This window comes from Vigna radiata, chromosome 6 (genome assembly GCF_000741045.1).
Source record: "Vigna radiata var. radiata cultivar VC1973A chromosome 6, Vradiata_ver6, whole genome shotgun sequence".
In the NCBI taxonomy this organism is placed as follows: Eukaryota; Viridiplantae; Streptophyta; class Magnoliopsida; order Fabales; family Fabaceae; genus Vigna; species Vigna radiata.
In genome coordinates this window covers 29,539,515-29,604,373 of record NC_028356.1, presented here as the reverse complement: position 1 = coordinate 29,604,373, position 64,859 = coordinate 29,539,515, and the positions used below count along the sequence as shown (strand labels likewise).

General features: G+C 31.1%; 4 protein-coding genes across 4 annotated transcripts; 2 read left to right on the top strand and 2 right to left on the bottom strand.

Moving 5' to 3' along the window:
* The first annotated feature begins 9,180 nt into the window (after window positions 1–9,180).
* On the top strand, window positions 9,181–10,559 carry LOC106763682 (myb-like protein X). The gene has a single exon (XM_022782224.1). The coding sequence runs from the start codon at window positions 9,181–9,183 to the stop codon at window positions 10,384–10,386; it is 1,206 nt and encodes a 401-aa protein (XP_022637945.1). The 3' UTR covers window positions 10,387–10,559.
* Window positions 10,560–13,066: 2,507 nt separating this feature from the next.
* LOC106764985 (pentatricopeptide repeat-containing protein At5g10690) lies at window positions 13,067–28,627 on the bottom strand. Its single transcript, XM_014649454.2, has 12 exons — window positions 28,300–28,627; window positions 28,022–28,204; window positions 26,685–26,817; window positions 26,317–26,414; window positions 26,028–26,189; window positions 25,868–25,936; window positions 25,419–25,554; window positions 21,198–21,430; window positions 17,926–18,003; window positions 17,494–17,562; window positions 17,144–17,320; window positions 13,067–13,379 (listed from the first exon to the last, which is right to left on the bottom strand). Exons 1-12 carry the CDS (start codon window positions 28,495–28,497, stop codon window positions 13,131–13,133), a joined length of 1,785 nt encoding a protein of 594 aa, XP_014504940.1. The 5' UTR covers window positions 28,498–28,627; the 3' UTR covers window positions 13,067–13,130.
* A 4,653-nt stretch (window positions 28,628–33,280) lies between these two features.
* On the bottom strand, window positions 33,281–33,626 carry LOC106764987. The gene has a single exon (XM_014649455.2). It carries the CDS (start codon window positions 33,559–33,561, stop codon window positions 33,361–33,363), a length of 201 nt encoding a protein of 66 aa, XP_014504941.1. The 5' UTR covers window positions 33,562–33,626; the 3' UTR covers window positions 33,281–33,360.
* A 19,283-nt stretch (window positions 33,627–52,909) lies between these two features.
* LOC106764263 lies at window positions 52,910–54,013 on the top strand. The gene is made up of 2 exons (XM_014648526.2): window positions 52,910–53,358; window positions 53,469–54,013. The coding sequence occupies exons 1-2, from the start codon at window positions 53,063–53,065 to the stop codon at window positions 53,878–53,880; spliced, it is 708 nt and encodes a 235-aa protein (XP_014504012.1). The 5' UTR covers window positions 52,910–53,062; the 3' UTR covers window positions 53,881–54,013.
* The last annotated feature ends 10,846 nt before the right edge of the window (window positions 54,014–64,859 follow it).

Sequence of the window (64,859 nt, the reverse complement as noted above, 5' to 3'; positions counted from 1 at the left end):
AAACTCAATCTTGGCAACTAAACACGAGGGTTGCGCTCGTTGCGGGACTTAACCCAACACCTTACGGCACGAGCTGACGACAGCCATGCACCACCTGTGTCCGCGTTCCCGAAGGCACCCCTCTCTTTCAAGAGGATTCGCGGCATGTCAAGCCCTGGTAAGATTCTTCGCTTTGCATCGAATTAAACCACATGCTCCACCGCTTGTGCGGGCCCCCGTCAATTCCTTTGAGTTTCGTTCTTGCGAACGTATGATTATTTTAAATTAAGTGTGTATTTATAATAAATACGAGAGTTCCATTTTTTAGATTGGATTAAAAAGCATGTAAATAATAATAATAATTACAGAAGATCTACGGATTTATAATATACATACATATAAATATTATTTTATTAAAGTTGAGTTAAGGCTAAAATTCATATCTTATATTATAATTATGAGTAAGAGTCTATCTTAATAAAATTATTTTTTTATTAGATATATTGTTTTATTTGTATTAATGTTTAGTTTCACTAGATGTATATATTTTAGATTAAAAAAGATGTGTTAAAAATTTCACATCAATTAAAAATAAAACACGTTTATAGTAAATAAATGAATGCAAGTTTTATGTGAAAAGCAAATCTTGTAAAATTGAATTAGATATATATTTCTTACGCGTTGAATTTGTATTGTAAAACAAGTTTAAAGCTTATACGAAATAATTTTTTTTTAAAATTTTAATATATTTAATTTATACTAGAAAGATTAATTTCCTTAATACTAATGGAAATTAATATTTAAATAAAATATGGACTAAGCAATTAATATATTTTAAATCTTTTAACCAAATTTATTTATTTAAATTAATTTTACAACATAAAATATTTTTCCTACTTTTTTTGTGTTAGTTTGGCATGATTTTTCAATTGGCCACCAACATGATTGGACCAATATGTGGTAAGTTGCAAGTAGGTTGAAACCAAGGAGTTATATATTTAAATTAATTATTTCAATATTTATAAAATATTTATATATTCTAAAAGTCTTAATTCAAACTTTCACGTTACATTCATTTTTTTTTTCTGAAAAAAACTGTCATTATTTTCATTTCCAATTCTTCTACTGTCGTGGCTATGATCTTCCAAACTAAATCTTTTTATCGCTAACATTCTTAAAAAAAAGAATATTATTATATAGTCACATTCTTCCATGCAAGTTTCATCTCCTATCTCTTCAATAAAGCTTTCACGGATTCATCAGGTTTGTATTTTTCCATACCTTTCTGCAACCGAAGCAAGCCCATATGATGCCCTTTCAATTCCTATTCCTCAATAGTTACATTCGTTTTTTACCATTCTCAATTTTGTATTATACCCTTCAACAATAACTGTTAAAAGTGGATTTTAGGTCTAACTCAATCGCACAAAACCGGTTTGTAAGGTGAAGTCTGCACCCCATTTATATATTATAAATTGGCCTTATCTCTAGTCGATGTGGGACTTCAAACATACCCCTCTCACGCCAAGGTATATACATCTCGAGCGTGGGACTAGATATTAATGGGTGGTCTGATAATGGCCCAATAGCGGGTGGAACAATTTGCCCAACAAATATCGTTAGGATAGGCTCTAACCATAGCTCTGATACCATGTTAGAAGTGGGTTTTAGGCCTAACTCAACCCCACAAAACCGGCTTGTAAGGTGATGTCTGCACCCCACTTATATATTATAAATCGACCTTATCTCTAGTCGATGTGGGACTTCCAACAATAACTACTTAATAAAAACTCAAAAAAATACATTAAACTTCACCAATCAAGACCTTCACCAACAAATTGTTAAAATACTTTTCAATTTTTGGTCAAGGATTAACCATTTCAACTCTTGTTCCGAGCTTAACCAATTCTATTTTGATTGATCCAACTTTATCTTTGTCTTAGACTTGACTTAGTTCAATTTATGATTATTTGACTCGGTTTGTCCTTCAGTTGGGATTAATTAGACTTGACCTTCGGTCCAAGTCGATTTCACTTAAACTTCGGCTTAGACTGACATTGCTCAACCATCGTCACGGGTCAACTAAGCTTAACTTTCGGTCCAAGTTGACTCAACTCAAACTCCAGTCGGACCGACTCAACTCTGAAGTACCTGAAAAACACTACAAGGGGGAAGGGGGGAGGGGGGGGGGATGGAGGGTTAAATAGTGATAATGAAAAAAAAAATTGCAACCCTTCTAATATAGCACATTAGTTGAGTTTTAGATTTATCAAATAAGTGCTTAGACGCTCGACTTAGTGAATAATTATTAAAGATAGTTTCTCTTAACGTGTTATTCAAAGTATACACTGTAGTGTTTGTAAGAACTTCCTTAGTTTAATAATAAAACGTTTAGTGTGGAAAGTTCTTGTATGTAGAAATAAAAACGCAGCTACATGTTTTATAAGAGAAGCGTTCAGACAAGAGAGAAATAACAATTGCACAAATATTTTTATAGTGGTTCACTCCAACTAAGCTATGTCCAGTCTCTTCCGTAGAAGGTTCCACTACAATCTTCAACAAGATTACAACTGAGTATTCACATCATTCCTAGTCTTCTCAATCAGCAAATAACATCCTGTTACCCTAGACTGGAGTCAGCGAATAACCTCTTGTTACCCTAGACTGTATGAGTATTTGTACCACTCCTAATACTGAACAACCTTTTCTAGATTTTCTTAACTCAACCAAGTTCAACAAGTGTTTTAATTATCTTTAGAATTACAATCAATGATTTCTTACAAGTCATCCAAACTATTACTCTCGTAGAGAGAATGTAATTACAATACAATGCAGTCTAAACACTCGCAGGTATTTCTCTCTTTTCTTTTTCTTTCTTTCTTACAATCAGTAAGCAATTGATACAATGAAGCTTGGGAGTATTGCTTTTCTTCTTTTCTCTTCTTCTCTTTTTTTGCTCAGATATTCTTTTTTCTGCTCGGATATTCTCTTTTTCTTGAGCTCTTTCTGTGCTTTTCTTTTGAACACTTCTCAAAGGATGAATATTTTCGTTGTATGTTATCCTCTTGATTCTTCATCTGAATGATCTTCTATTAAAAGGCTCTTGGATGAGTGTCCGTTAGAATAAGCTTTTGGCATTGATTCTTGTGTCTTCTCTTTTTTTTTCTGTGTACAACAATTGTTGGTAAAAGTCAACTTGTCAGATTAGGCATGCTTTTTTCAATACTTTGCTTAAAATAGGTTGTACTTTCCTTTAGATACCGCTTCAAGTGAAGAACATTATGTGAATATCTCTTTTGTCTCTAACGTTCATTTTTTTAATATTTTAATTTGAAGCTTATGGATACGTGCAGAGTAGGCTATCTACAAATAATAAAGTAGATTGTGCATGCAACAAATATGTCTTTTCTCTTATCACTTTTGTTGTTTTTGAACGTTGAACATTTAATGTCATTTAATGCTTGCTCAGAACAACAAAGTGCTTTTTTATTTTTTACTGTTAAGGTAGCGTTTAATAATTGAGTATTTCTTCTAAAGATACCAAGTGTTAAGTAAATAAATCATCGTTGGATGAAGTAATAGTTTAGCTCATGATATTGTTTAGACTTATGTAAACATTTTTTTGTGACTTTTCCTTTTTAAAGCAATAACGTTTGACACTGTTTGTGTTTTGTTCGGTGTTTTAAGTTTTAATCTTTTAGAATGTTTTTGTCAACGAAATTGTCTTGACATTGTTTTGTTTTCCCAAGAGTTACACTGAATACCCTTTGGGTATGATTAGTTTTTCACGTTTAGCTTCAAATCTCTTAATTATATGTTTTTGACTTAATAGTTGTTTAGCATTGCGTCTATGTGTTTGGACTTAGTTGTTTTTATGTTTCCTAAAATCCTAAGTGTTTTTCTAAGGTTTTTCTATGTTGGGGATTTTGGTTCTAAGTTTATGTTTCTTCTTATGATATTTTCAGATTATTATTTCGTTTAATGTTATTTGGTTAAACTTCAAAACATGAGAGCGTATAAGCATATAAATGATTTTATCTTAATAACCTCGACCTTCGATAAGACTGACTCAGTTCAACCTTCGGCCTAATCTAGTTCAGCTCAACTTTGGCCCATGCCAACTCAACTTGACCTTCAACCAAGACTGACTTAGCTTGATCTTTGGTTCGACTAGGTTCGGCTTGACCTTCTGCTCAGACTGACTAAGCTAGACTTACGACCTAGGGCGGCTCAGCTCGACCTACGGTCTAGTCTAAATAAGTTCAACTATGGTCCAAGTTAACTTGGCTCGACCTACGACTCATGCCGACTTGAACATCAACCCAAGTTGACTTAGCTTAAACTTCAACCCAAGCTTACTCAGCTCGAATTTCATATTCTACTGACTTGGATCAAACTTTTGACACGAGTCAAATCGTTTGGACCTTTGACCTAAACCAACCCACATTTACCTTTTGTCTATGCCAACTCATGTCTAACTTCAACCTGACTGACATGCTCGGGGTTGATAAGTCTCAACATTCTGCTCATGCAAATTCTTTTTTAAACTTCAATTTGATTATAATCGATTTGCTTTTAATTTGAACTTACTCTAGTAAGTCTTAAGTTCAAATTGACTCGACTAAGTTTTTAATCTGGTTAGATTAAGTTTTTGGTTTGACTTAACTAAACCTTCAATCTGACTGACTCAGGTCGACCTTCGACCAAGACTGAGTCGACTAGACCAAGGCCCGATCCAGTTCGTCTTTATTAAAATAAGCATTAAAACTTGAGCTTCTTCTTCTTACTTAAGTTGTCCTTGGCTTTTTAAGTTTAGTGTTGTTATGATTAGTGGAGCAACTAAGAGCTTCCAACACACATTCAACCTTATATAAATAAATTAAAGAAGATAATAATTAATGGACAAAGTGTCTATGCCCACTACGCATAGTGTTCTCCACAACATATATTTAGGTGGAAGCTTAATTAGCACGTATTTACTTCAAATTATTTTTAAATAATTTCCTATTTCTTTAAAGAGATTCTTTTGAACTGTTAAAGAAAATCGTTTTCAAAAAGTGGACTTAACTAATTAGCTAGTAGCTTAAAACTCCATTTACAGAACAAAATAATTGCTTCACTTGTCTGGTTGTGGTTGGTGTATGAATTGACATGTTTTTGGGTCTCCATCTAAAACTTTCATCTATTTTTAACCATGATTTTAATTCGAATTATTATCTAACACTTAAAGTCATAATTAACATTATGAGATTTTAAACGCAGACGAATATTTCTTTCCTCAAAATAATAAATAATGTTTCATTAAGATAGATTTTTTTTTTTTTTTTTTTAACTAGTTTTAAACTTGTGTCTAAACATATATGGATATTTGTTTACGTGTTTATTAAAAGAGATTTATATGATTATAAGAAAACTCTTATTGATTTTACTGATAAAAAATATATTTAAAAACCAATTTTTAATTAAAGTTTAATTTAAAAATCAATTTCTTTGGTAGTTAAAACTTTGGTAGCTAAAGTTATAAGGGTGATAAAAAGGATCGAGTCTAACGATCCGACAATTCAGCAGGTCAGTCCGACAGTCCAACATCACTAAAAAAATATATATTATCTCCATATTTAATTTAGAAAGGAATATTTCATCTCTATCTTTATTCTTTCTATCCCATCTCTAAAATTACAAATATGACCTTTAATGTTTTATTAAATCATTTTTTCTTTTTTACTTTTCTTTTCTCTCTTCATTCACTGCACCCCTTTTATTCTTTAATTAGTAGCTCGACATTATTAAAAAAAATCTAAATGTAAGAAACTCGTCCTCGCTCAGTCCAATAGACCAGCCTAGCTAGCTCAAAAGTAATAATTTGAACTTTTACTTAGAAGCATAGGTTTTGTGATTTAGATGATAATGTTGACGAAGAGGGGACTTTTAATGTTGCATCTAATAACCCTGAAAAAGGAAATGATGAACATTGAACGAAGAAATGATAATGGAAATGATTGTTAATTTTTAAAATTTTTAGTATGGTAGTGATAAAGTGATCGTGTGAATAAAATTATTTAATGCATGAACATGTTTTGATATATTATGAGAAATTTAAATGTAGAGAGGAATGTTATATTAAATAAGTAATAAATTATTAAAATGCAACCTGGTAAACTTTCTGACAACTTGACAGCCAAAAGCATAAACCTGTTTCAGCCCAGTCAATTCACTAATCAGACAACTTGGTAGATTGGTTTATAAAAACCAATCCGTTATTAAATGATGGATCAACTCGACCCTCTTCATTTTTGGCAGGCCAAAGTCAACCTGAATATAACTGAGTCAGATTGACCCGTTTTGCTCCTCCTAAATCTTAATGACTAATTTAAAAATTAATTCATAATAAAAACAATTTTAATCATCAATTTAAAAACTAATTATAATTTTTTAAAATTATTTTAAATACTAATAAATTTTAGTTTATAACTTAGTATATTTATGAAATTTTTTACTTAAAAGAATTATTTTATTATTCCTCCCATCAACTTTTAATTTGAATCTTTATTCAGTCTCAATCATAATCTAATTTAATATGGAAACACCCGTTTTATTTTTGTAAAAAAAAAAGTTGTTTAACTGAAGGAAGAATCCTATTTTACTGTATTTTATTGAATTACATGAAACCTACAAAACACAATTCGTCATGAAACCATGAATATAATAATTTCGTATACAAAATAAGTTTCACGAATAACTGAAAAAAAAAATAGTATTAAATTTTTCAATTTTTTAAACCACCCTTTAGTCAATTCTAAGAATTTTTCAATACAAAAGTCATAAAAATTTATTTTATTACATCATGTTTAATACTCTATTACAAGTTTTGATCCAAAAAACCAATTTTTTACAACTTTTTATAATTTAATAAAGCAATTTAACTACATATTTATTCTTAAAACTCGTATTCTTATACTAAAAAAAATCCAAAAAGTAATATTAAAATAAGACAAATGAATACAAATATAATCCAATAAAAAAAACTCTCTTATTTTTTTTTTCAACGTGAAGAAGAAAACAAGAAAAGGTCAACGGTGCATCCTAATGTGTAGCACATCCACAACTTATTTGATAAAAATAAAAAGTTGAAAAACATAAATATTTGTTTTGATTCGATGGCCTGCAATACAGCTTTTTTTAGTTGTGCGTAATTTTCGCTTCTTTTTTTAATTTTTTAATTTTTAATTTTTAATTTTTAATTTTCTTTTCTCTTTCAATAAACCCTTTTTCTCTTTTTCTTCTTCTCCGTCTTCTTTCTCCTTCCAATGCAATTTTTCTTTGCTTTTGTGCCACAAATTCACTCTTCCATCAACACTTTCTTCTATCAAGGTACGTACGTTATCTAAACGTGCTTTTGCTTTTCTTCATTTACGTCTCCTTTCTTTTTTATTTTACTTCTTTCAGTTTTCTTTGGAATCGCGTTTTGGAAACGCTTTTTTCTAAACCTTTGAAAGAATAGTGGAAGTACTTATCATTGTGTCTCATGACAAAAGGGACATTAGTTTTTGGTTTTTAAAAGATTTTATGAGTGATGATCATAATCATTTCTCTACCACTTTAGCTCTTTTTATGCTTCTTTTTTCTTCTATGTTTTCTCTTTTTTCCTTAAAACTCATTCAAACAAAAAAATTCTTTTAAATTTCATGTTTTCTTACAATTATTGAGTTTAGATGATAATGTCCATTTTATTTGGTGAAACTTTTTTATTTTGTTAGTTAGTTAAATGAATAATCAAAATTTATTTTTCATTTTTGGTATATTTGTTGTGACAATTTCTTTACAAGAAGAACAATTTTGACATTTGGTGTTCTCACATAGGAAAATAAAGTGAAATAATGAGAGTTTGCACTTTCAAAGTAGACTGTGTTAAGAAAATTTTCATTTTAGCCTTAAAAATTATTAGCATTATTCATTTACTTTAATTTTAAATTAGTGAAAATGTTATTCATTGATTAAATCAAAAACTAAAACTTTGATATATGCTTTATAATCAAAATTAATTAGAATTATATTTCAGTATAAATTCATGTAATAAAGATTTGTATTTGGCATTACGAAGATTATATGTACTTGAATTACACACAATATTTAATTTTTGCAACATAAAATTATATGATACTATGAAAAGAAAAAAAGTAATTGTTTTATTATTTATTTATCTTTATCATGAAAGTATAATTGATAACTTTCATCATGAAACTGATAAAACACATTGCTTCATAAATTCTAGCTCTAATTCTAATTCGACAAACAAAGCAAACTATAGATTTAAGAAACTATATATATATATATATATATATATATATATATATATATATATATATATATATATATATTATCTTAAGTAAAACTAGGAATTAAAACTAATAACCTTTCTTTAGATAAACAACGAAAGGAGAGAATTTATTTTGCTTTTTAGAGAAAAATAATTTTATAAAATAGTGTCCATCTTTCCACCTTTCCTTATTTCATTCCAAATTAATTAAATTACATAGCTTTCAAAGTATTTACTCTCTAGTGTCCATCTATGGTTTACTTTACCAAATAATTAAATATTTTATTTTATTTTTTCTATTTTTTTCTTTTCTTTTAAAGTTAAATATGTTGATTTCTCTCCAATATATTTTAAAAAAAACATTATTTTAAACTAAATTATATATTTATTTGGTCTATACACTATATAAAAGTTATGTAAAATATTTTTTTCTATCATATAAAATATTTTTCGTGACAAATGAAATTTCAAAATTCACTATAATATATATTGATTTACATTACCTTCTTATAAATGGTATTGAGATGAAAAAGAAACATAATCAAATTATGGATAGAACACAAATTTAAAAAATAATGCAAAAGTTAACCCTTTCTTTTATTATAACTTAAAAGAAAAATATTTTTTCACACATTTAAATCTTTTATATTTATTTGATACTATTTTTATTTTTTATTTTTTTTTTTGAAAAAATATAAAAATTTACATTTTTATAACTATTTTACTTTTTTATTCTTATGTTAAATGAATATAAAAGTGTTTTATGACAAAGGGAGATAAGAAATTAGTTAGCTTAACCTAATTGCCTATGTTTTGTAACATTGTAACATTGTGTAGGTTGATTCAAGAATCTGTGTTGCTAAAAGACACCCAAAGATAAAAACATGGCAACAAAAGCAAAGGAAAGTTATGTTGTTGGAAAGGAGAAGAAGGCCACAACTTCAAATTCTCACACCACAACCACCAAAAGGACCACCAAACCCTTAACATCAACATCATCAACATCATCAACAACAACAACACCATCAACCACAACTACTACCTCCATTAAGAAGCTTAACAGAACCTCTTCAGACAAAAACATCCCCAACTATCTAAAGCCCACTTTAACCTCACGCCATGAATCATCATCCTCTTCCAAACATCCCAAAACCAACATTCACAACAACAACAATATCAAGAAGACTTCAGAAGTGAGAAGAAGATCTTTGGACAAACCACTTTCCTCTTCAAACATCACAAAACCTTCACTACGTAGGTCTTCCATTGGCCCACTTTCCAAAACCACTATCCCTTCCAAACCCATTTCAGATAAGGCCACAAAGGCCACAACTGATGCAAAAACCAAGCCCTTACACACAAGGGTCACAAAGAAAACCACCCCTTCTACTACTATTTCTTCTACAGCCACTAGGAAGGTAGTAGCCAACAGGGATCATCATGGTTCTGTGATGAAGTCAGCAAAGAATACTACTCCCAAGCAAACTAAGAAGGCCTTGATGAGTGTTGAAACTGAGCAGGTTAAGGAAGTTACAAGTCAAGAAGTTGAAGTGGAAAAGGTGGAGGATGAAGAACACAGTGTGCATGAGGTTGAACATGAGCCTGAAATGTTATTATTACCTGATGTTGAATGTGAAAATGAGATTGAACATGTGATGGTGGTTGATGATTCTGAGGCATCTCATTATGAAGTTGATGATGATGAGAGGGTGATCTCTACAGTGTCAGAAGCAGAAGAAGAAGAGAAGGCAAAAGATGAGGAGCATGAAGTGGAGGAAGATAAAGAAAAGAAAGATGGAGTTGTTGAAAATGAGAAAGATGAAGATGAAGATGAGAAAAGTGAAAAGAAGAAGAAGAAGAAGAAGAAGAATGAAGAAGAAGAAAATGAAGAAGAGGTGGTGAAGGTTGAGACAACAACAGCATCAAAGCAGCAGTTAGAAGAAAGGAAAAATGGGAAGAAAGAGGCTCAGATATCCAATGTTGTGATTGAAGAAACTACAAGCAAGCTTATGGAGGAAAGGAAGAACAAAGTTAGGGCAATGGCTGGAGCATTTCAAACTGTCATTGATCACCAAGCCTCATCAAAATGAATCATCTAATCATTATATGTATTTCATGGGAGAAACTTCTTTGTTCACACTGATATGTGTACATGGATTTGAAAAAAAGAAAGAAAAAAAAGTAGAAAAAGAAAGAAAATATGAGATCAGGAGTGTAAAGAGTTTACTCTGATATGTGTACATGGATTTGAAAGCAAGTGTTGCCTTCAAACTTTGTTAATTTTTATGACTAGTTCATTTTTTAATTGGATTTCATGTTCATTAACATCTGTAATTAAAACTGTTGTTAAATGCATATATTGTTATGTTTAAGTAGAGATGTGCATATTAATCTTCCTATAATAATTTGGCATTTGTGGTAGAAATAGTTAGGAAAATGTTTCTGGAGTATATTTTTAATTAATGTCAAAAATGGATTTTTACGATTAATATTGGTCAATAATACTTTTAGTTGATGTTAATCATAATTATTTTTACCAAAACTTTCTCTAGTGATTTTTGGTCAATATTACTTAATATTACTTTTAGTTTGGCTAATGTGAAAAAAAAGAAATAAACTAGTTACATCGATGGAAAATTAATCCCTAAAATGTCAGAATTAAATGAAAAATGTTGACTTATATCAATCAAAAAAGACAATTCCACTAAAAACGTCGGTAAAAAATTATCTTTTTCAATGTTAACTAAAATATATTTACTAACGTCTATTAGGAAATAAAATTAGCTTACACTGCCAAAAATATAACCCTAAAGATGTTGGCAAATTAGCCGAAGAAAAGATTTAAATGAAATGAACTCTAGAAAAATAAAGCTCATAAAATCACTTCGAAAAATCAAAATGTTTTATCAAATTCTATCAAACATTAAAAGGCAGATGTCTAATACTTTTAGAAAAACTTCACAAATGCTTTATAATATAGTCAAATGTGTGTATTTTCTCTAAAAGTTTATAATATATAACAACTTGGATTGACAACAAATTACTGTATAAACTTTACCGCAAGTATAACGTAAAGATTGACAACAATGATTCAAAACATAAAACAAGAAGTTCTCCATGGATGAAGAACAAAAACACAAATAAGAAAAGAAAAAGAGAGAATTTAAAAATAAAATAAGTAGAGAAAGAGAATTTTTAAAATTGAAAAACTAAAAACATAATTTTTCTATATATATATATATATATATATATATATATATATATATATATATATATATATATATATATATACTCTCTGATTAGTTTCAACATGAACCTTATATGTATATATATACTTTTTAATTAGCTTCAAACATGAACCTATATGTGAACTTTAGTTTGGTTCATAAGCGTAATCAAAAGTTCAAATTAATACAAGAAAAATGGAATCCGTATGTCTTCTACAAAAATTAAACAAACAAATATGCCTCAAGTTCTAATAATGGCAACCGAGAGAAGCTACTCTGGAAATTAGTTCTTAAATGAAACGACAATGCCGAGCTTGTAAGTCAAAAATTTTCCACATAGTAATCTAATCTTTTTAGATTGAATTCCCGTTTTGTAATTAAATCAAATCGTTAGGAAGTATTAAGAAGTGAACTTTGAATTTAATAAGTAAGATTTGTACTCGCTTATATATTATAAATTGGTTTTATTTCTAGTCAATGTGAGACTTCCAACACACCCCTTCAAGTAAGTATAAACATCATCTCGAACATAAGATTAGACATTAATGAATGGTCCACGGATAGAATAACATGTCCAACAAACAACAAATATCTCTAGGATAGACTATAACCATAACTCGACTACCATGTTAAAAAATGGACTTTAAACCTAACTCAACCCTATAAAACCGACTAGTAAAGTGAGGTTTGTACCCATTTATATATTATAAATAAACCTTATCTCTAGTCTATGTGAAACTTCTAACAGAAAACATTTAAATCCTAACAATCTACGGAGATCAAATTAAGAATAACATTCTCTCATCGATAACTCTATACAATGTTAACTTTACATTAAATGACAACCTTAATGACCATGGTTATCAAACTCTCGAGTTTTAACTCAGACGAGTTTACGTTCCGAACTTCCGATTAACTTGGAAGTAAACTCGTTTTTTAAATAGACTCGATGGAATACACTATAAAATCAATATTTAATGAAAAAACTTATAACATTATGTCTCGAAATACATCAAAATTAATGATACTAATTCAAGTATTTATGTTTTATAATATTTATGTGAAAAATATCTATTAATTTTATAATTTTATAGACTTATTTGAATTAGGATATTATTCATATAATCTTTTTATCTGAAATAAACTCTTATAAGTTTACGAGTTAAGTTTGCAAATCGAAATTGTGAATCAAGTTTGCGAATCAAATTTATGAGTCAAGTTTACTCAGCTCTCACGAGTTTATGTAAACTCTCGAATTTGATAACCTTATTAATGACAATCCTAAAAGCATAATAGTCTAATATTTTAGGAAACTAAAACTAAACTAAATAGCATTATAAATACTACTTCAATATTCTAATATTTTATACCAATCCAATAAAGTCCTTCACCCTATCAAAAACCTTAATGACAATCCTAATATGCACAATAGCCTGCCATTACTACTTACCTGAATCAGCTTTACCCACTAAAAACAGCCTCTCAAATAAATCATATATAAGCAGACATGAAGGGAAAAACATCACGAGGCAATTTCAGTTCGTATGTACTTGTACTAAAAAACTTATTTAAATCAGATTTTTTCGTAAAAGCTAAACATGTTATATTTACCTTTCACAAAGGTCTGTCCATTTTACTCGAGATACTGGTGAGATAAACCTACTTAATTGCTCTGGTGTAAAAACTCCAACTGCTCTAGAGTTATATGGAGGAGTAGCAAATGAGTTCGTGTAATTTACAATGACAACCATAGGGTATCGCTTCGCTAAAATTAAATCAACTACATGACCAACAGATGTTGAACTCGTAACACTGGGAGGAGGGCTTCTCATCATAGTTGAAAGTGGGGCATCCAACTGCATCGTAAATTTATCCCAATATCAAATACAGGACACAAACTCAAATGTAATGAACGGGTATGATTCAATTTATATTGAGGTCGAAGTATTGTGTTCATGTCAGGCATGTGCATATATGTACAAACAGTAGCACACAAAAAGGAACCAAAACGTTAAATGATCCGAGTTGTGTAGCCAAGAGTGAATTTTTGGTAACAATGGATCATAACAGTAACAATAATAATTACGGTCATATAAAATGATGAATACACAGTTAACATGAACCGGAACATACACAGTAATGTATAATGAAAGAAATAATAACAAAATATCAAATTTTACATCTTACCTGAAAATAAATGCAGAATTATTATTTGTTAAAGTAATATTATATTATGCCCCGTATTTTTTGCCCCTTGGAGTTCATCCAACAACTCCTCGATGACTTGGGATGGGGTATTTGTCACTCACTGTCACTCTATTTAGTGCCTTATAATCCACACAACACCTCCAATTTCCATCCTTCTTCTTCACCAATATTACCGGACTAGAGTAAGGGTGTTACTGGGCCTAATAATGCCCAGATTCAGCATCTCCTCCACTTGTCTCTCTATTTCAGTTTTTGTCCTGAGGGTAGCGGTATGGCCTCACGTTTACAGGTTCACTACCTTCCTTCAATGGAATTTTGTGATCTACTCACCTCTCAGGTGGTAATCCTTGGTGATCTTTAAATATCCCCTCAAAATCACTTAGAATTCGCCTCAACCCTGCCTCTTCATTATGAGTTAAACCACTCTCTTTTGCCTCCCCTTCCATCAATTCAGCTTGGCTCAAGTTCCAAACTAAAGTCATGATTTCAATTCCCTTTTCTTTTAGGAGTGCTTCTGGAGTCACAACTCTTCGTGCCAAAGTAGCATCCCCCTTGATCTCCACCTCTTTCCCTCCTTGCCCAACCTGCCTCCCCTTCCATCAATTCAGCTTGGCTCAAGCTCCAAACTAAAGTCATGGTTTCAATTCCCTTTTCTTTTAGGAGTGCTTCTAGAGTCACAATTCTTCGTGCCAAACAAAGTGGGATCCCCCTTGATCTCCACCTTTTTCCCTTCTTGCCCAACCTTCATGATGAGCTGCCTCCAATCCACTTTAACTTCTCCCAGGAAATCAAGCAGGTGACTCCCAGTATCACATCCACACCTCCCAACTCAAAGAGATATAGTTTATCTCTGACTTCCAGACCCTCCAACTTCACTAGAACTCCTATACAACACCCCTAGCCACCTTCTTATGTCCATCACCTACGCACACTTTATAAGGGGGTGTATCCGTACATTTCAGCTCCAACTCCTCCACCAATCTGGTGGAACAAAGCTATGACTCGCCCCGCTATCAATCAATACCAAAACTCTTCTCCCCTGCACCCAACCTTGCAGTTTCATTGTATTAGACTCGTTAATCCTCCTGCAGACAACCTAGACAACTCCATGGTTGTTTGTTCCATTTCAAGAGTCTCCTCTACCTCGTCTTCTTCATCTTCCTCAGCCAATATCATCACATGCATGCTCCTCTTTGCACACCTATGGCCAAGATTGTAAGGCAGAGTTCTTACTCCCCTTCCTTGGGTGTTCCCTCCCCCACTACTGCCTGCTCTGGAGCTCAAATTATTGGAAATGCCCTCTTTCTTCATCCCCTGCCCTTCGTCGGCATTAACAAACCCCTCTGAAGACCCTCGATAGGTTTCTGTCCTCACAACAGTCCCTGAGCTCGAGGAATATCTTCCCCACGTCGCCCCTCCTTTTCCTACCATTCTGCCACTCCCTCGCGATATAAACCTAGCCTGCTCAACGTCTCGAGCTTGCCCCATTCCGTCAACAAATCGCACAGGTCGTGCGGCCTCACTAGAGTTCGCAGTCCCTCCTGCAATCTAGCGAAAAAATATCCTAGTACTTGCTCCTCATTCACTCCCGAGGCCAGCACCATCAGGATTTCAAACTCCTGTATGTACTCGTCGACACTCCCCTTCTGTCACGAGACGGCCAATTTCTCAAAAACGGTGCCCCGATTCAGTCTGCCAATTGCACTTCTCTGTCCTCTTTCGACTCATCCGCCTAGCTCTTTGGCGGTCATCGTTCACGTTCGGCATTGAGGAAATCACGACTTCCTTCGGAGCTACGATCTTGGTTCCTAGAAAGTCATCCAAGAGTGGGGCCAAACACCTGGAGTTTGTGAGTTACCGCTTACATCTCCGCCTTCAATTCTCCACTGTTGACTCAATCGCCATCACTCGTCCCTCCATTCTTCTTCTCGCACGCTCTCTCTTCACCCTTCGTTCCTCCGATAGAGATCTGGCAGGTCGGACCAAATCTGTTAAGTTCCTTTATTCAGGGAACCAAAACAGATCATTCTCTTCTCACCACAACACTCAAACAACGAAAGATAAATGTCTGTGAATGTATTTTTATTGATTCTATGATGTATAGAAAGAAAATACAAGTATGTATCCCCAAGGAAGCCTCCATTCCTCCACTGGAAAATGTATCCAGTCTATATCCCAAAAGAAAAATATCTGATAACCCCTTCTCAGCCTATTCTGTTTTTATTTATACTCTCTCTTTACTAACAAACTAACCTCTTTTCCCGCCTTTAATTTCCTCCCGTTTTATTACTTCTCACGTATACCTTTAACTTCTTAACATATCTTCACTAAATCAATCAACTCGCTCAATGAGCCTAGTTGAGGTGTTTTCAAGGGTTGTGAGTAATCTAGTGAGTGGCATCACCAACAAGAGGAAAACATTTTCAAAAATATTTAAAGGCTTAAGGGTGGTTCAGATGTTGACCGAGGAGTGAAATGACCACATGATACTCCGTCAGACGATATGTTCTTTAGTGGTATCACTAACAAGAGGAAAACGTTTTCAAAAATATTTAAAGGCTTAAGGGTGGTTCAGTTTTTGACCGAGGAGTGAAATGACCACATGATACTCCGTCAGACGATATTTTCTTTAGATGAGTGTATTAGACATGCTAGAACCAACCTTTAGGACAAGGTTCCATTAAACTGTGATCTTACAACCTTGCACGACCAAGGACTATTAAATGCAGTAGTTGTTTGTGAATGAATTAATCTGTGTTTCCCAAATGGGCCTGCTACCAAATCCGCATGTTTGTGGATGAGTGTATTGGACATGCTAGAACCAACCTTGAGGAGAAGGTTCCATTAAACCGTGATCTTAAATGCAGTAGTTGTTTATGTAGGAATTTTTCAGTGTTTCCCAAATGGGCCAGCTACCAAACCCACATGTTTGTGGATGCCCAACTTATATTGTAGTGTCTCTTAACGAGAGGAGAAACAAAAAATTCCTCTCGAACTATACTTTCCTTTACTGCTTTGTAGAGTAACCCTGAACCTAGGAACAGTCACCAGTTTCGTCCTATCATTGTGCCACATAAGCTTCCCCTTAAATTTTCACGCATGCAACCTAATCCTTCCAATTTTCATTAATTGAAAGAATTCAGTAATATTGTTAAAGTACCCCAAATCATGGAAAAAGGCCAATAAAAACTACATTCTTCTATATATACTGATAGTACTTCAGCTATATGTTATAATTCCAGGGGCATATTCGGCGGCCAGAGACAGTCTTCACAAAATTTATTAACATCTACACATGCAAAATGACTCGAGTACATCGATTAAAGATTGTAGGATTTTGCTGTATATCTTAGTAGAACACCATTTAATGAAATAGTAATCTCACAAATCATTCTAAGCAAACTAAAAATACCTGCTTGCAATCTTCACGGTGTAACAGCCCTATACAGCTACCCCACTCATCCACAATAGGAACAACTGCTTCATCAAAGAAACGCATAACTACCTTCCTCAGCTTTATGGTACCTTGTAGTGGCCGTGTCGCATCAAATCGTATCATATAGTTCTCAATCGGTTGAGAAGGTAAAACCTACACCAAGAGGGTCCATAATTAGAAAAAATACAAGTTCTCCATGCATAAACTATCATAAATAAAATGCAGTGTAGATCAAACAGTCAAGCCAAGGACATAACAAACATACATGCAGAGATATAAATGCATAAAAACCTTGAAAGGATGTCAATGCAACATATGATCAGTACCTGAGGAAGTAAGTAGGGACTGAACAAAGACTTTGAGAATCCCAACACGGCCTCAATGCGATAAGCTACCTATATCACAAAAGCATGGCCATAAGGTTGACAGTTTTAACATTTAATAAAAAAATTCATATAAATGAATACCCTGTTTAAAAATGTCTTTCTTCCTACAACATTTGACTATTGTATAACCTGTGATCCACAGTAACATTATACATATAAAAGAAACATGGTGATAGATCATCAATTTGCAATGATCTAAAACTTTGCTGAAGGAAAATTATTTGCATTGGCGTCACCGAGTCAGTCAAAGATTTGGTCCAGAAATATACTATGATGAGAAAACACTAGACATTCAAATCAAGGTTAGGAATTTTAACATCTAATGGTGGGATCTATTCAAAAAGGCATTGTATACCATTATATATTACATACCATGCCCCCACGACTTGTCCAGGATATGCCCTTCCATCTTGAAATTATCTCAGCAAGTGTTTTAATGGCAACATTGATCTGACCAAGAAACACCACAGATGCAGATAACATAAAGATGCTAAGAATTAACTTCCCGAAGACAATCAAAATGTTGAAAATTAAAATAAAAGAAGGTAAGTGAAAGAATGTTCTCTCTATAAAGAAAAGTGAAGCAACAAATGAAGACTAATGTTATAAACTAATTTCAACTGTAAGCAATCAAATGTCCAAGCGTAATACCTAAATTTAACTTCACATAAAAGAAAAATCAATTTGAGGTATATGATCAAAACCTGCAAGAATTTAATTTCTTTGAGCACTTTAGACTCCTTTTGTTGTTCATATCAAGCTGAATGTAGAGGCTTGGGAGTTTCTAGAGATGCCTTAGTAATTATAAAAGGAAAACCTCAAGAATAGACTATAGATCCTGCAAGGCAGAACAGCAGTGCGTGCAGCTTGATGTCTTCCATGTCTGATCTTAACCAAACTCGTTTGTGGTATATGAGATTAGACCACAAGATTGAGCATGAAACAGATGAGCCTAACATTCAGCTGCAAGCTCAACATTCAAGCCGAGCCAATTGTTGGATTTCTAATGTTTTTGTTAAATTTGTTGAGAATACTTGCAACTCTCCTAGCACATACTGTAAGGCACACTAGGCTAGGGCATCCAAACAAACGATAATGTTTCCTAAAACTCATCTTTCGGCATTGGAATATTTCAGAAAATGATAAAGATGCCTCTCCTTTTTTATCTGTTTGTTGTGTTAGGAAAGCTCACATGTTACCCCTTCCTATGTCTGAAACAGTCTGCAAAATTCCTTTAGAATTGGTGTACAGTGCCTGGTGGGGACACTCACCAGAACCATCTCCCAATAAATTTTCGTGTTATATCACCTTTGTAGATGCTTATTCAAGGATCACGTGGATTTGTCTTCTAAAAGTAAATTACAAGCTTTCACTGCTTTTCTAAAAGCAAATTACAAGCTTTCATTGCTTTTAAGCATATTAAAGCCATGGTTGAGCTGCAGTTAAAAGTTTACAAACTGGCTGGGGATGAGTGTTTAGACCCCAACTATTATTTGTATTAATCATTGATTAATTGTCATAGATAGAAAACACACACATAGTTGACCTTGGTTTACTCTCCTTACTTATGCAAGCCTTTAAAAATTTGGGATCATACTTGTATAACTTTTGTCTATTGCATACAACTTCTCTTAATTTTAATGCTCTATAAGTTATTCTTTGAAGAAAAAATCCAACTTATCACTTACTCAACTCTTCGATGTGCCGGTTATACTCTTCCAAAGACCTTTTAACTCTCACAAATTTGTCTTCAAATCCCATAAATGAGTGTTTCTAGGTTATTCAGGTGTTGACAGGGGTTACAAATGGCTCTCACCTACGAGAAACTTTTTATATCTATTACGAAGTAGGCTTTAAGCTTAACTCAATCTAACAAAACCGGTTGTAAGATGAGATTTGCATCCACTTATATATTGTAAGTTGTCCTTATCTCTAGTCAATATAAGATTCCCAACACACACCCCTCACGCTAAGAAGTATACATTTCGTGCATGGGACTAGACGTTACTAAGTGGTCCGATAGTGTGTGAAACAATAGACCCAACAAATAACAAACTTCGATAGGATAGGCTGACCCATAACTCTGATACCATGTTAACAAATGGATTTTAAGCCTAACTCCAGATATTGTGTTTCTATTGGAGGTAATTTGATTTCTTAGAAGAGCAAGAAACAAAGTGTTAAGGCAAGATTTAGTGCAGAAGTATAATGTAGAGCTATGGTCGCAAACACTACTGAACTTGTTTGGCTTAAACAATTACTTAAAGAGTTGCAATTTGGAGATGCCACTCCAATGACACTTCTATGTGACAATCAAGTTGCTCTTCATATTGGCTCTAATCTTGTCTTTCATGAAAGGACCAAACACATTGAGATTAACTGTCATCTTATTCAAGAAAGATTGTATCTAAAAACATCAAGATTGAGTTTGTTAACTTAAGTGAGCAACTAGCAGATATTTTCACTAACTCTTTATGAGAACCTACAACTGATTATATTTGTAACAAGTTTGGTACATATAATTGAGGGGATGTAGATATTGTTAGTTAGAATATCTTATGTTTGTTACAAGATTATGAGTATTTGGGCTTAGCCCATATTTTCCTTTATTATTCTTCATTATAAATATATTACCCTATGAGATTAATCCTATACCTAATTTTCCCTATTTTCACAATATCCAAAGATTTTGTCTTTATTGAGTACAAGATTCCTTACAAAGATCTTTTTCTTTCACTCTCACTTGAAAATTTTGTTCCTAATATTCTTACAAATCACCCTACTCCTGCTTGAGTCACCTAGTTCTCTTTCCAGTAACAGTCAATCCTGTATTGCATCAAGCTGTCTCCACTAACCAGTCTACTCCCACTCAGACTACTTCTTTATCATCCTCTTCACCACCTATAAGTGCTCATCCCAAGCAAACTAGATCAAAATCTAGTGTCTTGCCTAGTCGTATCCCAGCTCATTTTATTCTTACTTATTCTGACCCAAGAGCATCAGAAAAGCTTCAAAGAATCCAAAATGACTGGCAGCTACACAGCAAGAATTTGATGCTTTGATATAAAATAATGATGGACTTTGTTTTCTCTTTTTGCCACTAGGATAGGTTGTAATTAGGTGTTTTGAATCAAAGAAATGTTGATAGTACTTTGAACAAATAGAAAGCTCATTTAGTAGATAAAGAATTTCATCAAGTTCCTCGATTTGACTTCAATGGAATGTTCTCCCTGATTATCGCTGCATTCATAAAAATATCAATACACATCATTTACATGCCTAACAATGAAGAATGGCGTTTAAACAGTATCCATAAGTATTTACTTTAGCAGATTATTTAAGATTTTGCCTTTGTTTTTATACTCAATTTTAAATAGTTTTGGTGTATTTTAGTCCCTGGAAGATTTTTGTACAATTATATTATTCCTGATATAAGTTATTAGTCTTATTATTTTTATTCATCAGATTACTTTAGCATTTCTTTTATATCTTTTATGTTTTTGAAGTAACCACCATTCAACATAATGCCATCCATTAATCTAGCAAAATACAGATTCTGTGTGAAAGATGTGAAATTTTTAAAACTAGATACACTCACTTTAACTTCAAACGTGGAAATGATGTGATTTGGAAGGGGGAAATACCTGGCCAGCATTCAGTGCTGCTTCCATTAGAAGGTGATCAGCTTCTTCTTGAGCTACTAATAATATGTTTCCTGATGAATCTGGCCAAATCCGTCTATGCAAAATTTTAACTAGATCATAATCTCCTAGAAAAGCGAAGGCACGCATCATGGATAGATAGAGGTGAGGCTTTGGCCTCAACTCTGGATTCAAACCAGCCTGCTTCAATATTTCTCCAAAAACACAAAGAGCACCTAAATGCCAAAAGATGATTTAATTAGATAAAGAACAAAATGCAAATTTATCAATTATTTAATAAAACAAAAGGACTGGTGATAGATTCAACAAGTATAGGAGAAAGAAAAAATTAATAAATCGGGAAATATTGGCCCAAAAACTATTATTAAGAGCAAAAGCTATGAACCCAAGAAATCAAGTACAAGGGGTGATATCCAAGAGAAACCCAAATCCTCCCAATAGAATTGTCTCTTCCCTCACTACTAGTTCTTTTCTAACTACTAGTTGAGCCCACGTATTTATAATATCTAAATTACATCTAGGATTAGTTACCCTTATACTAATTATCTCGCCTTAACCAAACCATCTTAACTACTGGAAACATTATAAATGGTCACAAGCAGAATATCGTTTTGTTTGAATAAAAGAAAGAATTAAGAGAAATATGGTGAGAATATGTATTATTTGGATGGACAGAAATCAGAAATTTCTCAGTGCTTTGTTTGGATAAGTGGAAGAGTGGACAGAAAGAAACAGAATACACGTACAGTTTTGCCGTCTGTCGAAGGAAAGAATGGGAGAAATGGATGATAAAAATGTAAAGAGTAGTAAGGGGAAAAAATGAAAACTGTTATGTATTATTTGACCAAAAATATCAAGAAATTGGGCATAAATGATCCGAAAACTGTTACTAAGAACAAACGCTATGACAGTCAAGAAATCCGATTACATGGGCTGATACAAACCGAACCCCAAACAAACCCTCCCAATAGAACTGTCTCCATTGTTTGGATGAGTGAAAGAGTGAATAGAAAAAAACAGAGGATACATCGTTTTTCCTTTATGTAGAAAAGAATGGGGAAAATGGATGATAAAAAAGTAGTGTTGCAAGGGGAACCTCGATAGGAAAGAACTGAGAAATCTCTACAGGGCAGAGAATAAAATTTGGCCTGCCCCAGACTAAAATATTTCTCTCTGATAGGTGTCCAAAGTCACCCTGCCCAATAGTGAGGCCCAAAGAAAAACTCGATTGGCTTAAAGGGTTCCAAACCTAGGCGTCTCTTTCATTATGTCTCTTCTTTTCTAGTCAGTGTCAGTTTGTAATAACGGAATTCCAGAAGCTTCCTAGCATATAGGCTTTAGACACCTGTACTGCGTTCATGATATCTTATATGAGCAGAGAATATTTTATCACATAGCCCAAGGAATACTCTGACCTCCTGATAGGATGACCTTACTCATCATTAGTGCCTTCATCTGTACCCCTATTCCTACCAAAACCACCAAAGAACTTGATGATGGCAAAAGTTTTACACAGCACTCAATCAACACACAGCTTACGTCCCACAATCCCCACACACTTCTCACAGACTCCCCTTCCTACACCTTGGTACCACCAGAATTTCAGACCTTACTCAACAACTTCGCCTTTGTTTTTGACAAGCCTCACAAAATTCCACCCTATGACCACCATATCCTCATACTACCCCCACACAGCCCCAGTCAATGTCAACCGTTTGGATTCTGTAAGACCTTAGAAAATTTTAATTTAGTAGAATAACGAAAATGATGAGTTAAGTTTAAATTATAATTTTAAGAATTTGTAAAATGACCAACTAGTCATATAACTTATTTGGTTAGAGTACTTGGGTAATATATGGAAAATATTAGATTCAAATCCCACTAGCCATGTTTGTCTTTTAACTCTTTGGAATCATGTGTAGGATTATAAATATCTAAAAAAATATTATAATTATAATTATAATTACAAACAAATGTTGGCAACAGAAAATGAATTTGGACTTGTTAGATATTGTTAAGATACCATTAGTTACAATATTTTGTGTATTTGGGCTTTGCCCATTCACTATTAGCTGTACTGATTAGGGTTTTTATTAGCACTGAAGTTTCAGGGTAGCATATATTTTTTGGAGACAGTGAAAAATAGTGAGTATTTGGAGGATTAAGCGCAGTACCGGTTTGTAAAGCAGTAAAGTAAAGCATTAGAGTTGAATTAACAATCCAAGGGAAGCTAAAATTCTTGTTTTCTTTCTTGATTGTATGTGTGTTGATATGGCTAGTTGGATTGTGAGGGGAGCTAACTTATGTCCATCTTTATTTGTTTATGTCATTTGTGTCACAGATTTGAATAAAGATAAAGTGATAAATTATGAGAGGATATATCTCTTGTGGAGTAAAAGCATAGGGCAGTTTTGATTAGATTTGTTGAAAACAATTTAAGTGGGAGCAGGTAAATTACATTAAATGTAAGCTAGGGCAGATGGACTGTTGGGTTATCCTTGGGCTATTAAGTGAATAAATTTGGAGATAGGGGAAGAAATGAATTGGATTGAATATATTTTTCCTTAAGAAATAGGCAATGGGCAGCAGTGTTAACTTCCGATCTGATGCTAGTTCTACACACACACATGAATGACCTGAGGGATATATCAATCTCTTGAGCTTTTTTCTCATTTTTCATTCTCAAGTAGCACAAACCAACATTTGAAATTCATTCACGAATCACAACCAGTAGACATTTCAAATATGAAGAAAAACTGCAGATTTTTCTTGTTTTTCTTTCTTACAATTTAATTATTCTTTCTTTGTGCCAAAATGATACCTATAAAACGTGAAAACTATAATTTTCAAGTAGCTTTGTGCTTCAGTTCCCTAAGAGTTTGACTATTCTAATAAAAACATATCACCCCAGTAAACATGACTACTACAAGTTACATTTTCCCCTAAAAATTTAAACTAGAAGAATGCGGCACTCGAATAATATTTGACACTTCAATTCATGAGACAAGGAAAATCAATTAGTTAAATGGGCATAATTGTTACCAATAAAGGGGTATTGGTAAAACCTGAAGACAAGTTTTGATGATGCTGCAAATTGTAATTTTTGTTTGTAATAGGAGAATATTTAAAAGCAACTTGTAGTCTCTTGAATGTAGTAGGAAAATAATTAACATTGTAATTTCTACTGATATAATCGATTATGGACATGCTATAATCGATTATCATATGTTTTTGAACTACAATAATCGATTATCATGAAGCAATAATCGATTAACACAAGTCTCACTTGAATAATCGATTATCACTTACAATAATCGATTATCTCTTTTTAAATTTTCTATAACGAACTTGAATAATCGATTATCACTTACAATAATCGATTATTCATGATAATCGATTATTCATGGCAGTTGTGAGCTGACCTTTGGCATTCAGCGTGTTTGGCTATTTAAATGAATTTTGAAAGCATCAGAAGGTAACATTTTTAGTAAACTGAGAAAAGCCAGAACACTGAGTAGTCAGAGGAACGTTCTTGAGAAAGCTTTTTTGTTTACTGTGTTCCCTTGCNTGGTCTTGTGGAAGGAGAGGCTTACGTATCGTGTGCCGATACCAGAAGTGGACTCTCTTCAAGTTGGCAGGGCTCTCTACCTGATCTTGTGTAAAGAGAAGCACGTGAATCGTGTGTCCATTGCCGGTGCAGGTTCTCTTCAAGTTGGTAGAGTCAGTTTCTTTCATTCTATTCCTGTTTATTATTTTGTAATCTGTTAAACAAATTTTTTAGTGGAACTGTTAATCACTCTTTGTAGTGATTAACGACTGGACGTAGATTCTGTTGAATCGAACCAGTATAAAAATCCCTGTGTGATTTTCTTTTGCCCTATACTCATTTTATTATTAATGTACGTTATCTGCTTGGTAAATTTTCTGAAAGAAAATCGTTTAACTTAAAAAGGCAAAATTGTTTCAACTGTGACTTGTTACACTGTACGCTCTCTGTGTTTTAATCCGCTGCGCTAAACTCCTTTTAAAAATTAACCCCTCCGATACCAACAATAATTTCAATTATTAGGACACTTTAGGTTTATGAATATCATATTCCGCTTGTCAACAGTGAAGGAACTATCATAAACATTTATTTGTTTACTCATTCCTGAAAACTATCACTATGCCACTAAAGAAACTATAACCGATGAAAGCATATACCTTTAACTGAGCCACATGTTAGAAAAGCATCAACTATAGCAGTGTAAGCAGTTCTATCAATGTATAATTCTGAACGAGATTTCATTTCAAGAACTATTTTTAGAACTGAAGTAAGATCCTTTGCCATCCCAAAACCCTGCAATAACGAGAGTGAAAGAGAGAAAAAATTAAAGAGAGATGCTGGAGAGCACTCTGACACCCCCAGACAAGCATTAGGATTTACAATATGACAGAACTAATACAAATATTGGATGTGCATCGGTTATATGATTACTTTTAACTGAACATTAAAATCAATCAAAATAAGATACCTGGAGGTAACTGAAAACAACTAGGGACACTACCCATCAAAAACTTCTTCAAAATAAAGCAAAATTTGAACTGATCAACTTACAGTTGTATATTATAAAAATAACAAATAGCAAGTGAACAAAATATTGAAATCTCACCTTAAGCAATGTCGTATATGTAACAATATCTGGAAACATATCATCATTGACAAATTTCTGTGCTCTTCCCTATAAATATCAAAGATTGAAAATTCAAAACATTTTTGTATTTCCCTACCAAAGGAAGATTGAAATCAAATTTCAAATCTGTACAAATTACCTTCATTTCCTCAAAAAATTGCATTGCAGTGTCCAACTTTCCACTCTCAACGCATGCTAGAATTAGTGTGTTATATGTGAGCCTGTCTGGCATTATACCTTGACGTAAAATTTCATTCAGCATGTTTATTGCAGTGTGCGGATAACCTGAGTTTACGTAGCCCTAAATTTAGGAAAAAAGAAACATTCAAGATCAAATTTCATTACGACAACTACTTGTAATGCCCACCAAACATGTGATTGAGAATAATGCTGTTTTTTTCTTTCAAGATTACAGATTAGAATAAAACCTTAATTAGTATGTTGTATACTGATACTGAAAATTTGCCACCTTCTTGAAACACAAAACCATATCGGGCAAGGAGACCATGTGCACGTCGCAAGTCTCCTGCACTATAGCTTTGCAAGTAAAACATCAGCAGTCAACATGAAGTTTTGAAAATATCTTCATAGACTCAAACCAAAAGCAAACAAATAGCACTTAATTAAAAATCAACAAAATTTCAATCAAGGGCATCATCTTATATAGTTAGCTATTACATACAGTTGCACAAATATGATGCAATACGCTAGTGCAAACTAAAAACATTAAAAGCAAAATTTCCATGCACAAAACAATCACAAAAACATACATGTCAAACCAGACTGTCTGACTAACCTGCTTTGATTAAGGCATTTAGCAGACCAAATATCAATGGAGCTGACATGTTTGGACTTCCCATGGCAGTGCCATTTTCTACAGTTTCAAGCATTTCAAAAGCCTCGTCGACCCTCCGTGCCTCACCTAACCCCTTTATGTTGTATTTAAATTAAAATTCCAATAAAGATCAGAAAGAACTAACAATTAAAGTGCATGCAACATTGAATTGTTAAATTGAAAAACAGACTATCAGTGAGACTATAAGGGTACATTTGAAGGGGTTTAAAGGAAAATGAAAGTGGCATCAAATTTTTCATTTTCAAAATGAATTACACAATAATTATAAAATTGAGGTATAACTGAAAGAATCCTTTTGTTAAAAACCTCACAGAGAGAATATTTAATTAAGGGATTCTACTATGTGTCCATCAACATGTAATGTGAACACAGTACATACACTGTATTGCACCAAAATGAACCAAAGCAGATAGAGTCTGAGATTTCAAAATGCTAAGCCTTTTGTCTATGTTTCTCCTTCAGAGTGATTGCACCCACTGTCGATTGTGCTCCAGATGTCAAGGTTCAACCTCATCACACCCACTTAGACACAAACACACATTTTGCGCTTTTGTCATTTATTTGGCTCTCTTGGAGAAAAATACTTTAGTTGGCTTTATGTACTGATAGAGACTTGTTATGATTCGGTCTTCATTTACAAGAAAAAATTTCAAGGATAAACTTAATTTTTCATCTCTGAATTTCTCAACAATTGTAGGGTGACTCATCTCTGGCCTACGTAGCTCTGGATTTGTGTCATTGAAGTATACAAACAATTTACCGTAAAAACATATCACATAAACGTGAAGGACTAGGCAGAATCTAATTCTTTAAGATAAATGTCATTTTGTACCTTCAGTCTAAATTGTCTCGGTCAGTGAAAACCATAACTGCAGCAGTTTTTTAATGACAGTTAGGGACAAAGTGGATCAGTTTAAAAAATGAGAGATCAAATTGAACCATTTACTAATAGTGAGACCAAATTGAACCAAACAAAAAAGATAGTAGGACCAAATAAATAATTATTCTTAAAACCTTTTTTTATAAGAAAATGAAAAAAGAAACAAAAAAGTAGAAATAGAAAATCTCAACCGAATACTTGAGATACCTTTATTTCATCTTACATTGAAAACAACATATTTACCGGCATGTCATTCAAAAGCTAGGATCATTAATAGTTTTCAGAAACCAGAATACTCAAAGTAAAACTACCAGCGTCCTACCCATAAACAAATGAAGCAATGCAAATTTCGCGAAGAAAGGAGGAAAAGCCTAAAGTATGAACACCAGTATAGTACCTTCAAAAGTGTGGCATAGGTGACAGTATCCACACCACAACCATCGCCCTTTTTCATCTCTACGAATACCCTAATCGCTGAATCGATATCACCGCAACGGACACAGGCCTCCAGCACCGCGTTCATCACAATCGTGTTCAGCTTCCCGAACTGCCTCTTCGCAACCTCAATCTCATCCAAAATCTGAACCAAAACATTACACAGAAGGAAATTAAATAAAATTAAAAAATAAATAAAACAACCCGAATTATTATTTTTCGGTTTGATTTTCAATTTACCTGCCGAAGCTGTTTCCGGCGGGTGAGTTGAACAATGCGCGAAGTGAGGCGCCGGAGATTGGCCTCGCCAGGAGTTGTGGTGGTTGCAACACGACGGCGTACCGGAGCAGAGGAGGAACAGACACGCAAGGAACGGAATTGCTTTGAGTGGAGTGCGGCGGTGAAGGGTGTGAAAATGTTAATGTGAGTTTGAAGCATTTTCAGGGCTATCCTTATAACTATGGCTAAGGTTTTGCCATGGAATTTGAAAGTAGAAATGGAACAAACTCTGTTGTAAGAATCTGCAATAGTGAGCTCAGCGAGTAGCTTTGGAAGCTTTGGAAGTGCGTGTGGTGGACATTAGGTTGGGTCCATTTAGTTTTGGGCTTTCTAATGTTTTATCTGGCCCAACAAGTAAAGACAAGGGAGTTACTCCCTGTATCTCCCCAATTCCAACCCCCACCTCCCTAATTTTTTTAGATTTTGTTTTAAATATAAAATTAATCTTTTGTTTTTTTTTATTTTTACCGTTTTACACCTATTTACTAAAGTTAACCTACTCTTTTACAGTCTGTCTCAGTCAAAACACAGACTCAAATTCCTCTCCTTCGTATTCCCACCCCCACCCCCACCAAAGCTTTTGAAACGCTCCTCCTCCAAACACTCTCTACAACTCTCACTCTTCCATTTATACGTTAAAAATATATTTAAAAATAATACATCAAAACATATAAATTTCATTATTAAAATATCTGAAAATTAATATAAAAAGTAAACTAATAAAACAAATCTTAAAAATGGAATGGGGGGTGGGGGTTAGAATTGGGGAGGTACAGGGAGTAACCCCCTAAAGACAATAATGGGTAGGTCCTTTTCTCCACTATAAATAAACAACATTATCTAGATTTCCATAACATAGCATGTATCCCATTATATAAAGAAATAATTTTTTTAATAACTGGTTTTTTTCATTTTTCCAATAATTATTTTATTTTTAATAAATAGAAATAATTTTATTACTTTATGAAATATAAATTGTCAGTTTTGATGAATATGTGAATTGATAATATATCATAATATTTATAATAATCTATAACACTATATAATATTACATAATATAAATAATATTTACATAATTTCATTACTTAGTATTATATTTATTATTCACAATAATAAATAAAAAATATTATAATCCATATATAATATATTAATAATATTGTATTTTAATCTAATAATATACATATATTACCATTAATTTTAATACCCGTAAATTGAATGAAAGATTTTAATTGCATATTTGTTCACTGGAAGCTTGTTGGGTCGGTTACGTAATATGAAATGTGAAGAAGGCCCAATTTCCATGTTTTTTGGGTTTAAGAGGGCTTAGCTGGCTTTAGAAGGAATTGGTCTAGGTTTGACTAAAGTGGTCTAGGTCATTGACCTACCTTTTTAATAAGGGCATCTATAATCTCAAATTAAGTTTTCCAAAGTTCAAGCTCTTTTGTCATGATTTTTAAATTCTTTTTAAGATTTTTGTGATAAGAAGGTTTGACATTATTATAAGGTTAAACCACTTCCGTAGTCCCAAATTATGTGGGGTTTTTTCTATTAGATTCCGTATTATTAGTTTTCTCAATTTAGTTCTTAAAAGTGAAAAATTGACTCAATTTGACTCTAGTTGTTAAATTGGTTTAACAGAATTAAGCTTGTTATGACTTGATATAAGTTTTTTATACGTAGCATAAGTATAGTGTTACGTGGAATTTCCTAAGTTTGACATGAAAAATGCTTGATTAAAAAATAAATAAAAAAAATCATCTTCCATTACATTGAAGCAGCACTCAGAAATTATCTTCTTTATCCATCACCTAGAAATCTTATTCTTGAGAAAATACGAGATGGAAAAGCCTAAAGTAACTAACACGTAATTATCTTTCAAACAATATTTCTTTCAAACCAAATTAATACTAATTTAAATTAAGTGATTATACTAACTCATTTTAAATAAAATAAAAATTAACGTGAAAACAAAAATAAAATTATAAGATCACATTCTAAAATATTAGGAAAAAAAATTATTAAGTTTACTTTTATATATTCTCTTATAAGTTAAAAGAAATAATAACTAATAAAACTCGTTGTAATTCACAAAAGAGAACTAAAATAACTTAAATTAAATTAAATCGATATAAATCAAAATACTTATTATTATTATTTACTATTACATTATTTCAATAGATTCTTCTTATGTAAAAATTGAAACTAAAAAAATTTAAATACACCTTCATATTTTTTGACAAAATTGTGACAAGTATTCTAAATTTTAAAGTAAATAATACCTCACATTAGTAATATACTAAAAATAAGCAATTGTAACATTCTAAAATATAGTATTATACTGCATAATAGTCATCACAAATCTAATATGATAGAACAATTATTAACTATAATATAAAGTATAAACTTACAGTCATCCAAACACAATTATAAATTTTTAACTTTATATATAAAGGATTCTAGACAAAACTATGTAAAAGGATAATATAAAATAAATATACTCAGCAGCATCCCCTCCATCAAGAGTATGCTCCACTGAAAGCTCTTCAACTTCTGCTCACACCCACATGATCATCATAGCCAAACAAGGAACATAGCCACATACAAACACAAGCACAAATAGAAGGGTAAGTTAGATAAAAAAGAATCATATATTGATATAATATACAAACATCACAAAATCATGCATATATAATTAAGTAGTTTCATACATCCTAAACATGTTAGGACTTAGACTTGACTGTTCAGACTTAGAATGATCGTCGAGCTATGTCGGTTGTGCACTTGTGGTGGCCTCTACTGCTTTGCAAAGCCATTGCCAACGGGTTTCACCCTACCACACTCACAAGGTTAGTGTGTTCCACGCCTTGGAGCATACTAGAAGTCCCCCAAGACTAAGACCTCATGCTACTCTTCACCACATGTGTCAATCCTCTCTACTTGAGAATGAAAGACCATTAGAGTTCAGGATAACTCCCAAGACTGAGCTCCTTGCATTCATTATAAACATACTTGAACCTCACCAAGAGATTCCACTTTGAAACTTACTTACATAACTTTGAAACCATACTTTCATTTTGAATTTCCAATCATTAACTTGATACACATATAACCACATACACACTCCGACATCACTCCCAGATGAATAAAAACATCACTCAAATCAAGCAAGAACAAAGAAGACAAGTATAACATAAAATTTGGACTAGCGCTCAGCGACCCCTCTTGTTGGGTGACCACAGAGCTCTCTCGCTTAGCGACCTAGTTCGTTGTACAAATACCTAGACAGTGCTCCTAGACCCAAAACTTCTCGCTCAATGACCCAGCTCGCTATGCGAATAAAATCACACAAGTTCCAAACCCCAACCTCTCGCTCAATGACACAGCTCATTGTGCGAAATGTCCAGACAATGGTCTAGACCCTCAACTCCTTCACCTAGCGGCCCAACTCGCTAGAATCCCCAGATAATGGTGCAGACCCTCCAATCACTCTCTTAACGACTCAAGTCGCTAGGCAAAAGTACAAACAGTGTGTCAAACCTCTTAGTCACTCGTTGAGTGACTCCACTCGCTCAGCGAGTTTGCATAATTCTGTAGCACCAAACTACATAATCATGCAACCTGCACCAAATTGACTAATTGGAAATATTTTTCCCAACTTCTAATCCTCCTAGATCATGATGATATACTTGACTAAGCTTGAATCAAAGTCTCTTAGCTCTTATAGACTCATTCTAAAGTGTTTACTAACCAAATTACACTTCAAAACCTACAAAACATCAACCTATGGGCCCAAATCACATTCAACCACTTTTGGCACAGTTTTAAGCAATTTAAGGACTCTACCAAGTCCCAAATGACTTACTAATACTATCCCAACTGACCATTAAAGAACCTAACTCCCAAACCAGATTTTCACTACTTCACTTCCTCAAAACTAGTTCTAATCAAAGATAAACTTTAACTAATCATCACCAATTCTTCTTACCACAGAATTCTAACATTTTACACATTCCATAACAGTTCAAACATCATTCAATGTAGTTCATAATCATAGTTCGTCCATTCACACCTAAAACAATCAAATTGCATGTAATAAGTTTACCATAAAAACCTAATTTTTGTTCAACCTACACAATACTCATAGACTTTTCACACATACAAAATTAATCACCAATTAAAGCAAGAGTCTAGCTTCCTTTACCTAAACAAAATCTACACAGCTCAAAGAAACCCCGACAGTTTGCTTACATCGCAAGGAAACTCTAGAAGAACCTACAAATCACCAATTGGTAATAGAAAACAACTCTTAGAACCTAAATTGAGCAAAAAATCAAGAAAGAGAAGCTCACATCACATGCAAGGACAAATTTCTTTGCATGATCACAAATTAAAAGGAAACTAAGAAAAAGGAACGAAACTTACTAGCTCTAATCAAGAAATTGATCGGTTAGAAAGCAAGGATCACCTAGACACATCCTGATTATCGAACAAATGATCCAAGAGTGAACAAATGATCCAAGAGTGAGAATTGTTAAAGAGATGTTAGAAAGGTTAAAAAAATAGTGTTTTAAAGAGATAAACAATATTCTAGACAATAAGACTGAGTTTAAAAAATTGTATTTATATTATATGATTATGTTATAATAAAATACTCAATTTTATTATTTTAATATATATATATATAAAAGTTTTTACTGAGAGATTTATAGAGATATTTATAAATATATTTTAAAACTATTAAATAACACCGCTATGTACAATATAATATCAATTTGCAGAAAATAAATGTAATTGTTTCTTAAATTTTAATGAATCCACCAATTTACATTATCAGAGTTTATTACACAATTGTGATATACCTTTGCATTTGAACCTCATCTAAAAATGAACACATGCTTAAGTAACTATCACAGTGGAAAATAATCATTAAAGACACTATTAGTTAGGAAAGAAAAAGTAAGAAAATTGATTCCTTTGTTATATGTAAATCATATTACATAAGTGTTTACAAAATGAGAGTTATTAGAAGACCTCTAATCTCTTTGTGCAAATGGTACAATAGTATTTTGTTTTGGTCTTAAAACATAAGGGTAGAAAGCAAAACCTCCACTGGCTCTCTACATCAATGGCTTGAACCATCCCTCCACAATAAGGGCATACCCCTGGCGCCACATGCTTCCCCAACACCTTTTCCTCCTTGTCACACACAAAAACCAAACACATCACACTTTCGTGGAGTACTAAAGAACAATTCTAGGTAGTGTTTGTTTGCTTTCAGAATATGTTTTGCGTTTGTATGTTGTGAAGTTGCTTATATAGAATGGGGCAAAGAACGTTCCAGAACATGAAGAGAATGAGAGAAGGGTGTTGCTGTTTCTAGAAGAATGGAGATTCGTCTACAAAGAACCGCCAAGTCATTAGAAAACCGCAAATGTTTGAACGAAGCGCGTTCTAGAAAGTTCTTTTTCAGCTTAAACTCGACTTAAGTGTTTGACTAGTTCGTAGAAGCGCGTTTACTGTTTTTTTTTTTCCTATGACGTTAAGGATTTTTGGTAAAAATTAGAAGTGTCTCTTTTTTTTTTTTTCTTGCCAACGGAATTCGAGAACGACGCGTTTAAGAAATAAAATTAAAAGATAAATATATTTTTAGTTTTTAAATTTGAACATAAATTTAATATAATTTTCTAAATTAATTGTATGACTTTCTCTTTAACATGTTGAACTACATTTTACACTGATTGTTATTTTTTGACTTCTATAAACTTAAATATAATTTTAAAATAACACTTAACATATAAAAAAAAGTTGATTTTATTAAACTAAAATGATTATATCTGTTTAATTTTTAATTTTATAATAAAAATGTATCAAAATTTAAGGTAAATAAATTTTGATTTCGTGATTTTAAATTTAGAGATAAAAATATATTTAACCTAAAAATAATTAATTTATTAATTAAAATTATTTTATATATGAATTAATTAATAAAATTATGTCATATTTTTCTAAATTTTAGTTCATGAAAAATTTAAGTTTATTGTTTTTTTCTATATTGATTTTTTTTTTTAGAATTTATAAAGAAACTTGTCCAAACAAAATCAACATTTTTAAATATGCAGTTCAATAGTAAGAAAAGTGTGATTAAAAGTTACAGTTAATGATAATTAGTTAATTTTAATAATTATTAATTTAATTAAATTCATTGGAAATTTTAATTAATTAAAAATGTAGTCTCATCTCAGCACTATATTTCAAACCTGTTTTATTGAGACAAAATATGAGTGATTTATTTGGTTCTTCGTATAAGATTTATTTTGATAATTGTGTCAGCGCGTGAAAAAAGTAAATGGTTTGATTATTTTTATATTAGATATTTTTCTCTAACTTTATTCATTGTGTTTACGTAAATAATTTCTTCTAGATTTTATAATCATATTACTTTATCTCTATCAATTACCTTAAAAAAATATAGTTTTTATTCTATTTAAATTAAATGACTTTTTAAGCATATTAAAATAAAAATTATAAATATAATTCAACTTTATAAAATAATTTTATTATTAATTAAGGTAAGATTTATATAAATTTTAGCATAATAATATGAAGACCTAAAAAATAGTATTTTAGAAGTGGTAGTGAGTTAAAAATAATGAATCTCCATTATTTTAATATTAGAAGGTTTTAATATATAATGAATTGTTATAAACGAGTTTCATTATTTTAAAACGTACTATTTCTCTAGAAATTACTTTTTTAGAATTCTCTACCTTCTCTCTAAATGTTCTTGCTCCTAAATCATATGTTTGACGATCAAGAGGTGTCTTTACAATCACGGCGTCAAGGTCTATAAATCTAGCCGATCAATTTCAAGAATAGAGCAAGTAAGTTTCGATTCATTTTTCTCCTTTCGTTCCCAAATCTAGAATAATCTAGTATTGGTGCATCTGTAATCATGCTTCTTCTAGTCGTTCTTGGTCCACAGATTCCTTGAGTTTCAAGCAATCGGTGGAACATTTCTTTGAGTTGGACATATTATTGTAAGGTAAGGGAAGCTAATTTTTCTTTCTTTTTTTTATATGTAATAGGAGGTTTGAAATCTGTTATTGATGGGTTATATGGTTATATGATAATATAAATGTTTTAAATTGAGTAAATATTGATTAATGTGCATTATGATGAATCGTTGAGATTTTTGAATTTATGAACTATTGTGTGATTTATTGTATGATGAAATGAATATGTTGTTGATGCAAAAACTGTATGAATAATGATGGTTGTGAAAATATGAGATTGAAAGTGATGAGTGTTGGTATGTTGGTTCTTGAAATAATGAGTAGAATGCAGAACCTGTAGTTTGGTAAGTGTTATGAGGGAATTGTGACTGGTTAATATGCTTAAATGAGGAAATTTATGATATTAAGTTGAGAGGAAAAATCTGAGTGTAATTACTACTTGTTTGGAGTGAAATTAAGGGGTTTTGATAGGTGAGTTTGTGAGTAAAGAGTGGGTTGGGTAAAACAAAAGTTTGTGGACTATGTTAGGGTCATTTAGGACTTGTGAGAGTTGTCAAACCAAAATAATATGGTTTATTATGCAGTAGAGGGTTGTAAGGGTGTTTTTGCTTGGTTTTGGTCTAAATAAGGGGGTTTTGGGTAGTGAATTTCTAAGAGAGTGGATCTGGGTTGAATTGGAGAGTTTAGGGTTTGTTGTTAATTCATTTAAGACTTGTTCATACCTTTATTTTGTAGAGTTTTAAGTTAGAAAGTGTAGATTTGAGTTGGGTACTTTTAAAGTTGTCATATGGGTTTAATTCATCTAGTTTGAGTCTAATGATTAAAGAGGTACCTTGTTTTAGTTATAAACGTATTTTCATATCAATTCTAGTGTGTAAGTGATGAGTCGATATTTTATTGACTGTATTTAGTTTATTGCACTTAAATAAATCAGGAAATTGTGCTTAACTGTCCGTAATTTTCCCGTTTTTCCTAGTTCTGCTTAATTTGGTCGGAAATTCATATTTTCGCTGATTTGAATTTTCTGAGCTGATTAATTGCAATTTGGGTTGCAGGGAAATTTTGGGAGATATCATTTCGAGCATTAGGATAGTGGCGTGCAGTATGCAACCTTTTTTATCATTAGAACAAGTCTTAAGTGCATCAAAGTCCTTGAAAATAGTGTGTTGTTAACTGATATGGCACTGAGGGGTAGTTTCTGGCACTCAGCGCCACCATTCCAGGGATGCCAGCGCTGAGCGCCACCATTCCAATGGCACTGAGCGATAGATTTTAGGAGTTGAGCGTTACCGCACTAGTTTTTGTTTCTTTTTCAAGTTTTGGAAATACCAAATTCGGGGTTCTTGGTGTCAGGTTTGGACGTTCTTTAGGTCATTTTGGGGGGTTGGAACCTTCCGGAGTTGTTGGTGAGGGTTTCAAAGTTGTTTTCCTTGCCTAAATTTGAGTTTAAAGGAGTTTTTTTTTGTTTAGTGGTTCTTCTTGGGTTGCTCTTATGTATTAATGTATATGAAATGATTTCATGTGATTTTTGATGACTTGTTGGGATTGTTTATGGTCCTTTGAAGTATAATAAATGCTATATATGTTTGTATGCAATGTAAAAGTGAAAGGTTACATGTATATGGTTTCAAATGGATTCTTGTACTATATGCAATGTATATATAAATATAAGGTTTATATGAGAATGAAAGTGGTGTGTAATGAGAATGAGAAAAGTATGTTATGAGAAGAATCTCAAGGAGAGATTCTATTTTCTAGCAAGTTGTAAGATAATGCTTGATAGAGAGACTACAGTACACTGGTATCATGATATTCTACCAACCATTTAACTCATGTAGAGTTCGATGGGATGGCGGAGAGAATGACCAGAGGTCTTCACCCAAGCCTTGTGGGTTTTAGGAGGAGAAGATTTACCTCATGTTGAGTAAGTCAAGTTACCTTTTTTTATAACTCTGCAGAGTATAAATACCACCATGAGTGCATGCATGCAGTAATCTATATTGGCATTATATCCGGATAAATGAGTATAGTGGTATTGTGGTTGTATGAATTGCTTGTTCTTGAATGTTGTTAATTGTTAAACTAAAGTATTATCTGAGACTTTATTTGTACACTAGCTTACCCTTGTTTTTGGGTTGTCTGTCTTTGTGTATGTTTTCTATTTTGCAATGATCACCTTAATGGTGTGAGCTTAAGGAAGATTCCTTTTCAGTCTTTTCAGCATGAAATTGAAAGATTAGTAACAATCATAAATAAATTTTTTTATTTTAGTAGTTTTATAGTACTAAAAAGGATGTTACATATATAATTATTAGATTTTAAGTGTGACATCCCATAAATTATATAAGATGACATAATATAAAATAGAACACAAAATGATAAAAGAGAGCAGTCAAGAGGATGTAAATATAGATTTAAAATTTTACACTCATCCCAAAATGAATTATAACCTTAAACTATACCTAATTTAAAGTATTTCAAAATAAATAGATTACTAAAGATAATTTCAAGGAATTATAAAGTTCAAATTTATATTACAGAAATGTCTTTCAAAATAAAGTAAAAAGAAAAGAGGAATCCTAAGAACTAGGCGCAACGTCCTCGTCTTCCAGGGCTTGCTCCAATGGAACATCATCTGCCTTTGCTCACATCCAAATTGGATGATCATTGCAACAGGAAGAAGACAAACATACAAAGCAAACAACAAACATGCAAGGGTAAGCTAGATTCTCAAAAATATACATTTTAATGCAATTTAATTTAACATATACAATTTTTTCACGCAAATAAGTAATTAGCACACTATAAAAAATCATAAACTAGACATGACTCGTCCGGACTTAGAATGAATATCGAGCTATGGCGGGTTGTGCACTTGTGGTGGTCTCTACTGCTTTGCAAAGCTATTGCTATGGGTTACACCCTACCACACACACAAGTGTAAGTCCGTTATCACTCGCCTTGGGTCATACTGGAAGCACCCAAGACTAGGACCTCCTACCACTCTCACCACATGACTAATTCTTCTCTAAGTGAGATTGAAAGAGTCATTGGAGTGTTAGGATAACCCCCAAGACTGAGCTTCCTATATTCATTCTAAACCCTACCATAATCTCACCGAGAGATAGAACTTAAATTCTCATATTACATCACATGGAACACAATAATTCTTTTAGTTATGTCATAAAAACAACTAATACATACTCAGACATTACATACTTCCACAAAAACATCACTTATGACACAAATTTCTTTATAATCCTAATTACCAATATTTAAGTAATTCAAACAGCTTGGAGATCCTCACCAATGGATCCGGAAGGGTCAAAAACCCCCAGAACGACCTAAAGAACGTCCAAAACGGACATCCGGAATCTCACAAACTATCAAAAACAAAAGCAACAGTAGAAAAGGGCGCCCAACGCCCTTTGGGGGCGCCCGAGCGCCATAATTAAGCTGAAACAACGCGTTGAAGGCCGCCCAGCGCCCCTCAGGGGCGCCCAGGCGTGTATTCTGCAGATTTTGCAGAACTCACACTCCTAAGTTTCGTTTCAGGCCTTTTGGTGAATTTCTAACACTCAAAACTCGATCTATATGATGAATCTAACTTGCCTAATCAACTCTAACACTTCCTAAACCAATTCTCTAGTGATTAACCATAGATTAAACTCTAAATCTCCATTTTTATCAACCAAGATACCCAATTCTAAATCTATTACTTAGAAACTATTTTTAACCTTTTTGACCCTTTTGACAAGTCCTATTTGACTCCCTTAGACTATCTCACTTACCCAGAACAACCACCAACTCCTATTACTAAATCTGACTACCTCAGTTCCCTCAATAGTACCCAAATTTCCAAATTTTACTCAACAGAACGACCAATGCCCTTTTTATCATGACTCACTTCATTTATTCACGTAACATCAATACTGAATTTTTTCTAAACCAATTCATAAACGTTCATGCACATATCAACTCAACACCATTCAAAGGCGCATGAATTTCAACACATGAATTTCACAGTTTCATATCCTAACAATCAAAAGTCACATAACATACAACAATGAACTTCTACATATAAGCTCAAACAGTATAAACTTCTAAGATAAAATTCTCACATACTATATTCTACAATTTCAATAGAATCTAACCCATGCATATAATAATTCCATAGAACAGAAAAAGGAGACCCAGCTTCCCTTACCTCTTAATCAAGCAGCAAAATTCTTGAATGCCCTAACCACACGCTTACACCCAAGGGAATTTGAAGATACCTATAAATCCCCAATTGGAGATATAAATTAGTCTCTAGAATAAAATTAGGATTATGATTTGGGGGAAAACACAAATGAACTACATGCAACAAAATTTGCTACATGATCAAAGTCCAAAGATGAATGGAAAAGAGGTAAATGCTTACCGGATACAAGAAGGAGAAATTAATCGTTCAGATTTGAAGCTGAGGACGTCAGGTGTACTTAGATGCTTTCTGATTGAAGAACAAACGATTTAATTTGAAGAAAAGAGGAGAGGAACATGAAGAGAAGCAAAGGAAGTCAGCTAGCTAGGGAGAGGGTTACGTTGCAGAGATGAAATTAATAGTGGTCTGCCAAATTACTTTTGAGTAACTAAAGAAAAGGGAAGAAGAAAATATATTTTATGAATTTAATAATATAAAAATAAATTTTAAATTTTAAATCCTAGGTTATTACATTAAATCTAACTCAATCTATAAAATTAATTTAATTTAAAAAATTTAATTTAAAAAATAAAGTTAATATATATATATATACATACATATATATATATATATATATATATAATTTACGTTATTTTTAATTAATATGAAATTTTTAATATTTAATAATTTAATTGTCATCAATAATTAATCATTAATTATTTTAAAATTGTGATTTTTATAGGCAATTAGAGGATATATTAACCATTATAAAAATGGTTTAATTTTGAAACAAAGCTATGAGATGATTAATGGAATACATTAGAGAGAGTTATGATGTAATTAAGGTAAAGTAAATAGAAAGGTTTTGAAATGAGTGGTTATAATTTGTGGAGGGAGAGTTGCAATGTGAAAGGAAATAGTGTGGAGAATTATTGACCAAACCAGTTTATTAATGTAGAATAAAGTACATGCATTAAAAGCATCTCAACCTTTGTTAACAAAAAACCCCACGTGCAAACCTAGGTTAAGGTACAACAAAATATGTGTTTAATAGCCCACGTGAAAACCTACTGAATTTTGGTTCGTTGGAGTGAAGGACGAATTTTATTTTATTTTATTTGTTTATGAATACTTTTTTTTTTTTACTTTATTTTTGTTTTTCTTTTACGAACATATTTAACTTTTATTTCTTTTTTTCTTTAGGCATGTTTGAACTTACTTTTTCATTAGAGGTTATGGAAAAATAAATAAAAGAGTTTATTTTTCAAAAGTTATAATTAAAGTAAAAGTTCTTTCATTTAAATATTTTTCTCGTAATGAATTTTTATTTGGATATAATCTTTTCAAAGAGTTTTTTTTTTTCTTTCGTTCTAATGGAAAATTACGTTTTCTTTTTATAAGATGGTTAGTATCAAGTTTTTATGCAGTGGTGGAGCTTTGAGTAGGCTACGGGGTCTTTGACCCTCGAATTATTTTTATATATTTATATATTAATATAAATAAAGATAATTTATTTTAATTTTAATATATTCTTGGTATCATTAAAATTTTTTGTATATTAATTTTGATATTTGATGACTAATCTTGTGAAACTTTCAACTACTTAAACATTAATAAAAAAAATTATTTTTCTATTTTAGAAAAAGTGTGACAGGTTGGGAGAAGGTAAGTGTGCCTTTCAATTGATTGTGGATGTAATTTAAAACGAATTCATATGTTAGTCAAATCTTGTCGTGTTTTTACTTCATATTTTGTCTTTTCGTTTACATTTAGTAAAGTTGTGACAACACTATCACATACATTTTTTTTGCAATGTACATCACGTCTATGCAATGTCGCACGTCAAGTTTGCACCAATATGGATTATTAAAGAATATTGGTCGTTTTTTCAAATGTTTTTCTCAATGGTATGCTTTTGATGTTTTTTGAAAACATCAATGTTCTTCATTTAATTGTATACTTCTTCCCCCATTGCGAGGTCTGAACACAACATCATCTTTAGGGCGCTTTTCTCAATCTAGGATAGGGTGATTTCGAGAAAAGAATCTTCCATATCTTGTATAGACAATTTTCTGACCATGCTTCAATTGAAGATAACTAGTCTTTTCTTCATAAATGGGACATGCAAAATGATCTTTAACATTGTGATCATTCAAGTTTTCATATGTTGAGAAATAATTTATGGTGCAAAACAACATTGCATGTAAACAAAAGTTTTCTTTAGAATATGAAATGAAGACCTCGACGCCCTCTTCCCACAACATTTTTAAATCATTAATTAATGGTTTCAGATACATATCAATGTCGTTTTCAGGTAACGTGTTATTTTCTGTAAGCATCTCCTTCAACAACTCCAACAATTCCGTGAAACTTTTATCAGTCCATCCATTCCTTGCTTTAAAAAAACAATTTCAAAGTTGTTGATAGCCATGTAAAGTTACTTGTCCACATAATTTGTTCCTCTTAACGTTGTATGGTGATGTAGTACTTTTCCATGCCAAGTCCAAACTATATAACTCCTCATTATCTCATATATGAATAGATGATCACAAATATTGTCAAAGTCTTGAAATATTTGATTAAGACAATGAACACAAGGAGAAAAATATGTCTCGTTCATTGGGTTTGCGTGTTCTTGAACATATTATAAGAACTCGAAAACTCCCTTTTCTTACTCTTGACTAATATGAAATTTATTCATCTAACTTCAATCCATACTACTTTTAAAAAGTATATAAACAATAAAAATGCAAAAAATCACATCAAAAAATAAATATAACTTACAATAAACATACAAATATGAAACACAAATACAACAAACAACACACAAAGTACAATAATGAAACTAAAAATCACATATGCAATGATATATGACTACAATGCAATGTCTTCCAAAACCAACACTAACCTTGATAGAATGGATTCATTGGTAGCAATGGACAATAACTGTGATCGTGGTGGAACTTCATGGAGAACAAAACACCAAATGAATACAAAAACACAAACAAATCCATAACCACACCTTCAAAAAATCATACATATTTATGGTAAATAACACAAAATGAACCTTTTTGTTCCTTGACTTCATGAACGAAGCAGTTGGTTCACTTAAGGCGATGAAGTTTCAACTCGCATAAGCAAGTCAATACTACAAGAAAAAAATGAAAGCAATCGGTCAAAACATACAAAATACACCAACAAAGTATAGAGATTTTTTTTTTGCAAGAGTTAAGTGGCTACTAACTAACCTTTGTTCTTGTTCGCACTCATCTTCGAACACGCAGATTGAAGCATAAATGAAAGTGTGAAGAAACAGTGGGAGTGGGTTATGTTTTTACAAATTTTTACAAGACACATGGCTTCAGAATAAAGTAATTTTGACATCTTATAGGCAATTGATATCGAAATTTAGGGCTTCAAACATCTTATGATTGTAAATTCTTACAACTGCCTACGAAAGAAAAGTTTTGGTGTTTTCACACAGTTCGAAGGGGATATGGCGTCAGAGTTCTCCATTTTTCAATGTCTGGTTACTTAGTGGGCAACCTAAAGGTCTTTGTTCAAAGGTTGAAATTCTCACATAAGGCATATGACATCGAAATTCGCCCTTTTCCGACATCTAGTTGCTTAGTGGGCAACCCAAAGGTCTTTATTCAGAGGTTGAAATTTTCACATGACACCAAAATTTTTCCTTTTTTGATGTCTAGTTGCTTGTTAGGCAACCCAAAGGTAATAAATTATTACAACTTCATTTACACAGTTCGAAGGCATATGATGTTAGAGTTCTCCCTTTTTTGACATCTAATTTCTTAGTGGGCAGTCCAAAGGTAATAAATTCTTACAACTGCATTCACATAGGGCATATGACGTCAAAGTTCTCCCTTTTCTAACGTCAATTTGCTCATTGGACAGACAAAAAGGTCTTTTCTGATCAAAGGTTGAAATGATTATGCAAACATATAACGTCTGGAATATGTTTAGGCTTACTTAAATTAAATATAACTTTCCCATTCCTTTCATTCATATCCCTTAAAGTTTCCCTCTTGAACGTATTGAGAGCCATTTCTAAGTTTTTTTGGAGATGTCTCTTACAATCAACTTTTAGAACATTTGTGTCCTCCAAACCAAATTTTTATGTCTCTGGATTTCAAACTACACCTTCATCTTCATAAAACATATGCATTAATGTACTAAATGAATATATATGATAATGAAGGTGTTGTTTGATATTTAGAGACAAGAAAATATGGTTTGGAGGATAGAAATATTATGAAATCTTACTGTATGGAGACATCTCCATGAAAGTTTAAAAAATGGCTCACAATATGGTCAATAAGGATACTTTAAAGAACAAATAGACTACAAAAAATTGCACTTTTCCGACGTCAATATGGTTTGATGATTTCAAGCAACTTCTTCATGATCACAAAGCCTATGCACAAATGTGAAAAGTCTACGAGCAAGAAAATCAGATTTTGTAAACATGGAAAAATTGTTTGAAATCCAGTGACCAATTGTTTGAAATCTATATTTGGTAATTTTCGGTCTCTAGATTTCAATCACTCCTTCAAGGTTCACAAAATATATGCATAAATGTGATGAGTTTACGAACAAGAAAAACATAAATTTTGTGAACACGAAGGAGCTGATTGAAATCCAGAGACAGAAAAAAATGATTTGAAGGATACAAAAGTTTCGAAAGCTCTTTCGAGAAAAGAAACTTTAGTGAATGAGGTGTGTCTTTGAAATATATTTATCTTGTTTTGGACGTCAGAATTGGTCTATTCCGACGTTATATTGTTTCTAGACACACAAAAGAGTTGATTCAAGATCCAACATAATGTTTGGAAAGGAGAAATCCAACATTAATTGACGTCAGAATTCTCATTTTCAACGTTAATTAATTATATGACGTCGTAATGTGATATTTTTTGACGTCTAAATTGGACAACTATTTACACTTTTATAACCGATCATTTTTAAAGTTAATATTTTTTTTTTCTAATATTGAACTCGAAGTCTTTTTGGTCATATATATATATATATATATATATATATATATATATATATATATATATATATATATATATATTAAATTCAAAATCGGCTGTGTAAAAAATTAGAAGAAAAACACATGATTTTGCTAAAAAAAAAATTCTAGGATTCCATTATTAAAAAATAAATAGCTTTTTTATTATTTTTAACTTACATAAATTAAATAATAATACTTTATATAATAATTTATAGAATTATATAGTAGAATTATACATATCTATTTTTTTACACACAAATTCTTATCAGTTTTACATTTTTAAGTGATATTTTTTAAAATTTGACCTTTTTAAAATTTAATTATTTTTAATTAATATAATTATTTATAAAAAATAGAGGTGTCAATTTAATCCATGGCCATAGGGCCAGTCTTAACCCACTATTGAAAAAGTCCTATTTTAAGAAACCCCTCAAGTAGGGGGTCAGAAAAAAGCCCCCCCTTTTAAGTGGGTTAGGGTTAGGGTTAAAGTGGGTTTAGTCTCACTCCAAAACTTTAATTAAATTCTAGTCCCACTCCAAAACTTTAATTAAATTTTAGAAATAATATAATTTATATATACATAATTTATTGTAATTTTACTCTCTCTCTTCATATTTTGGTTTTTATAAAAATTAATAAAAAAAAAAGAGAAAAAGAAAATGAAAAGAACTATTTATATTGAAAAATCAATCTTCATTTGAAATTGTATTCTTACACAATATGACGGTGGCAGCATATTGAATATGTTTTTCTTTTTAATAACTGGGTTCAGAGAGACAACTCCAGGAGTAAATAAAACCATTAGCATATAAATTTTTCCAGTACGAAAAAGAATATTTAAAAAAAAAAAAACTAAGAGCCAGAAATGATAAAAATAAATAGGTAGGGTGTCGATGTTGAATATGAAAATTTAAGTTTAATTCACTTAAATGATTGATAGTATTTTAAATTCAAAATTTTAAAAATTTATGAGCTTTTATTTTATAAGTTTTATCTTAAACTAATTTATTACATTCCAATAAATATTATATATATATATATATATATATATATATATATATATATTATATGTTTATTTATTTATTTATTATTATAATAATGTAAAAGAAAGAAAATAGAAGTAGTCTTTTGTTTTCTAAACTAAAATTAGTTTATTTGTAAAGTAATGTATAAAATTTGTTTTATGCTTTTATATCAACAAGAAAGAGTGTGTTATTACAAGGGCCAAAACCTTTTCTGTAAAAGCAAATATGGTAGAACGCAAACTTGCTTCAAAAAGATACGAACACAAACCTGATCACGAAAGAAAAAATAATATTCGAAAATCTCGTCCCAACATATCTAACTCCACTTTTAAGAAAAAAGGAAATTGCTTCGTGTGTGGAAAGATGGACCATCATGCACCACATTACATGCGTAAAGCAAAATCCTTTTAGGGCAAATATAGCTGAAGAAGATGATATAATTACTGCGGTCGTTTCACAAGTAAATTTGATTACTAATGTGAACAAGTGAGTGGTAGACTCTGGTGTTACCAGACATACTTGTGCAAACAAAAATGCGTTTACCTCCTACACCAGTGTAGGAGATGGAGAAGAATATATTTACCTTAGTGATTCCAAGACAACTCCTGTTTTGGGAAAATGAGAAGTTATTCTCAAGCTCACATCAATAAAGACTCTGGCCTTGAGTGATGTGCTACATGTGCCATCAATCAAAGTTTATTTAATCTTTGTAGCACTACTAGGAAAAGTGGGGGTTAAAGTGTCATTATAGTTTGACAAGATTCTAATGACAAAAAATAATGTTTTTGTGGGGGAAGGGATATTGTGATCAAGGTCTCTTTGTACTCAAAATTTCTAAAAATATGAATGAATCTTATTCTTCTGCTTATATTATTGATTCATATGACATGTGGCATGTTAGATTAGGACATGTGAATTCCTCATATGTTATGAAATTACAACGACTAGGATTAATTAATATGCATGATAAATAGAGTAATAAATGTGACATATGTGTAGAATATGAGATAACAAAGAAAACATGTTATTCCGTAGATCATCAAAATGAATTTTTAGGGTTAATTCATACAGATTTAGATAATTTAAAACAAACCATGTGTAGAGGCGGTAAAATTTTGTTTATAACCTTCACAGATGATTATTCTAGATACATTAAATTGTACTTAATCTAACATAAAGACAAAGGTTTTGATGTGTTTTTAACTTATAAAACAGAAGTAGAAAATCTATTAAATAAGAAAATTGAGGGGATTAGATCAAATAGAGGTGGTGAGTATGTATTGTTTAATAAATTTTGTGATAGAGAAGGTATTATCCATGAAGTAACCCCACCATTTTTACCTAAGTATAATGGATTAGTCAAGAGAAAGAATATAACTCTTAAGGAAATAATGAATGATATGCTTATTAGTTCTAGTGCACCTGATAACCTTTGGGGAGAAGCTCTGCTTACTGCATGCTTTTTACAAAATAGAATACCTCAATAGAAAATTGGTAAAACTCCCTATGAGTTGTGGAGAGGTTATCAACCCAACCTTAAATATCTAAGAGTGGGGGGGTTCTTAGCTAAGGTGATGTTACCTGATCCTAAGAAAAGGAAAATAGGCTCTAAAACCTCTGATTGCATGTTCTTAAGCTATGCTGAATGTAATGCTGATAGGTTTTTAATTCTTAAAAGTGATATACTTGAGAGTAATTCTATAGTGAAGACGAAAAATACTAGGTTTTTGAACATGTATTTCCCTTAAAGGTTAGTTAGACGTCTCAACCTATTGATAATAATAATAATAATGATTCCTTGTGTAAGGATTTAAGAAGTAAAAGACAGAGGAAGGAAACTTCATTTGGTAATGATTTCTATGCTTATCTTGTTGATAATGATCCAAGTAGATTTGTAGAAGCTATTAGTATTCTTGATGCAAAACAGTGGGATAAGGCCATTAGAACTAAAATTAAATAAATTCAGGAAAATCATACTTGGACCTTAGTAGATTTGCGTAAAGGAGAAAAACCCATTGGTTGTAAGTGGATCTTTAAGAAAAAGTATCACCTTAATGGATCTATAAAGAAGTACAAGGCAAGATTAATAGCAAAAGGCTTTACTAAAAAACCCATCATAGATTGTTTTGATACCTTTTCCCTTGTGACTAGGATTTCCTCCATTCGAGTGTTGTTAGCCTTACTAGTTATCCATAAGCTAGTGGTACACTGTTTACTTTTTGGCAAGCGTACCAAATCATTCTAAGTAATAAACCGGTAAGACCAGATATCGTATCCCAAGAGACTCGTATAACACTTTACAACCGTATAATTATCTAACTAATTTAAACTAAAGAATGATTCCGTTTAATGTGAATGTAGTGTAAACAAAATAAACATAATGCATAAGTGATAAATTGAACTTCTTGAGGTTAAAACACTTAGAAATGAAATGATTGAATATGATATGGAATGGGAAAGTTGGAGAATAATTTCACCTATTACACTCTCATGCAAATGCATATAATTTCTTCTTCATTTAATTGCCAAAATCAACCTACCAAGTTACTCAAATCCAATCCCTTGGTAGGGAGAGAGCCTAGATTTACTTATTAAATCCCAATCCCTTGGTAACCTAGTAAGTTCATTTGCATTAAGAAAAAAGGTTTAAGACAACTAAAGTTCCAAGCTCTATCCCTAGACACAATTTCCCTTAGGTGTTTAGTCTAGTTCAAGGTTCACACAACATTTCCCAACATTAAGCAAACCAAAGAATCATGCTATGGTTGATCAAGTCACAACAAGCTTTAAGCAAAGGAAATAAACACTAGCAAATAATGAAAGAAGCTTGTATTCATTTAAAACAAGTGCATTTACAAGAGAGTTTCATAGTTTACATCATTCCCCAACAAAAAGAACTTAGCTCTCCACAGTCATGGAGAGCTTGAGCTTACAATGGAAGAAAATGGAAGAGATGGAGACCCAAGGAAGAAGAATGGAGAGTTCCCACTGCTCAAAACCAACTACTAGAGGTCCAAAAAGGTGTTTTCGTGCTTCAGCCGCCAAGAAGATGACACCCTCGTTGCATGGAAGCCTTAAATAGGTCGAGGGTGCCATATCAGCAAAAGTCACGCCCAGCCCCCCTCTTCTAGGGCGCCCAAGTGCGAGGTTTGCACAAAGTTAGTGAAGCAAAGGGTGCCCAACCCCCTTTTTCTGGGTGAAACAACGAATTGAAGGGCGCCCAACCCCCTTCCTTGAACCTTCAAAACACATGCTTTTGTAGCTTTTCCTGGGCTCCCACTCTTGGTAGTTTAGATGCTCTTCCAAATCACACAAATTGCCTACAAAACTTGAGGAATTAGTGATGAAAACTCATATGTGTAACCTAAGCTAAACTTATTCACGAAGTTAGATATAAAAGAGGATTAAGCATGTTTCAAGCTTCAAGAGAGCTGATTTGGTAAGATAATTGCGCCACAGGTAACGGTATGAATTACCGTTATCATACACCAAATAGATGTTAAAACCTTTTTTTTTAATGATGATTTGGAGGAGGAAATTTATATGACTAAACTTGAAGGGTGTGTTGTACCTAGTCAAGAGAATAAAGTATGAAACCTTTAAAAACCTTGTATGGGTTGACATAAACACCAAAACAAGGACATGAAAAACCTTATAATGTATTGTTATGTGATAGTTTTTCATCTAATGATTTTGATAAATGTGTGTACTTTAAATATGAAAATGGTGATTGTGTCATTATATGCTTGTATGTGGATGACATGTTGATTTTTTGTACATGAAATGGGATTGTCGCTAGAACTAAATTGTTTCTAGGATCAAACTTTGAAATGAAAGACATGAGTGAAGCCAATGTAATTTTAGATGTTAAAATCATAAGGAAAGGAGATAATATATTATAATCCCAAGAGCAAACATTGAGAAAGTTCTTAAGAAGTTTGGGTATTATGACTTTAAACCTATTAGTACCCCTTATGATGCTAACTCTAAATTAATGAAACATAGAGGAAAATCTATATATCAACCTCAGTATGCCTATATAATTGGGACCTCACTATATTTGATGAGTTTTTCTAGACCCGATATTGCTTATGAGATACACTCAATGTACCTATTAGTAGACTGAGTAGGTACACTCAATGTCCAAATCAGGAACACTAGGATGCACTTACAAAGCTTATGAGATACTTAAGAGGTTGAATAGATTATGCCATTGAATATAGTGGAATACTTATTGTACTAGAAGGGTATAATGATGCTAACTGAATCTCTGATTCAGATGACAAAAATTTCACTAGTGGTTATGTATTCACACTTGGGGGTGATGCGATTACTTGGAGATCAGCTAGGCAAACAATTATTGCAAGATCAATAATGGATTCTGAGTTTGTTGCTCTTGAGATGACTGGTAATGAGGTTGAGTGGTTGAAAAACTTTTAAGTGAACATTCTACTATGAATAAAACCAACCCCATCGGTGTCAATACACTATTATTGCTAATCGGCAGTAGCTATAACTAAAAACAAGAATTACAATGGAAAGAATAAACATATACAATTGAGACACAATTTGGTTAAACAGTTGCTAAAGAGTGGAACTATTTAGATTAATTATGTGAAGTAAGAATGGAATGTAACATATCTTCTAAATAAACCCTTGGGAAGAAATATGATCTTAAAAACATTGAGGGGAATGAGAACGAAGCCACTTCCAAAGAAATAAGTGATGGTAACCCAACCTTTGTTATCAAAGATCCCACAAATAAGGTTTATATTAGTAAAAATAAAGTCACTTATTAGTTCTAATAACATTAATTGATTTTAAATCAAAGATGTTCATTCTTATGGTGTGTGTGAAAGTGCTAAAGAATGCATTATTGAGAGGTTAAACTTTGTAATTAAAATTTTAAGAATTTTAGTTTAAACAACGTTTTCAATGATCTTCATATCCCTTAAGGGTGGTGTATGATTTGCAGCATACACTTGATGAAATCACCTATATGAGTGTCAAGTGAAGTTGTTTGCATGAGATCTTCGCATGATCTCTAGAGCACTCATGAATACTCAACACGCACATGACCTAGTAAGCACAACACAACGATAATAGTAAGGATTATGGGTTGTATTGTGATTGATAAACCTTTAACACATGTCTAGTGTCATTGGTTCATATAACTTGTTATACTAACTACACCGCGTGTTAAGTTTCTCAGTCTAGGACTGGTTCATATGGCTTGCTATACCAACTTCGATGCATTACATCTTATAAAAACCAAAAAAAAAAATTCTTCTTTCTTTCTTTCAATATTTCTTTCTTATCTTTTGCAATATGTGGGGGATTGTTGTAAAAATTTTGTGTTCGTGTGTATCACAAAAGATGTTATTTTTTATTTTTAAAGTTTGCTCTTTCCTTGATCAATTCTTCTTTCGCTAAATGGGTCGGGAGTAAGTAAAACCATGGGCAGTTTCTTCCACAAGATGGGTCATTCCCCACTCTATAAATAGTGCTTTTGTGTTCATTTCAAAACATACAACACTTCTCTCATTTTCTTTTTCTCTTATTTTCTTTCTTCTCTCTTTTCTTTCTTATAATATAATGAGTTTATTATTTTATTCTTTTTAGAGTTCATTCCTAGTTTTTATATTCTCAAACAAATTTTAGATGTTCCTATTGTATTATATATAACGCGGATAAGTCTTTAAGGATAATGAATCTACACCTCTAAAAAAAAATCTTTGCTCATGATCTTTATTCTCTTTTAAACAATTTTACAACATTTTTCACTTAAAAAAAATTATTTATAATAATAAAAGTTAGGCTTAATAGCCTATTTTGTCCGTAATTTTGCTCGATTGTGTCAATTAGTTCATTGGTTTAAAAAAAGTGTCTAGTTGGTCCTTACTTAGTAAATTTTGTGTCAACATCGTTCCCTCCGTTAAAAATAAACAAACAGAGTTAATAGTCTGATGATATGACAGTACATAGTGGTAACATGTCATTTTTATGTTGTTTGTGGTCATGTGGTAAACAATTTGAGGTTGAGGTAGGTACTACATGGCAGCCCCTTCTCCCACCCAAAGTTAAGGTTTTGATGGAGAGGGAAACTGCTTACTCCTGCGCCGCGAAGGAAGGTTGCTCGCGATTCTCGGCCATGGATGGAGCCGCGAGTTGCTCGTTGCTACTGGATCGCAATTAGGGTCTTGAATTGCTTTAGGGTTTCTAATTTCTTTTCGCAAGTGCGTACTGGGTGGAGAATACTCACGCCGGCACGAAGCTCGCACATTTTGTTCGCGAGAGGGGTTTGCGATTTAAGCTCGTAGTCCTTCTGTAGATTTTTGGTTCTTGTGGTTTGCAGGTTTGATGGCGTCGTGGATGGAGATGTGGTGGTTGCATGTTCTCACGTTGAGTGGACGTGATTCTTACGGTGACGAAGACCTAAATTGGGCTTTGCAGTGCGACAACGGTGGTGCTGCTTCACGATGGTGATGGCACGAGGCAATGGCGGTGGCGAGGTCACACTTGGGTTCGCGATCCTGCTGGGAGAGGCGTTTTGGTGCGAACATAGTTGATGCGTCAATGGAGGAGATGACGACCATGGTGAGGATGCGATTCTAGGTTCTCTCTACCTCTGATTTCTGCATTGATCTATGGTGATGTTGATGGCGGAAGGTTGTATTGTGGCGGTTAACATTGACGATTTAGGTGGTGGTGGCGTCCTGACGACGACTTCACTATTGCGGCGTGACAAAGTGGTGGTGGCGGATAGGGTTTGGCTGACAATGGAGGAATTAGCATTTTTGTTGTTTGGGGAACGCAAAGCTGACATGGCACGAGGGATTAGGTTGCCTAAAGATTAAAAAAAGACTTGAAAACGAACTGTCATATAATCAATCCATTTAACTCCGTTTGTTTTTTTTAACGAAAGGGTCCAGATTGATGCAAAATTTAATAAATTCAGACCAACTAGACATTTTTTTTAAACTAAAGACCTAATTAACACAATCGAACAAAACTGAAGACAAAATAGACTATTAAATCTAAAAGTTAACTATAAAATAAATAAAAATAATACAAAAATTAGTCTAAAATTTATTATATGTAGTTTTTTACTTCAATAATTTAATAATAATTTTATTATTTTTTATAAATAAAAAATAACATGCGCAAAACTAGTATTTAACCATAATAACATAATAATAATAATAATAAATTTATAATAACTGCCTCTTGTCTTAATGAGTGTGTCAAACACACCAGTTTCTTTTCTGCCATTTCTCCGCCCGCCAACATTATCCCCTTTCTCTCTCTCTCTCTCTCCTTTAAAAATACACACATATATAACTCTCTCTCTCTCTTTCTCTCTGTTTTCATTTCAGTTTTCAGTTCTCTTCTTTAACCCTTTCATTTCATCTCTCAAATTCCAACACCAAAACAAAACACTCTTTTCTTTTCTTCTCTTCGCTTCGTCAAAATGGACCTTCTGCTGGGTCCCACTTTCACCATCGACGTCTCCTCCTCTTCGCCGCCGCTCTACACCTCCCAACCCTCCCAAACCCAGTACGCTCGCTTCTCCGCCGACTCCTCCCAAAGTTCATCCTCGATCGGAACCCCGGACGACACCGACGATGAGAACGACGCCGTTTCTTCGCAAAGAAACCAAAACAACTCAGAACACGACAACGACGACGACGAACAAGAAGAACAAGTGCACAAGACGTTGAAGAATTTGGCCTCTCTCGATTCCCTTGAAGACTCTCTTCCCATTAAGTTTGTCTCTCAATTCTCTCTCTCTTTCAATTGCATGTTGCGATTTTCTGAGTACAGTTCCTGATTTGTTTGGGTTTTTATATTGAATCTGATTGTGACGATTGTTTAAGGAGGGGGTTGTCGAATCATTTCATGGGAAAATCGAAGTCATTCACGGATCTATCACAGGTGAACACCGTGAAGGAACTGCAGAAGCAAGAGAACCCTTTCAACAAGCGAAGAAGGGTTCAGATAGCATCAAAGTGGTCCAGAAGATCCTCCTTCTACACTTGGGCTAACCCAAAATCCATGCCCCTTTTACCTCTTCTCGAAGATCAACATTTCTACCAAGACAATCCCAAAAAACTTTCACCATCTTCATCACTGCAAAAAAAACACCAAGATCAAGTTACGGAGACACACCAACGACAACCTAAGTCCTATGTTGATCATATGAGGCATAAATTTGGGAGCTTTAAGTCTAGGAGTCTCTCGGATCTGAAAGAACATGATGATGATGAAGAAGAAGATGATGATGATTAGTGATTTTTGGATTAATAATATGTTTAGGTTGTAAATATATTTATCTTTTTAATTTAGCTTAAATGGTTTTGATATTAACAAAATATGTTTTGGCCCTCATATACATAATCTATTTCAACTTGGATTTTTATTATTATTGTGTGATCCTGTTCTTGATTATAACGTGTGGTCTTTAAATTACAAGAGATAATTACGTGTAAAGATTAAAAAATATGATTTTTTGTTTGATGGCTATTTTTAATTCTATGGTGTTGCCACAATTACCAATGGTCTCACAAACTAAAATAAAGAAATTTAATCAGAATTTATCACTTGTGTTTAGATTTTTTTTTTAGGATAAAGTTGTTTTAACAATATTTTTTTAACAATTTTTTTAGAATAGATTTGTGATTGATATGTTTTAAATATTTTTTTAAACATAAATTTAAATAAACCAATAAAATGATAATATGTGTTTTATTAAAAAGTGTTATCAAAATATGTTTTTTTAAATATGTGTTTTTCTTCATCTAAAATTTAGTAAAAAAAATTTATTAGTTTGGTCTATTTATTAATTGTATTTTTGAATGGCTGAATGTCTTGTTGAGACACTTTAAATTTAAGTTTATGTAGTTAATGATTTTAATTAATACACATAAATGAGTTTTCTTATTTCGATAAATAAAACTTGTATGCTTTATATGTATATATTATTGGATTATCTAAATTTAAATTATCAAATAAATAAATTGTTTGGTATGAATAATACATTAAATTTGAGATTATTTTAATAATTTCTTTTTAATTTAAATGTTTTTAGTTCTAAAGAATTATAGAATTTTGGGTTTTCATTTCATTCTTTACAGAATATTTTTATTAAATTTTCACTTCAATAAACTTTCTTACATTTTAAAATTATTTATACTATTATATACATATTCTTCTTTTTTTTTTCTACATTTTGTTTCCTAATTTTTTAATATCAATTTTATCTTTCAGTAATAGTTTTTTTAAATTTAATCTTTTTTTTCAAATTTCACCATTTTTAAAATTAAAATAACTATCAATAATAAAAAAATTATCTACAAAATAAAAGAACTAACTATAATGAGATTGTAAAATTAAATTTATATTTTATTATAAAAATATGTGAATATGTACATGTATTTTCACCCGTGAATTATAAAGAAATTTTATTAATACATTAAAATTGAATAAAAAAAATAATTTGATTTTTCATCTATTACTAACGTTAAATATTTTAGATTTTTGGATGATAGATGAGTATTATTAATATACTTTTTAAGATTATTGTTAAAAAGGATAAATTTATCACCGCATTAAATTTATTGTTGGTACTCTCATCAATGTTCAACTTTGATATTAAAAAAACAAAATAATTAATAAGATACTTTGGAGCTTTTAAATTTTCAAGTCGAACAGTTTTACTCAAAATATAATATATCGCATAATGACTAATAAAAAAATATTAATGTATTTTTTTATTGATACAAATTTTATATATTTTTAATGCTAATTCCCAAAATAAATTTTCTTTTGTAATAAAAGAATCTAAAATATAATTTTTTATTATTTTAGAAATTTTAGGACCTCAATAATTTCACCATTGAAAACACTCTTAAGATTTATAATTAAATATTGTTATTAATATCTTATTTAAATAAGTCATTATTATTATTATTATTATTATTATTATTATTATTATTTACATATAGATCAATAGTTCGTATAAGAATTTGAAAAACTATTAATAATTAGAATTGCTTAATTTGAGAAGACTAGATAATCAAATAATTAATTTTGATAATTTAAAAGTTTCACTTACTCATAACTATTTTTTTTTTTTAAAAGTCTTGTTGGTTGTCCTTAAACAAAATTAATAGTATTATAACTGTGCAAAAAGATAAAGTCTTAACTTTTTTTATCTAAATGGGTTAGAAATTTGAGATTGAAAGAGGAAATTTTGATAGTGAAATTTTGATATAATGACATGAGAGGGCATAGCTGCCACATCTACCCTAATAGATATGGATATTGGAATTATACTCATAATCATAAACATTCAATTTTTACATGTTTTAGATTTTGATATCTTCTTAGAATTGTGGTATGCAAGGTTTCCAATGACCATGGAATTGTTGTAAGTAGGTCCAATCTTTATCATCACAATTTATTCTCATAAAAATGTTTTTGTTAAGGATTTCTTCTTCCATTTTAATCATATTTTTCTTATCATAAAGTTTAAATTTAAACCAAACCCTAAACCCTAAATTAATCAAACCAACAAAATGATACTAAGTTGTTATAGCTTTATAAACATGTAATGTAACGAAAAATTACAAATTGAAAAAGATATTTATTGATTATGTTAAAAGGAAAAAAAAAATCAATTGTTACTTTTCTTTAAGTATATATGTATTTACTTAATAAAGGAAAGACGTTTACATAAAAACTTCATCAAATTATGTCTTTTCTTTTTTAAACTTAATTCTATCATGTAATTCAAATTAATTTTTGGATATTGTTAGTGCAAATTTTGTTGAAAATATTATATATATTAATGCTATTGACTTGTTGGTCAAACATATATAAATTGAGTTCATATTTTTTTGACAAGGTATCTTATGAATAAAAAATATATTGTGGAAAGTACTTAAATAAATTAAATATTTTGTTTGTAAATTTAATATATTCATACAAGGAGATATTGGAGGGAAAATTTATGTATACTGTTTTCTTGTGTATAAATAAAAGTATATTTTTATGGTTTTTTTTAGGATGGTATACAAGTCAAGTTTGATTTCCTCGACAAGAATCAAAATTGTGTTTTGGTTTGTTTGAGTTTCTATAACGATTTCTTATAATTTCTTTGAAAATTATTCTAGTCCTGTTCTTTTCCTTTTTATTGTTATAATAGAAATTGAATTTTGCATACATGTGATTCACATATGATAAATGGAGTATAATTTCTTGTCACCTTCTTTATCAATTCCCATGTTCCTACTTTAAATTGAAACCTTTTTTTAGTGAGTAAGTTGACTAAATCTCATGATGTTATTGGCTTGTTCTTCCTTATTGTTTTTTTCAACACATTCATACCAAGAAGAAGATTCACAATAAACTATGTGGATAGTTACATTACTTAGAAAAACTTTCTTAATAAACCAACAAGAAGCTTTGACTCATCTTGTTTGTGATGAGATGTAAATCAATAAAAAGAGAAATTTGGTAATGACATAAACTATAACTATAAACTATATTTTTTTTCTAGTTATTTGAAGATACTACCTTCACCATTATTGCTTGAAAAAAGAAGTAAGGTTTTAAATTTTTCTTTCTACCTTATACTTGAGTATTTAATGTTTATATTTGTCTATATTTAAAGGTTATTTGAGTGTTAAGAACTACTTAAAAATGTGATGAATAATATAAAGTGAGAAACACTCAATTTATATTGGTTTGTTTTTGTCAAATATCTACATCTAATTACTTGAGATAACCTACTAACTTTCAAGCTTTAAAAATTAATGCAAATATTACGTCCATAATGTGTTTAAAAATTTATGTTTGATTTATTATAATTGTAATATTGAAACTAGTCGAATCAATCAAATCCAGTTTAATTGGATAAAAGGAAGGTAATAATTAAGCCTTCGAGTTTTAATATGTTAAAATGATTTTTTTTCTATGTTAAAAACACTAAATCTTTCACTTTAATTCATTTCAACTCATTCAATTATTGTTGTGAAAACAAGAAAAAAGAAAAAAAAGACGGTTGAATTGTGATTTAAAAGTTTTTGGCACTTTTTGTAAATATCATCTTGTTGATAATCAAATAACAATTTTTCGTATATTATGAAATCTTGCATCTAATAAAGTGTATCACACAAAGAATAAGTTTTGATTGATTTATTGTTATAATTTTTTTTATTAAACTTGTTTTCTAATGCCTTTCATTATGAATGTCTTAACATGCAAAGTTAAAAATAGAGAAAGAAAGTATATATGAAATTTTTATATTGGTTCAATTACACATACTACATTTATTTCTTAATTAACTGATTGAGTTTCACTAAGTAGACTAATGCTGCAAAGTAAAATCTGAGTATTATTTGGGCTTGTAGCCACTCATGACAAATCTATTGAGTATTTTTTCTACAAATCACTCATAGATCACTCAAGTATTATTTCCCAAGCCATTTATGGCTCAATAATTATTTCCAAAGTTACTCATATTTTAACATGACTATTCTTTTGGCTCCTAGCCACTTCTAGCTAACCCAATATATATATTCTTTCATCAAATCAATTTTGACTTAAGCAAGTATTCTTTAAAAAATCACTTTTGACTTAATCATATATACTTTAAGTAAAAACCACTTATAATTAATAACTAATCAAACAATCACTCTTGGTTAAGATGTAAAAATTGTAAGAATTGTGATGATTGATCACAATATTGCTCGCTAGATAAGATAATCATTATTATATAAGATTGATGCTTTCTTTCTCATAGCTTGAAGAAATGAACACTAGTAGTGTTCTTCTTGGAGCTTTGGTTGGCTTAAGAAGTTTAGCAGATTTTGACAATATGTAAATGGTTGAATGACCATATATAGATTCTTGAGTAAAGTAGTCATTGTAAAAGTGTTCTAGTCATTGAGCAATTTTAGATCTTTTGAATATCTTTTCATTCTTCTAAAGAGATTGAAAATGATGGATGTAATTTATGTACTCCAAGCATAATAAATGATATTTCTTTCCCTTGATCAACATCTCAATAGTTGAATGTATTTATTTCCTTCTTGGGTAATGTGCATTTCCTTTATTTATATTAAATTCTTGTATAATACGAAGTAAATAGTTCTTTTAAAGTTGACATTGCTTTGTTAAGGAACTTGTGAAGAAAAATAGCCTTAGCTCTTTGTTCAAAGAATTCTTTTGATGAACTTATCCTTTGTAAAACAATATCTTTGTCAAACAAAGAAGGTAGACATTTTTTTGCAAAATAGATTAACTTTTTGTGTTCATTTTAATATGAGGTTGGTTCACTTCTATGTGCTTTTTTCTTTGTGCTTTATTAAACTTAAACTAAGAATACAAATTGTTATTCGTCTCTCAAATGAAACATTAACATCTTTCATGATTTGTTATATGTTATACTTTTCTCTAATAACCATTTTAGTCAATTAACCAAAAACCAACTAACAACATGATATTTAAGTTATTTTAATAAGTTAAAAGCTCATTTTAATAAATTGACATAAAGCTAGATGAAAGGCTTTGAGTTTTAAGTGATTTCAATTGATTATTTTATTTTTTATCGAATTGAAATGTTCATTCTTGCAAACCCAACAAGCCTAAGAAACTTTTAACAAATTGAAATACTTTTTAATTTTTAAAACACAGTTGAAGTCTTCAAATGAATTTTAAATTCTTTCATATTATTATTTAACTTAATCAATTTTAAATCAAAGATTCAAAAGTCTCTTTTAATATCTTTAGCCCGAAACACAACATAACAAACAAGATCAGAAAGCTTTACTTCAGTATTTTATCTCTTGAAACTTTAATCAACATGGTTAGTGATGAGCCCCTAACCCCTACCAAAGTTGGAGAAAGGGGTTTAAAGAAAATAAGCATGATTAGAAGTAATGTTTATTCACCTTTTGTTCTATTAGTTTATTTAGTTTTTGTCTTAAATAAATTCTAGACTTTTGTTTGTGTCTTGTGTTATATAAGTTTGTTAGTGGCAACTCCCTTTTTGAGGTTGTTACCTTATAGAAGAATGAAAGGCTTAGGAGGAGCCTAGTCCAACAAAGTGTATTCACTACACCCTAATTTTGCTTAGAAGACCTATTGGAAGTGGAAAAGAAGATAATCTTAAAAGTGGAGAAGAGAACATCTTGGAGTGGGTGTTAGAAAAGACGTGCTTAGTTTCTCACACCAAGAGGTGGGGGTGAATTGGTGTTGTATAAAAATGATCGCTTTTTAAATCTTTTTTGCAAAACAATAAGTCTTTAAACTTTTCTTGAATCGCAAGTAAAAATGTATACAATGTAACAATATGTGTATTCGAATTCAAACAGAGTATAATTGATTCAATGCAGCTAGATAGGGAGAAGAGAAATTCAAACTCTGATTTATATACTGGTTCGACCAATCTTCCTACATCCAGTGTCCTTCTACTCAACCCGAGATTGGAAGTCAATGCACTACAAAGATCCGAGTTTTTACAATAAGGGCTTTACAACGACAACAATGTCAAAATGTAAATTACCTCTCTAACTCACTAATCTAATAGAGGCAGAAACAAAAATGACTAGTAGTAAGAACAATCCTCTCCTGCAATCAACCCTTTGAGACCCTTCTCAAAGTCAAGAACCACATTATTCTTCCTATATACACCACAGGGAAACAACAAAGCTTAGCATTTGCAATAGCTCCTGATCGAGCAGTAAGCACCTTTGTTGTGTTGAACGATCAGATGTTAGGAATCAAACAATCTTACTTCTCAAGAAATCCTTAAGACTTGAACACCACGACAATTCTTGTTTCTTGGAGCTTTTCTCTCTTCTATAAAACTTCAAAGCTTTAATCTGAAACAGATATGAAAGTGTAAATCACAAATTGTCTTACAGAATTTAAATCATGTGTCTATTTATAGTGTAAGTCAAATCAGACGCGTTTTAATCGATTACGCTATTTATTTAATCGAATTCATTTCATAGTTATAACAGATTAACAATAGTCAAAGCCATTAATTGAATGCTCAATTAATCGATTTGCAATAAATGCGTGGTCAACATATTTAAAAATATGACCGTTGTGACAGTTATGTCAAGTAATGAAACAATTTTCAAATTTATAACAGACTTAATTGAATACATGATCCATGTAATCGATTAAGTTGTAACACTTAGCATATTTTGAAAACTTTTCTTCTTAAAATCCATCACAACACACTTTGAAAAATATTTTTGCAAACACATGAGTTTTAATCGATTTAACCACTAACGTAATCGATTTAAAACTTGTGTTTTGTCACAGTTTAAAGCTTAAGCTGTCTGATGACCTTGATTGATTAACACACCATTGTAATCGATTAAGTCATGCAGATATTCTTGGTGCATGTGGTTTTTCCATTTCCAAAACACATTTTATGCATACACAGATATAATCACATTTCAAACACAGTTGTATGCAATAATCATCACAATATGTTCATAACTGTGGTTGTACAAATCTCACAATAAGCATAAACATATATAACACATATAACACAATACATTCACATGTGTTTTTATTAACAATGTGTTATCATCATCAAAAACAAATATCATAGAGATTGTGGGTTCAACTAACATTGTGTTCCTCCTATGAACAATCTCAACAGTAGGAACCACCATGCACACTTTGAGCATATGGAATGCACTTTTTGGTTATTTTTGCAATGATTGGAGAATGGTCTCCTCTCTACCTCATCATTAGAATTTCTAGAAGATATTTAATAATTTTTCTAAGCAATCATCATCCCACAAGTGATGTGACACCTTTCCCATCTCCTCTATTCCTTGTCTTTTCCACTTTTGTTCTTTATTTCAATTTCTTTTATGTTCTTATGTTCATTGCTTTTGCTTCCTTATGCTTATGTCTTTTTATTTTGTTCATTTAATTTGCTTAACTTGAATCTCATATTCTATTCTTTGTCATTCAGTCTCTTAAAGTACACATTCACATATTTAGTCTTTTAAAATACACATTCACATCTAGATAATCTTGTTTTCAAACACATTGTTCTCTTAAAAAAAATAACTCTTATTAGTTAGAAACATCAAATTACCATTCTTCATGCTAATTTCAAGCCTATAAGTCATCATAATAGATGACAATGATTATTGTTACGATGTTTTCTTATTTTATGTATTGTCATGCAAATTCATCTAGTTTTTTCTAAGCCCATATATACTTATAATAATTGAATCTTACATAAATGAATTTCTCGATAATAGACACTATAGAGTTATCGTCCTTAGACATTTCAAAATATCAAAGAAAGAATCTATCATCACTTTTTTGGAATAAATTTCTTAAGTTTTATTTGGTGTTCACAATAAAATATTCACATCCAAAAAATGGAAATAAGGTATGTTGAACTTTCTATCTATATATAATCGATAAGAATTTTTTTGATCTGTATATTTTATTTATTAAATAGAAAATCATATTTACTATTTTAATCCTAAAGGATTGTCTAATGTATATTCTATTTATTAAATAGAAAATCATATTTACTACGTTAATTCTAAAGGTTTTGAATGATGATTTTGTGTTTAACATCATTTTAACCGTATAAATATATTATCTCTCTTTAATACGTTGTTATGCAAAGTCTTGTTAGATTTTAAAAATTATGTTATAATACCATAACTTTCACAAAAGACTTCTTAGTTTTTATTTTTAAAATCATTTTCATGATCACTTCTAATTGAAATAAATAAATAAACTTTTGAGTATGATTTTTCAAAATTTACAAAATACTTTGTAATACTTATCATTGTGGGTTAAGAATTTCTTCCATGTCTATCTAATATAACCATTTACTATGACTAGATGATATTCCGATAAATACTATTATAGTAAGACCATTACACATGAGATCTTTTGAATTAATAACTTAGTACAATCGTATACAAGTATACTTGTTAGTTTTTTATTATAATAATAATGTTATAAATATTTTAGCTATTCATTGATCTTTCTTAAAAATAATGTCATATTTGGTGTCACGTAATTTATTTATGTAAAACAAAATTATGATTTAGACCATATGTTAAACAAACATTATTAATAAAAGTTAAATGTTTCATGCCTATTCAACTATATACCTAATTATTCAACCTTTTTTTTTTGTTTTTGAAAACTATTGTTCCTCTCATCTTGATTTTTCATGTCTGAAACATAAAATTTCTCTTATCATATGTATATATTTTGTGTAAACATTTATAGTTTTATTATTCACTGAAAAAATATTTTAATATGTTTTATTTTTACTTTTTAAATCTTTTCATATTACAAGAATAAATTCATAATTACTTTAACTTTATATTTTTAGAAAATATAATTTTTACGTACTATAATCATATCTTTTTTTTTTTATAAATTTTTAAACTTATTTTAGTTCCATTATATTGATTTTTTTTTTTATAAAATAATTCCACGTATGGCAGTTTCATAAACAAAATGAATATAGATTAACAAAACGTTTTTAAAAATAAACAAAAGATAAAATATAAAAGATAGATATTTAAAATATAAGATAGTAAGTCAACTATCAAATTTATTAGCTGAATTTTTCTTATCATATTAAAAATTTTGTTTCTTAAGATACAATTTTATTACAAATCTTATTAACTAAAAGTTGAGAAAAAGTTATTCCATAAAAACTCTCACAAAAATTCACAGGCTAAAAAACAAGATATTATTAATTACAAGAGAAAAACCTTTTCAGATGTCAAACAAAAATATAGGACTCATTCATTGAAGTAACTAGAACATAATTTTTTTTTTCTTTTTAAATCTAGGCACTTTTACAGTTCAAGTACAATTTTGTGAATTTTCATCGTGTTTGTTTTTCTAATTTTACAGGTTGTCTGGTGTTGGAAATATGCTTTTTTAGAACAAATTCTTAGCCACATTTTTTTTTAAATAGATTTGTATATTTATCTATAAAAAATTACTTTATTACAACTTTAATTTTTTTATAAAATAATGCGAATATAAATTTAAAAAATATATTTAATTTAATATTTATAAATTAATTGGAAATAAAAAATTTGAAAAGCGATTATAGATAATCTAAATATATTGCAATTATAATAATAGAAAAATTATCATAATCAAATTTTATAATTATAATTGTTTTTTAAAATTAATTTTGATAAATGTATATTTGTTTGTTAAAATAAGGGTTAAATATGTTTTTAGTCCTTATACTTTCGGGCGATTTGGTTTTAGTCCATTTTCAAACTATAGTACAATTTAATCCTTCAACTTTACAAAACTCTGGTTTTAGTCTTTTTTACCAATTTTTTTTAACTTTATTTATTGTTTCAAACACGTTTTATTATAGCATTTGGATTGTTTAACTGTTTGACACATTTTTGCTTCAATGTTAACTAAGAAACGTCCTTGAAACAACAAATAAAATTAAAAAAATTTGGTAAAAGGACTAAAACCAGAGTTTTCCAAAGTTGAAAAACTAAATTGTACCATAATTTGAAAATGGATTAAAACCAAAATCTCAAGGGACTAAATTAAAATAATTTATATAATAAAAAGTGAGAAAAAAATGTGATGAAAACTCTGACAAAATGAAATTGTACTTTAAAAAGGTCTAGTTTGTGAATTTTTTTTTTCTTGTAATTTACTCACGTTAACAAAGTTCAAAAAGTAATCTATAACAGAAAAAGAATGTTTTTCTTTTGATACAAGTTCTTATGATTAAGTGTCATTGTGTTACTTTATCAAAATATATATATATATATATATATATATATATATATATATATATATATATATATATATATATATATATAACAATATTCAATTAAAATATACTTATTTTATTAATTAATTATATTTATTATTATGAAGACATTTAGCATGTGATTAATTTTATTAAATTATTTGGAGTTAGAGTTTTCAAATCTTTATAAGGAGATATTATTAAAAAGAACTTTTTGTATATACTCATTAGTGTAGTAAAGGAAAATGACAAACTATTATTTTTGTTTTATAATGCGATTCATGTTAGAAAAGAAGAAAGAATGAAATATTGTATTTTTTATTGAATAATAAGGAGAGAGTACAATTGATATATATATAATTATTTAGAGCAATATAAAAAAGGAATATAAGTATAAAAATATATGAACATAAATGCACAGATATGAACAGAGAATAAAATAATTCCAATA

What these genes read in the sequence shown, in the direction of transcription:
- LOC106763682 (XM_022782224.1), top strand. Translation starts at nt 9,181, where the DNA reads ATGGCAACAAAAGCAAAGGAAAGTTATGTTGTTGGAAAGGAGAAGAAG.
- LOC106764985 (XM_014649454.2), bottom strand. Translation starts at nt 28,497, where the DNA reads ATGCTTCAAACTCACATTAACATTTTCACACCCTTCACCGCCGCACTC. An exon ending in GCCGGAAACAGCTTCGGCAG is followed by an intron (nt 28,205 to 28,299) that starts GTAAATTGAAAA and finishes GTTTTGGTTCAG; the next exon opens with ATTTTGGATGAGATTGAGGT. An exon ending in CAGCACTGAATGCTGGCCAG is followed by an intron (nt 18,004 to 21,197) that starts GTATTTCCCCCT and finishes TTTCTTGGTCAG; the next exon opens with ATCAATGTTGCCATTAAAAC.
- LOC106764263 (XM_014648526.2), top strand. Translation starts at nt 53,063, where the DNA reads ATGGACCTTCTGCTGGGTCCCACTTTCACCATCGACGTCTCCTCCTCT. An exon ending in GAAGACTCTCTTCCCATTAA is followed by an intron (nt 53,359 to 53,468) that starts GTTTGTCTCTCA and finishes CGATTGTTTAAG; the next exon opens with GAGGGGGTTGTCGAATCATT.
- LOC106764987 (XM_014649455.2), bottom strand. Translation starts at nt 33,561, where the DNA reads ATGTGTTTGGTTTTTGTGTGTGACAAGGAGGAAAAGGTGTTGGGGAAG.